The 61,328-nt window shown below is 38.3% G+C and overlaps 2 long non-coding RNA genes and 1 pseudogene across 5 annotated transcripts; 1 reads left to right on the forward strand and 2 right to left on the reverse strand.

Annotated features, from left to right (window-relative positions):
* Positions 1-259: 259 nt before the first annotated feature.
* LOC136243895 (uncharacterized) lies at positions 260-15,995 on the reverse strand. Of its 4 annotated transcripts, XR_010695015.1 has the most exons (11): positions 15,945-15,981; positions 15,731-15,807; positions 14,948-15,046; positions 14,747-14,835; positions 12,658-13,455; positions 11,149-11,167; positions 11,004-11,098; positions 9,328-9,428; positions 4,996-5,202; positions 4,713-4,858; positions 260-737 (listed from the first exon to the last, which is right to left on the reverse strand). It is a non-coding gene; the product is annotated as an uncharacterized lncRNA (long non-coding RNA). The 4 variants fall into 4 exon arrangements; XR_010695016.1 differs by lacking the exon at positions 14,948-15,046 and having other exon boundaries at positions 15,945-15,995; XR_010695013.1 differs by having other exon boundaries at positions 15,731-15,978.
* A 6,977-nt stretch (positions 15,996-22,972) lies between these two features.
* Positions 22,973-33,666, reverse strand: LOC136243968 (notchless protein homolog 1-like; annotated as a pseudogene).
* Positions 33,667-34,601: 935 nt separating this feature from the next.
* On the forward strand, positions 34,602-45,872 carry LOC136244934 (uncharacterized). The gene is made up of 6 exons (XR_010695656.1): positions 34,602-35,636; positions 35,687-35,774; positions 37,349-37,451; positions 41,523-41,712; positions 42,922-43,078; positions 45,484-45,872. It is a non-coding gene; the product is annotated as an uncharacterized lncRNA (long non-coding RNA).
* Positions 45,873-61,328: the final 15,456 nt, after the last annotated feature.

Below are 61,328 nucleotides of genomic sequence, written 5' to 3' on the forward strand. Positions count from 1 at the left end.
TCGTGTACTCACAATTACTAGTTACAAGTAGTCATATCCATTTGACATGTTTTGTACCAACCTTTTACAGTTTACAGCTTTTTTCAAGTAACAACAATGATACACACACTGTATTAAAGTACTGATGTGACCAGAAATTATGTCAATCAAACTCTACAGCCTTCATTGTGTCACTCCCTGATGACAATTCATCATGTGAGCTGGGTCACATGATCTTAATGAGTGCTAGAGTACCAATTTTACTATCCGAGTACGAAAATCCTTAATGAGTACCCGTAAGTATTACTATTTGTTTCAGCCCTAATACAAATACTAAATATTGACATCATGTCTATCACTCTATGTAGTGCATGCTATTATAATCCATCAGTCAATACTACAACAGTACACCAACATCAAACAGTTTCAATAAACTGCTTCTGTTCTTACAATAACAACAGTGTTCTTGCGTGGCTGCAGCAGTTCCAAAGCATATTAAATTTCTGCATTAAAAAATGACCCATCTAAGGACTCTGTGGTGATGCTCTGTCCACTAGCGGTTGCTGTATCAACACTTGAGGTACTTTGAGTTACATTCCTTTTCTTGATCTTCATCCACCGTGCAGTCTTAGGGTTTTCACAGTGGGCACAAGACTGATCATCCCCATTGTTAAGCCTTCCACAATGATCACACTGTATTGTAACATTTTTCTCTCCATGTGGCATCATTGCTTTAGTATTATACTCTCCATAGGAATCTAAATGATTGGTATAATTACTGGCTTTAAATTCATCATATAAATGTGACGATTTAGTTGTTGTAATTACTAGGCCTGGGGCACATACAACTAAGTACAATCACCAAATGGACAACCTACCAATAGGGCATGTGTGTACTGTGCATTGTAGGGAACTGCAGAATATGCCAGAAAAATTTGGTGGTAAATAGAATCAGAATAATTCCAGAATAAATTAATAGGAAATAATCATACAGTACAATAGTACTGTATACTAAGGATCATGGAGGTTTTGGTTTTGTCTGGCCAAAAATATCACCCAAAATCCAGCACCATCCTGGTGTCTTGGCAGTATTGGTTAGGTATAATCAAGCCCAAAAGTGCCTTCAGTATGACCCAAAATATATTTAATGCTTCCAGTAGAGTGCTATATACAAAATTAAAAAAAAAAATTATTCAATGGAATTTTCTACTGACTGACTAACAAGCGTAACTCAATAACAGCTAAGGCTACAGGCTTGAATTTTTCACTGTTCAATGTTGCTTCATCCCAAGACATGCCTTTTGGCATTATGTACAATGAATGCATCATGGACTTATCTTTGTCCTCCTTTGTGTCCCATTTCTTTTTGCTGACAGCCCATGCAAGGTGTAAATTTGTGGTAGCGCGATGACTTTCTTACATTTGTGAATACTGAGGAATCGTCTGTATTTCTCATAGTGACTGGATTGATTGCAGAGATGCTTCTCCCACTATTCTTTGTTTGTAATGCTGTGAAACATAGTTGAAAGCAAAGCATAATGGCCACTTCACTTTCGAGTCAGTAATTAATATCTTGGGCGTGTTCAGTCAAAAAACATCTATGTTTAGCTGTATTTCAGGAATTACTCCTAGAAAGTGTAGGGAATAATTTCTGGAATAATAGGTGAAGAAAAAATACTAGAAAGAACAATAGGAAGATTTAAAAGCACACTCCGTGGGTCCCTGAACACAGTGTGTGTGTGACGAAAGATAAACATGTACAGTAATACTATTCTAGGGGTATTGGCATATAAACACGAGTGATACGTTAGTACGCAATTAAATCTGAGGGACTATATACTGTACTAGTGAATTTAAAAATTGTTAATTTAGAAATGGAAGTAGGGATCAAGTGATAAAAACTACTGAAACAAGTGATTTGAATGATGGCAACTATTACAACATAGCTTTGTGGGGAAATCCTTACATTGGCATCTCACCACGTCACCATATATGTTCAATGCCAAAGTAGGGATTTCCCCACAAAGCTATGTTGTAATAGTTGCCATCATTCAAATCACTTGTTTCAGTAGTTTTTATCGCTTGATCCCTACTTCCATTTCTAAATTAACAATTTTTAAATTCACTGGTTTGTTAACTTTTTTTGGTATAGGTATATAGCTAGTATTGATCTTTGGCACTGACTGCTCTATTAGAGTATCTCGATCTTGCTGCTTGCTTTATGCAAGCTGCTCAATTACTAAATTGAAAGGCATGCAGGGTTTCTATCTCCTGTTTTCTACAATTAGTTACAGCTGGACCATTAATAATGGGCGTGGTCCACTGATCGTTAAGTACGAGTGCGCGCTCTGATTGATAAGGGCGTGGCAGTGTGTTCTTCCTTCACTAGGCTGTTTGATCGCTTTGCAAGTGTTGCTGTACAGGCATCTACTTGCCCTTACAGTACGGAATCCGTTATTAGTTTTGTGGCGTCCGAATACGGCTGCTCTAAGGAAAGTGTCGATACGAATTATTAACGCCTCCGTGACTGGAAAAGAAGAAGACGATCCGTAATTGAAGATAAAAGGAAAGGCAAAGCGCAGAAGGCAGACACTCGTCGGAACCCGAAAAGGCACATCCCAGCAGCGAGTTAAATATTGTGGCAAAGAATGGTGATCCTTCGCTGCTTTGTTTGGCCTGTAGCCTTGCGAATGTGGTCAGGCAGGCAGGCTGGCAGGCAAGCAGGCTGGCAGGCAGACGAAAATTTCTGTTTTAGCGATTTTTTAGAAATAAAATTCCAGCACTTTTCTAGTCGTTTCCTGATATATAACGCTAGAAATAAAGTTAGAAACTTGAAGACTCTTTAGTAAAAGGTTTATTTGCTGTGTGAGATATTTCTAGGATGATTTTTGAGGGATCGAAATTTGAGGCGCACGCCAAATCCACCCCGATCCCTACTTAAACAGTACTATCGTACTGTTTGATAAGAATGACTGTTCTCTTGCTATTGATTCAACTATCATACCTCTGATGTGATTCTCTCTAAAGTGCAATCTCACCCAAGGTATTCAATCTCACACCTAAGCAACGAAACTTAAACTTCCAATAAACACTAAATAAACTTTCTAAAGTTCTGGACATTTACACACACAGTTTGTGTCATGTGAGATCCTTCTCACATGAGTGTCATGTGATCCTTCTCACATGATACTGGTGTTTAAACAAGAAAATGATGTGGATAACACTGGATTGAGACATGGGTATACTGACTGATAGTTTAATAGCAATTAAGCTGCAGCAATAGACAGTAAGCATACAATAGGTAAATAACTACACAGCAATTATCAGCCTTAGGGCACATTTCATGTATGAGGCTATTTGTCTGGTTCCACATGAGTAGACAAAAAGGTTGCTAAAATGAAATATAATAACCTGCAACACTTTCAGGGTTAGAACCATGGACCACTGATGTGTGAGATCAGTGTAGTACCAACTGTGCTTCCACTGCTAGCTACCCACCTCCTCTACTTTTCTATCTTGTAAATGTGATTCAAGAAGTAACCTGTACAACCTATATACCTGGGCGTAGGCGTAGCAAGCCAGAGTGGGGGAGAAAGAGGGCTGGAGCCTCTCTAATAATTTTCTGCTGTTAGTTTGCAAAAAGATCGAAATACTCTAATAGAACAGTCAGTTGATCTAATAGAGCAGTCATTGTGTACGTTAATTTCAGAAGGTTAAACCCTCAAAATTTTCCTATGGGGGGCATGTTCCTAGATCCCTAGAGGGATAATGCTTTGCATGTTGACTGTGCTTGACAATTGCATAAACAGAGTCCTCCTATCTAAAAATAGTTTGCTACGACTACACGTGAGTGAAGAAGAAACCAAAGCTGAACCTGACCCTAACGCTATTACCAAGAGTATATAATAGAAACCAAGAGTATCGAACGGGTGTATTACGCCATGATTAATGATGGATATATCACTAATTGTTCGTTTTCATTACCATTAAGGTTTGCTGTATTTAGCCCAATTCGGCCACTAAACCAAGCGAAAACATGATAGGAGTAAAAGGGAATTGGTAAAGTTCTGGCACTGTCAAGAGGATCCCTGAAGGCATGGCAACATGCTCATTTGTGCAACCATTGTTTTAGTGAGCTGGAGTATCTTGGGTCCTTACTACACTTTCCTTGTACAATAACTGTTCAATACTTGGTTGAATAACATGGAAAACTGGCAAACAAAGACCTGTTGCCACTTACGCATTTCAAATTACCATTTTGTGTAAACAAACAATTACTGAAATATCCCTGTTACTTTACGCAATCATTAATCATGGGCTAATACACTGTTCGACACTCTTGGTTTCTATTATATACTCTTGGTATATGCTATGAAGGTAAATTTTGGTGAGTTTGAGACATACTATGGTTGGCACTTGCTCCAACTCTAGCTCCCCTTGGACTCATCAACCTTTATACAACTAGTGTCCTTGGGTGAGTGCCAGATGAATAGCCTGAACAAGTAGGTGTCTGGAATCAGATGAATAGCCATTATGTTATTGTTGGATAATGTAGCTATTAGGCAGGTACTACTGTATGAGGCCCCCTTGGGTCCCATTACAAAGTGTGGTCCAGTTCCCCCACCCCTTCCTGTCGGCAGCCCTGTTTACATACATATAAAGTATTTGTACAGTTAAGATGCTATCTGGTTATGGACGTCCTTACTTATTAATAATAATCTCTTATTAATTACCTGGAGGTGCTGGTCTTTTAGAATACAAATTGTGTGAACTAGTTTCTCGCTTCTCCAAGAGAGCAGACAGTGCATCTTTGAACTCTTCTAAATCTCCACTCGATATATAAACAAACTGAGCGATCTGAACACTGAATCACCCGTATCTATGTAACAAAACAGTACATACAGCTAGGTGATTTCACAAGTATAAAAAGTGTATAATACACAATATTAATTTGTGCTTGTATATGATACTAGTAAGCAATTATACAGTAGACAAATAATTTGTACATTAATGCACCTTCACAAATATTCCACGTTTGTTCTCTCTCAAATCAACACGGCATTGTGTTTCTGTGTCACTCCAAAGAACACGAGTCTCTAGTTGTTTTTGGTGACGGCACTTCTCTCTTGACACTTGGCTCCGCTCATTTATCTTTTTCAAGAGACCATCAAAAATACCTGCAAGACTTTGAACATGACTCCATTCCATTTTGATAGTACGTGGCTATAATCAACAACAACAAACAGCAATATAAAAATCTATATGCATGTCAGATATGCATATTTGAAACTTATTTAATAGTTTTAAATATAAGAAAAGCCAATTCTTCCTCACAGTGTTGTGATTAGTGTTGGGCGATATTCCCTTTCTGATAATCTAGATTACCATTTTAAAAATAATTTCGATTTTCGATTAAATCTCGATATCTGGTTAACTGAAGTATGCAATGTACCTCTCTGCATCAAAACATTCAGCAAGGTCTCCATCAATCATGATGGTAGTTTTGTTTGCCAACAAGCTCAAATTCTCAGTATGCCAAGCCCTTTCTACGACCAAAAAAACTTTCACAAGACCAAATCTATTAAGGATGGGGTAAAACTAATCTGCGCTATTGTCATGCTCCACCTGCTTATTGCAACAAAATTGATGTTTGTTATTTGACAAGATGTAAAATGGATTAGTGACCAATATCCACTATGGCACCACAGTGTTACTGTTGCAAACACTAGCAGGCAGTGGCGGAGGATGTGGGGGTGGGGTGTGATAGGGGTGTGTGACCAGAATGTATAGATTAGGGGCCCCAGAAGCTGTACCTATTTTCACGATGTCTCAAAGTTCATCAGAATTAATTCTATACATACAATTTGAAGCATTTTCAACTAAAACACCAACTTTTTAACTCTAAATACGCTACAGTGTATTTGAAGTCAATAAAAACCTTTTGTGACAAAGTTTTTAGCTGTTGACTACAGTACAAAACAACCTTTAGGCAGTTGGAAATACTTGGTACAGGTGTAACACATCCACTCTTAAAGTGAAAGGTCAGTGGTTTAATTCCCGCTGTAGGCAAGTACTTTTTAGGATCATATTTTTATGAAGCACTTTGACTACTCTATTAGGGTATTTTAGTATTCTATTAGAATATATCAATCTTTTTTAGCCCCACTCCAATTTCGGCAAGATATTCTAAGGGTAGCTATGTATATAGACCCCCCTCAGCAGACCGAGGGACAGCTTCAGCCCCCACCACCTATGCCTACAGGTATTGCAGCGAATCTTCTATGATGAAAAATAAGCACTGTGCATTACATACATGTAAGTCTGTTCATCTAAATAAACTAGTAGATTATGAGTTACTATATTGTTGAAGCCCAAATGAATGATTTTGTGATTTCAGTGTGCCAAGCCAGCGTACTGAAAATGATGGTTGTTTAGCATAGTATCTTGCCTATAGGGCAAGAGCGTCACCACGTTTGTGGATTTTGGATTCAAACAAACATGCAATAGAGAAAAACTGACAGTTTTTAAACATCACATTGTCTGTAAACAACACCAAAGGTCAAATCTGAGGTGGTTTGTCATATGCAAACTTTGCCAAGTTTCCTGCTTTTATCCAAAAGTACACAAAAACGGTCTATTTAAAATGCTTAGAACCCCAACTATTTGTAAGTATAGTATCTAACAATCATTCAAATATGTATAAGTTGAGCTGGATCCTGAAAAACAGCTAAAAATTAAAAGTGGATTTTTTCACATGAGAGTAAACATTTCAACCAATCAGATGATTAACGGCGACAGCAAAGGTGTCAACAACAGACATGTGCGGTTTGGTTCCATTACAAGTTCGAGAAAGGGCTGTAATGGACATAACATTTTATGGCTTCCCATAGCAAATGTAAAGTGAAGATTTTGACTGGCTGTAAATATTATGTTAGACTTTTGAACGAAAAGATTTAAAAATAGTTTTAGCGGATCAAGCAGTACTACAAATGAGCCAAATTTCAAGATCATCTGTAATTGCATCATCCATGAGTTATTAAATGTTTTTGAGGATCCAGCTCAATAGGTACACGCTGTACCATAGTAATTATCCCCTATAATATATTACATACAATTATTATTATTATAATAAGGCCAGGCAAAGTAGATTGCTAGTTTCTCATCAGCCACTTCCTCATTTTGATGCAGGCGGGCAGTCATTGAAGCACACAAAATCACAACAACGGTAGGCTAGCCATTTCTGTCACTACAAGGATTATAAAAAGAGCCTTGAAGCTATACATTTTACTACCTTCCCTAAGAAGAAAAAATTAGCTGAAAATGATAGTAATTGTTTTTAAGGTTTACTGCTTCTCACTGGTGGAATGCAATACCATCCGACTTCCATCCTACTATCACAGACCTCCATACCAGCAATTCCACCATGATTGTACTTTGGAGGTTCCAGGTACAAGGCACAGCACTAACTAATGGTATTTCCCTCAAGATTTTGTTGCTATAGAAGCCTTTAAAGCAAAAACTATAAATAGAATGACCTCACTTCCTTCCGTTAACTGCCGGTTTGAGTTGCGAACAAGAAGTTGTCAAATATGTATACAATGTATAGTGTATCAACTCCATGCAGACACACAATGTAATCACAGAGTTGATATGAAAGTGGAGGTTATTCCATCCTTGATACCATCGATAAGGCGAACACATGTAGACTCTATGTATTTTTGTAATTTGTGACATGAATCTCTATTTGCTTGAAATCCACCTGTACTTCGAAATTAAAATCTATGAAATTCAGATTTTACTGTTCCTACGAAAATGTCTGGTTCAAAAATAACCAGCTATATGGTAGTATATCAGTTGACAAACAATATAATTGTATCTTTATTGATTCTGGTTGTAATTCTATTTCTCCAGAAGACTGAGTTATAAGTGGAGTAATTAACAGCCACTGGCGAGGCAATCAGCTCGATCAGAGTACAACAGCAGCAGCAGCAGCAGCAGCAGCAGCAGCAGCAGCAGCAGCAGCAGCAGCAGCAGCAGCAGCAGCAGCAGCAGCAGCAGCAGCAGCAGCAGCAGCAGCAGCAGCAGCAGCAGCAGCAGCAGCAGCAGCAGCAGCAGCAGCAGCAGCAGCAGCAGCAGCAGCAGCAGCAGCAGCAGCAGCAGCAGCAGCAGCAGCAGCAGCAGCAGCAGCAGCAGCAGCAGCAGCAGCAGCAGCAGCAGCAGCAGCAGCAGCAGCAGCAGCAGCAGCAGCAGCAGCAGCAGACGGCATTGATTCCCAACAATGGCCATTATGGATAGTTTACTGCACTCACAAATCAAGGGGGAGGCACTATATATTCTGTACTCTGATCTTCGTCCTCGGTCAAAACAAAAGTCAAGTAAGAAATTTGCAGTAGGTCAAAAGACAGGTAAAAGGTATACCACAATTGGTACTTTTACAGTTACAACATAACTGTATTTTTATGAAAATATGCAAGAATTTGGTCAAGAGTCAAGCATGGATTTTAGCAAAGGGTCAAGGCATTTTTCTTTTTACTTTGATCCAGGACGAAAATTGGAGTACAGGGTATATGGAGTATCACCCCCTTGCAAGTGTCATTCTGTGATGCTTGTGAGAGCCTAAGTGAGAGCCTAAGTGAGATGTGATCTGTGTACATGACAAGAGGCGCAAAGTTGCTTGAGTAAATAAAAATTAGCTTCATTAGTTGGTTTGTCAATACCAATTTAACACTCCTGGAGCTGGCCTTTATTCCCGGATTTTGGGAGCCTGGAGATCCACCAGACCTTTTTCAAGGGGGTGTCATGTCGGCTCATGCTGTAGGTAGATCTGCGACTACGGTCAAAGTCTTGATCAGGGAAAATTTCACCTTGACCTTTGACTTGCAGCATTTATTGTCTTTGACCTATGACTTGAGCATTTCTTGTCTAACTTTTGACCTCCACTTATTTCTCTATTTTCCTATACACACCTGCACTTGTAACCTAGTATAATATTTTTAGTGCGTGCTACCAGCAGCCAGGAGAGAAAAAATCATTATAATTACGGCAAAATTTCTGTTGGAGCTTTAAAACATCTTCATGGAGATCCTTACTTCTTGTGAATTACGTATAATCCCGTAAACTTGATAATTCTACGTATAGTTTTCGATTGTGGGTTTCGAACCTTCCGTATCGTCTTGACCCACTGTAAGAGCTATTTTGTGGCTTTGACCGTTGACTTAGAGTTTGACTGTAGTCGCAGATCGACCTACAGCAAGACCCTGAGTGACACCCCCTTGCTTTTTCCTCTCCCACACACAAAGCCATTTGGGTATATACAAGACTATCAATATTACGCTCATAATCACGTACCTCATCTCCGGCACAGATTTTGATAAACGTTTCTTTCTTTGATATGGCTGCTTCGATTTTCATCCCGAAATCCAATTCCTTCCTTCCCATTTATCTATATCCTGTACAGGTGCGAAAGATAAGCACAAGTTAAATATATACATTGTGTTAAGCCCTAAACTAGAAAAAGTACAAAGGAAAGCAGCAATATTGTAGTGATTTTTCAATGTATTTTAGTGTCACTAACATGTTAAATGGGATGCGGTGGACAATCTGTTATTCCCCAGCTCAACAGTATGCCTGTGAAGTAGGGAGTCAGAGACCTGTAATTGAGGACTGCTGAATACAGAAAAAAATCCCAGGTCAGGCAGTGACTTAGCTGCAAGTGCCTGAGGAGCCACACAACCTGATCTGGGATTTCCCCTGCATTCTGCCAGTACATCTTGACTTCTCATTTTTTTTTCTTTATGGGTCAACTTATTAGGCAACTACCCCTCTAGGGACCTGAGCCTGTACGACACTTTAGTTAGAAGGGAATCAGGGATGGATAAAATTGTTAATCTTGTTGAAACTGAAACAGGGAACTCACTCATCAGGAATAATTTACTTACCCGAGGACATTAATTGATTCAAGCAACCATTTTAGAGCCACAGATATCTCATTTAAAATATTCCTTTTACCCAGATGCAATTAAATTGTGGAACAAATTACCAGATATTGCAATTAATTGTACAATATTACAAAACTAAAGATTTAATGATTAGCTAATATTTGCACACAGCTAATGCCACACCTTTATATGTAGTCTGGCGCCGCCCGCCCTTCGCAAAAGAATACTTTTTGCGAAGGGGCGGGCGGCGCCAGACGACTTTATATGTACGTTTACACTCGCTTTTTGATTTTCAAGAATTACTGAAAACCAGGGGGATTTTTTTTATATACATATTATCGTCACTCAGTGAAAATCGAAGAATGCCTAGAAGTGAGTAGCACTCTGAAGAGCACACCCTCAAGTTATCAATATTAGTCAGAGTGTGGGGTGACCAAACTACACAGGCATACTGTAATAAGGGTCACACTAAAGAATGGTAGAATCTTTCCCTTACACTTGTTGATCACTATCTCAAATTGCACAGCAGATATGCTTGGACATTTTTTTGTTGTATACAGAAGTAACGTGGAAGTTTCAAGAAAATGTTTCATCAATATAAATTCCCAAGTACTTGGCTTGTGGATCTTAAATACCACAAGCACTTGTGCTGTGGTATTTACACTTGCTTGACCTTCAGCACTTGTGCTGTGAAGTCTAATAAAATAAATAAATAAAATACACTATGGCTGACACGGATGGGTAGAAATACGTATCCACGCACTGCCCAAACGATTATGTTATTGATCATTCGTCTCATTTAGTAACTGTCAACTAGTCGAAACTTAGCAACTACACTGAGCCAAGCCTAACCTGTAAACTCAAACCCATAACTAAACAATCAACGTCGCCCAATATAATGAAAGTAATATCTTTGAGCTGGTTGGGCATCAAAGCCATGAGCAGGTACTATCTTGAATGGCAATATGCAGGTTAAACCGTAAGCAGTGCCTTTGAACGCCCACACAAAAGTGGTATACGTATAATAAGGACACTATAAAACCATAGTACATATTTACTATAAGATATGTACTGCATTGTACCTACCTGTCATTCAATGGTTTCTGGCCAGTGGATGGTTGCCATAGGAACAGTGTGAAGTCATTAGATCCAGACACAAGCAGTTCTTCACTGATCACTTCCTAATACGGTAATAACCAATGTACTATCAGTACCTATTACTGGTACTCACCTTCACTGGTGGAGGTCACCTGTGTAGAGTAGAGATTCAAATTAGCAACACATTAAATAATGTCATTACGTGAGGGGCTAGAAAATCAAGAGCCTTCTCCATATACTATACAATACCAAAATGGCTTCTAGAAACTTCACAGATACCGTATAGTGGGAAATTTTCGAAAGGTCAAATTTTCAAAAACGAGTGCTTGATGGTAAGTTCGAAAAAATATATTTGATACAGTTTCTCTCTGCCATTACCACGTCGCACTGTAGATAAGACAGATTTATGAACCTAACTGGAGGAAGCTAACAATTGTTGTATTGATCACGTGTATGTAGCTACAGTAGAATTTACTACTTTGATTGTTCAGTATAGACAAAGGCCGTGGTAGAATTGTGTCTAGCTACTTATTCCTCCTTTGTGGCTTGAACCATATTGTTTGGTAGACTATACATGGCTTTAATCCACTGAGTGGCCTGCAGATTGAGCCATCACTAGTTAGCGCTTTTCATCACTTCCAGATATTCACTATCATTTCACTCAGGCTGGAATAATAATTTTCTCGAGCTCTTAGGCTTCAAGACTTATGGTGACACTCATGGTGTAGCTTGCATCGTGTTTGCCAGTGGCCTAGTACCTATAGTTAGCTAACTGATAAAGTAGAAAACATGCAGCACTTACCCTTGTTTATAGTTTGATAGGTGCTTTTTCTGGTAAGCAAATTACATAAATATGTTACTGAAAAGGCATTGTCGTTCCGAATTTTTTGAATATTTAACCTTTCAAAAATTTCCCTTTATACAGATATGTATGAGGTCTCTGATACTGTACATCAATTAAATTTGGTGGTGAACTAAATTTGGTGACTTGGTGATTTGTCACTAAACCGCCAAATTAAATTTTCTTCAATATTATTTTGATACCTTGGGTCCAAGCTTTCGATACCAGTTGCAGAAGTAGGTTTCGACATCCCAAGTGTGACTTCGTGGATACTACTTAAATACACCTTTAAATTATCACATGCAAATGGGTGTGGATTACAGACTAGACTAGATAATAGATACTAAAAAACTCATACTTGAATAGTGGGCATGGCTCCACGTAAGCTTGCAGGTAGCAAGACATGAATTCGTGTGCAGCCATTGATAAATGGGTGAGGCTCTACGTATGCCTACAGACAGCAAATGATCATGATAAGTGGGTGTGACCCATGACTGCAGAAGGACCTGGATTTTCTTTAAAGCAGATCAGATCCAGACCTGTCCCATGAAAACGACTCTGCCAGACTCATGCATGCAGTGACTGAATCCATAATATTTCAGCACAAAAAGGATTGTACGCTACAACACGCACCTTACACCACTCGTGTGCACCGCCAATTTTTCAGTGACAGCATTTTGCCAAATTACATTTTTGCCAACTGCAATTTTATAGCAAATCACCAAATATCAGTTTTGCCAATATTTGTTGTTATACGGTAGGGCATACAACATTACTAGCCAGAGAACTACTACACAATACCTTCTGGTTTGTCATTAGCTGATTCATATGGTCTCGTCCTTAACACATAGTCAGTGTTAAGACACCTGACAGGAGCTCACATGATCCAGTTACTACTACATGTACACCACTAACCCAGTGACCATGTCCTGATAGTGTCCTACATAACATAATATTCCTATGGAAGATGATGGAATTCTGCTTTGTGGTAGGGATGTCACGATAGTCGTGACATATGACATGTCGTGACATAAAGTGATATGACATAGGCTTCTTTGTCGTGACATAAATATCTCCAAATAATGCACACTTTTCCATTCATATTGATCAAATTTGATGCAATAAATATGAGAAAATTGACAAGTAAGTACAAGCAATGCTGGTTGTTTGTTGATGTCATAGTTAATATAGCTGATGTTTAAGCTGATATTATTGCATATTTGAATCAAAATAGCTATACAGTTTCATAAGTAACAGCTTCAGTTGTGAAACTTTAAGAATTGCTTATGCCGTGACATAAACCTCTATGACATGTGACATAAAAATTTCTATGTCGTGGCATCCCTACTTTGTGGGTACGGATAATACATGTACACACACATGCACAAACATACATACACACTCACTCACACACACACATGCACACACTCACTCACACACACACATCACGGTCTCTCCACACTTCACAGTCCTATCTTGTGATGAGGTATATATCAGTCCCTCTCCACCCCATTGTACACAAGTCACTGACTGACTGTGACCAGTTAATATCATCACTGAATGAGCCAGCCTTGTATCCCATATGTGAACTGTACTATCCTATAGTGTGGAGTACATACACTACTATCCTATAGTGTGGAGTACATACACTACTATCCTATAGTGTGGAGTACATACACTACTATCCTATAGTGTGGAGTACATACACTACCATCCTATAGTGTGGAGTACATACACTACTATCCTATAGTGTGGAGTACATACACTACTATCCTATAGTGTGGAGTACATACACTACCATCCTATAGTGTGGAGTACATACACTACTATCCTATAGTGTGGAGTACATACACTACTATCCTATAGTGTGGAGTACATACACTACTATCCTATAGTGTGGAGTACATACACTACCATCCTATAGTGTGGAGTACATACACTACTATCCTATAGTGTGGAGTACATACACTACTATCCTATAGTGTGGAGTACATACACTACTATCCTATAGTGTGGAGTACATACACTACCATCCTATAGTGTGGAGTACATACACTACTATCCTATAGTGTGGAGTACATACACTACTATCCTATAGTGTGGAGTACATACACTACTATCCTATAGTGTGGAGTACATACACTACTATCCTATAGTGTGGAGTACATACATTATTATCCTATAGTGTGGAGTACATACACTACTATCCTATAGTGTGGAGTACATACACTACTATCCTATAGTGTGGAGTACATACTCTACTATCCTATAGTGTGTAGTACATACACTACCATCCTATAGTGTGGAGTACATACACTACTATCCTATAGTGTGGAGTACATACACTACTATCCTATAGTGTGGAGTACATACACTACTATCCTATAGTGTGGAGTACATACACTACCATCCTATAGTGTGGAGTACATACACTACCATCCTATAGTGTGGAGTACATACACTACCATCCTATAGTGTGGAGTACATATACAGGATCCCTAACACGAATTATGTACCATAAAATATTATGTAATTATCAATGCAAAATATAGTGTATACAAGCACAGGCTGTTATGATCGCAGTACACAAAGTGTTATAACTACCAACACAATTAATGATAAATGTACGCAAGGACCAAAAGTCGAAAGCAAGCATAAAGCTTGTACAGCTTCTAGAATAAAATGTTACAGTGGTTGTTACATGTAGACCTACATGTAGCTAATTGACTATACTTTCCATTGGCATCACAATAAAAGCTAATGGAGGTAAAAGCTAAGTCCACACTGATCATTTCCAACAGTTTGACTTCACATTTACAAGTCCCATACAATTCAGTCTCACAACTATATGCAGAACGTCTATATATGGTCTGTATATGAGCATACTTACTGATACATTGGTCTCCATGACAACCATGTTATCTACTGTCTGTGGCCAGTTAGGAATTTCCCCAATTGTTTACCAGTCCATATACACACCTGTAGATTGTATGATAAACTGATAACAATTGTATCGTGGTGTGTAGAAGAGAAATTTTCACATAAGTATTGGATATGTCTCACACTATGTAGTAGTGTTGTATTAACATACTGTGTATAACTGTGTAGTATAGTGGAACCTCTCTTAACGGTCACCTGAGTTGGGCGGTCACCTCAGCAAAATGGCCATGTGACTGGTCCCGACCGATTCCTAAACAGTTTGTACAGAAATAGTTTGCATTAAGCGGTCACCTCTACAACACATATAACAGCCAGCTTTTGGAAGCACACAAAAAAGCCTCTCACAAAGCAGCCACAGCAAGTCATAACAGTGAGTAAACCAGTTACACTACTTTATACTTCTATAACATTTTATACTCACAGTTGTGTTCTGTATAGATAAGCTTATAGCCACTTCATGGCTTTGTCTCTTCACATGATTGCAATTAAAGCTCACCCCACAATATGCTAATTTTTTGAATTTATCTCGGAATTTACAGTTGTGTAGTTGCCAGGTAACTGTCTTTCCAGTATAAAAACCCTTCACTGGCTTTGTAGCAAGGCAGCCTAGTGATAATGTCTCCATATAGTGGTTTCTCGCTCTTGTTGGTCATCCTTTCTGGTTTCTGCTACTTTGTTTATGCCTGTTATGTAAGTAATGGATTGAAGAGTAGGCATGTGTGAGGATAGCTATAATCCCAGGAACCTTTGTATAAAGGTCAAACCTTGGTTTGTGGCCTATGGCTGCTTTATAGAGATATGATAGTGAGTTAGGCAGCCACCTCTCTATAAAGACCAAATATCTCTGACCACAGGTTCCACTGTAGTAGTAGTAAGAGTATTATTAAGGGTGGTAGAGGGAAATGATGTGGACAACTCCATACATTTCACTCACCTTGCCAGCTTTACAACCTGATGCAATCTTCTTCCCATCTGGTGACCAGGCAATACTGAGGATCCAATGGCAGTGAGCTACATGTATGTAGAGCAAGAGAGAAAGATAAGATACTACATCAACCTTTTAGTATGTACACTACAATAAGGTACCACTCAATTGTGTTAGCTATACAAGCACATTTCAACAACAATATGAACACCTAAAATGATACCTTTGATGTGACCATTGTAGGAATTAATTGTGAACCACAGTGCTTATATTTTTAGTGAAACAAGTAAAAGTTGGAAGGTTGTCTATACCTGTTGATATACTAGTGGACATTAAAGTCCTAAACTTCAGTCTATACCCATGACTTAATTAGGGATTAAATGTCCACTGCAGGTATAGGCAACCTTCACCACTTTTAGCTATTCCTTTGTTTCACTACTTTTTTGCTTTGATGAGTTTGATCCCTATAAAATTCCTACTACTTGTTTGTTTGTTTATTTTTTCATAACATAATGAGCCCACGCATACCATATGTGCTTGTATACAGGGCCACCCAGAGAAATTAAGGGGCCCAGGGCAAAGAGTTAAAGTGGGGCCCCAGAGGCAAGGAGGTTTCCATTCTAAATCACAACTTCACCCAAACTGTAAGTTGAAGACCAAAAAAAAAAAAAAAAAGGTCACAACCTACTCACAATGACAATAGCCACCCTTCACCAACCATATCTCCTTATCTATAAGTTTGCTACACTGCTCCTCTAAAGAATACTGTGACTGCTCTATTAGAGTATATCGATCTTTTAAGCAGGTATTCGGGGGCCCTTCATGGGGCCTCCTGGGGCCCCTTTCAGGCTGGGGCCCGGGGCAAAATGTCCCAGTTGCCCCCCCCCCGTGGGCGGCCCTGCTTATATATGATACTAGTAAGCAATTATAAAGTAGACAAATAATTTGTACATTAATGCACCTTCACAAATATTCCACCTTTGTTCTCTCTCAAATCAACACGGCATTGTGTTTCTGTGTCACTCCAAAGAACACGAGTCTCCAGTTGTTTTTGGCGACGGCGCTTCTCTCTTGACACTTGGCTCCGCTCATTTATCTTTCTCAAGAGACCATCAAAAATACCTACAAGACTTTGAGCATGACTCCATTCCATTTTGATAGTACGTGGCTATAATCAACAACAACAAACAGGATATGATAATATTATATAGTCTACTAGTTACATGAAATTGCAGAAGAACCAATGTAAAACACTTTGGGTAATCATTTTTTTTCAAATAGGCGGATACCATCGCTACATGGCACTTGAGAGAATTCCTTACAATGGATGAATGAAAATTTTGAGGGTTGTCACCCATACAGATGGTGAGAAGTCCAGACTTAACAGTAATATGTGTCCAATTATACTGTGAGGTGTTTCTCTGGTTCATTAACTTGAGTACTTTTTTCACTACAACTTTAATAAATAATTTAAAGTCTAGCCTTGTGACTATTTAACTTGTCCACAAGACAGCATTTAACATTGTTCATCAATTATAATTCCATATATGGCACCACGGTGTTACTTTTGCAAACACTTGCAGGCAGTGGTGGAGGATGTGGAGGGTGGGGGTGTGTGACCAGAGTGTATAGATCAGGTGCCCCAGAAACTGTAGCCATTTTCACAATGTCTCAAAGTTCATCAGAATTAGTTTTATACATACAATTTGAAGCATTTTCAACTAAAACACCAACTTTTTAACTCATCATATGCTATAGTGTATTTGCAGTCAATACAAACCTTTTGTGACAAATTTTTACCTGTTGACTACAGTACAAAACAGCTTTTAGACAGTTGGAAATACTTGGTACAGGTGTAACACACCAACTCTTAAAGTGAAAGGTCAGTAGTTCAATTCCCACTGTAGGCAAGTACTTTTAGGAACATATTTTTATGAAGCACTTTGACTACTCTATTAGGGTATTTTAGTGTTCTATTAGAATATACCAATCTTTTTAGCCCAACTCCAATTTCGGCAAGATATTCTAAGGGTGGCTATATAGACCCCCTCAGCAGACCGAGGGAAAGCTTCAGCCCCCCATCGCCTATGCCTACAGGTACTGCAGCGAATCTTCCATGATGAAAAAATAAGCACCGCGCATTACACATCATGTAAGTCTGTTCATCTAAGTAGATAATGAGTTACTATATTGTTGAAGCCCAAATGAATGATTTTGTGATTTCAGTGTGCCAAGCCAGCGTACTGAAAATGATGGTTGTTTAGCATAGTATTTTGCCAAATATTCTATAGGGCAAGAGCTTCATCAAGTTTGTGGATTTCAGATTCAAACAAACATGAAATAGAGAAAAACTGACAGTTTTTAAACATTACATTGTCTGCAAACAACACCAAAGGTCAAATCTGAGGTGGTTTGTCATATGCAAACTTTGCCAAGTTTCATGCTTTTATCCAAAAGTACACAAAAACGGTCTATTTAAAATGCTTAGAACCCCAACTATTTGTAAGTATAGTATCTAACAATCATTCAAATATGTACAAGTTTAGCTGGATCCTGAAAAACACCTAAAAATTAAAAAGTGGATTTTTTTTCTCTTGAGAGTAAACACTTCAGCCAACCAGATAATTAACGGAAACAGCAAAGGTGTCAACAACAGACAAGTATGGTTTGGTTCCATTACAAATTTGAAAAAGGGCTGTAAGGGACATTACACTTTTATGGCTTCCCCATAGGAAATGTATTGTGAAAATGTTGATTGACTGTAAATATTAGGTCAGAAAAAGATTTAAAATATTTTTAGCAGGTCAAGTAGTACTACAAATGAGCCAAATTTCAACATCATCTGTAATTGCATCTATGAGTTATTAAATGTTTTTGAGAATCCAGCTCAACAGGTACATGCTATACCATAGCTAATACCATAGTAATTATCCCCTATAATATATTCCATACAATTATTATTATAATAAGGCCAGGCAAAGTAGATTGCTAGTTTCTCATCAGCCACTTCCTCAATTTTGATGCAGGTGGGCAGACATTGAAACACACAAAAACATACAGTAGCAATGGAAAGCCAGCTATTTCTGCCACTACAAGGATTATCAAAAGAGTCTTCTTAAAGGTATACATTTTACTACCTTCCCTAAGAAGAAAGAATTAGCTGAAAATGATAGTAATTGTAATATTTACACAGGGAATCCACTCAGTAAAACTGACTTGCATTGGAGCCCTGCACATAGCTGAAAATTATGTATAGTTTGTCAAAATCCTAGCACAGCTGATAATTATGGAGGTGGCAGGGTTGAAGGTGATGCAGGCAAACTATAAATCCAGTTTGGTCGCTCCATATTCCAAATATGAGACCAGGACAAATGACTTGCTGCATTAATTTTTTTTAATTCACAGAGGTTGTGCTATAGATAATATATGTCACGTACAGTATATTATCACCTTGCATTTACTCAAAAGTTTTTAAGGTTTACTGCTTCTCACTGGTGGAATGCAATACCATCCGACTTCCATCCTACTATCACAGACCTCCACTACCAGCAATTCCACCATGATTGTACTTTGGAGGTTCCAGGTACAAGGCACAACACTGATTAATGGTATTGTCCTCAAGAATTTGTTGCTATAGAAGCCTTTAAAGCAAAAACTATAAATAGAATGACCTCACTTCCTTCCGTTAACCGCCTGTTTGAGTTGCAAACAAGAAGTTGTCAAATACACTATACATGTATACAATGTATAGTGTATCAACTCCATGCAGACACACAATGTAATCACAGAGTTGATATGGAGAAATAGAATTACAACCAGAATCAATAAAGATACAATTATATTGTTTGTCAACTGATATACTACCATATAGCTGGTTATCTTCGAACCAGACATTTTTGTAGGAACAGTAAAATCTGAATTTCAAAAATTTTAATTTTGAAGTACAGGTGGATTTCAAACAAATAGAAATTCATGTCACAAATTACAAAAATACGTAGATTCTACATGTGCTTGCCTTACCGAGGGTATAGATGATGGAATAACCTCCACTTTTGCACACTGGAAAGAAGAATAAGTGGAGTAATTAGCAGCCACTGGCGAGGCAATCAGCTCGATCAGGGTACAGCAGCAGCAGCAGATGGCAATGGTTCCCACAACGGCCATTATGGATAGTTAACTGGCAGTAATGATACTGTTCAACTTTTATTACTAATACTGAGCTTAAACTTATAAGAATACACAAGCAAATATGTGTTGTCTGCGATCATGTGAAAGCACATTATTTTTACTTGTGGAAATTTATTTTCGAAGAACAACAGGACTTGGAATTTATTTTCAAAGAGAAAGGCCTCTTCGAAACATCTGAAAATAAAACAATTCGAAAATAACCTGCTATACAGAAACATGAAATGTATCAACAAGACCAACCACAAACCTTCCAGTTAGAGATCTGAGTTATCATCACAGTGAGTCATGTTCATCACTACAAAGTACACCAACCTGTCATTGGGTGGGAAGGACAGCCACAAACTTAGGAAGGGATAGTGCTGTACCTTGTATCCTTCACCTCCTCATACAATTATAACTCCCTTTACAGACCTTGTCCTTAGGGAATTAGTAAATTATCATGCATATTTACTTGATGATTTGTAACATTTAGATTGTGTTTGTTGTAATTGAGTTTTTGGTTTGTAATATGTTGTTCATGCTTGTATAGACGTGTTTAACGAAGAGGCGTAGTCACAAAAATGCACCGCATGTGCAAATTACCAACCATTTTTGTAGGGCAAAAGAAATAACGTTTGCCCTACATTTGATTTTCCAGAACCTTTTGCCCTACATAAATCTGGATTGTGTTATGAAAAAATGATGCAATATAGTGACACACCTCTTGTTAAACTCGTTTATATTGTTTTTAGCTAATTTTTGTACTGTGTATTTTTGGTATTGCTGTATGTTGTCACTCATGCAAGGAAGCCTATTGCATGGAGTTATGGAGTTTAAACAATGAATCAACTTTACACGGCCTAATATTATAGTCTTGTATCCAGACCACTTGGGGAAAGATCTTGTGGATCTCCAATAGTTGTTTTTGTGTTCCGGGAATGTTAAATCAGTGTTGAAATGGAGTAAAGGCCAGCTCCAGGTGTGTCATACAGTATGATAGTACTCTATAGTAGGGACCACAAAGGAGTAGGCATGGCCCACAAAATAACATCACCCAAAAACCAGCCTCAGTTTTCCCAGATGACGATGAGGCAGTATTGGTTAGGTAAAACTAAGCCTAAACAAGCTTTCAGATCGAGCCAAAATGCTTTCAACAAGTTGCTAGGGAATTGTAAAAATAAATTATTGGAATTTCTACTGACTGCCTGATGCCTTCAGACAAGCGTAACTCGATAACGGCTAAGGCTACAAGCTTGATTTTTCACTGTTTGACGTCGCTTCGCACCGAGAAGTGTCATTTGGCATACTGCAGTACGTACAATGCATTCTTCATGCACTTACCAGTGTCCTCCTTTGTGTCCCATTCATCTTTGCTGACAGCAAAAAGTGTTGATTTGGCGATAGCACATGATGGCTTTCCTTCATAACAGAAATTGTCCATATTTTTTATAGTGGCTGTTTTGATTGCAGAGGTGCTTTTTGAACAGTTCTCGATTCATACTGTTGTGTAACGGGTTGAACACAGCCAACAACAAAGTGTAATGGATATTTCACTTTTCAGACAATAATTGATATAACTGGGGCACACAGCACCATTTCCATCGGTATGCATGGATTGCAGAGGTGCTTTTTGAACAGTTCTTGATCCGAAATGCTGTGTAACGGGTTGAACATAGCTGACAACAAAGCATAATGGATACTTTACTTTGCAGGCAATAACTGATATAGCTGGGGTGTGCGGCGCCATTTCAGATGAGGTATGCGTGGGTTGACCGGTCATAATAATAATATTTACAAAAAAAAGTTAACAAACAAGTACACAGAAAAAATTTGGAATTTTCAACTAGAGTAGGGACAATAAAACATCGATAAGAAGTATTGAAACAAGCTGGAGTAGTGTATGGTATTAAATCACAGTAAAACGATAAGAAGTGTTATATCCCTACTGTGCTGAAAGTTATTAAATTGGTATTGACAAACCAACTAGTGAAGCCAAGTTTTATTCTGTTTCAACAACAAAATTATTTTAACACTACACTCACAAGTCAAGGGGGAGGCACTATATATCCGTACTCTGATCTCTGTCCTCGGTCAAAACAAAAGTCAAGCAAGAAATTTGCAGTAGGTCAAGACAAGCTTCGATTGTAAAAGGTATACCACAATTGATGCTTTTACAGTTACAACATAACTATATTTTTATGAAAATATGCAAGAATTTGGTCAAGAGTCAAGCATGAATTTTTTTAGCAAAGGGTCAAGGCATATTTTTTTTTGACTTTGACCCAGGATGAAGATCGGAGTACAGAGTATATGGAGTATCACCCCCTTGCAAGTAGGGACCCGCCGATTATGCTGGCATAATTATGAGCATAATAGGTGTCTGAAAGCATTGAGCATAATGCTAGCATAATAGGTAGAATATTTGTGTTATAGTATGAATTCTAAAATAGCTATCACAGAAAGATCGATATACTCTAATAGAACAGTCAGTAACTCTAATAATTATAACGATCATATAGCTGACTGTTCAATTAGAGTATATCGATCTTTTCTGTGATATGCATTTTGACAAGTTTGTGCTTCAGCCACTTATTATTTATCCATAAATTGGAAATTATTATGGGCATAATTTGAGCATAATGGGTAAGTAATGAGCATAAATTTAAGCATAATAGGTAAATTTTTGAGCAGTGCAGCATAGCATAATAGATAAAATTATTAGCATAATCGGCGGGTCCCTACTTGCAAGTGTCATTCTCTGATGCTTCTGTGATGCTTGTGAGAGCCTAAGTGAGATGTGATCTGTGTGCATGACAAGAGATGTGAAGTTGCTTGAGTAAATAAAACTTAGCTTCATTAGTTGGCTTGTCAATACCAATTTAACACTCCTGGAGCTGGCCTTTATTCCCGGATTTTGGGAGCCTGGAGATCCACCAGACCATTCCTCTCCCACAAACAAAGCAGTTTGGGTACAAGACTACCAATATTAATCTATATAACACTCATAATCATGTACAGTACCTCAACTCCGGCACAGATTTTAATAAACTTTTCTTTCTTTGGTATGGCTGCTTCGATTTTCATCCCAAAATCCAATTCCTACCTTTCCATTATATATCCTGTACAGGTGCGAAAGAGAAGCACAAGTTAAATATAAACATTGTGTTAAGCCCTAACTTGAGGGTGTGCTCTTCAGAGTGCTGCTAACTTCTAGGCATTCTTCGATTTTCACCAAATGACGATAATAAGGCTGTATGGTGCAGTCCATATATGTGAGGACAGTATATAACCGTAAAAAATCCCCCTGGTTTTCAGTAATTCTTGAAAATGGAAAAGCTAGTGTAAACGTACATATAAAGAAGTCTGGCACCACCCGCCCAAGTACTTTTGCGAAGGGCGGGCTGCGCCAGACTACATATAAAGGTGTGGTATAGCTATGTGTGCAAATATTAGCTAATCATTAGATCTTTAGTTTTATAATGTTGTACAATTAATTGCAATATCTGGTAATTTGTTCCACAATTTAATTGCATCTGGGTAAAAGGAATATTTCAAATGAGATAACCGTGGCTCTAAAATGGTTGCTTGAATCTATTAATGTCCTCGGGTAAGTAAATTATTCCTGATGAGTGAGTTCCCTGTTTCAGTTTCAACAAGATTAACAAGTTTCCCTGATTCCCTTCTAACTAAAGTGTTGTACAGGCTCAGGTCCCTAGAGGGGTAGTTGCCTAATAAGTTGACCAATAAAGAAAAGGCTGTTGCTATTGTTCCGGCAGTCACGTGAATAAAAATAAAACTTAGAAAAAAAAAAAGGTCCTCAAACGAAAAAAAAAAGAAAACACAAAATGCCTTGAGCGGGAATCAAACCCGGGACCTCCAGTGCTTGAGCCCAGAGTCCTACCCATTGTGCTACGTGGCTCCCAGCTACCCAACTCCCTTATATGTCTCTGAGTGGAGTAACTTCTATATAATATATATTGAAGGTGAAGAAGAAATTAAACCTGAACCCGACCCTAACCCTAACATTAGAACTACTTTTCGCATTCCCTAAAGTTGAATGCTCAGGGCAACCTACTAGACGCGTTCCCTAAAGTTGAATATTCGGGGCAACCTACTAGACGTGTGCCCTAAAGTCGAATACTCGGGGCATAGCATACAATTAGTGTGGTTGATAGTGAGAAATCTAGTGGACTGCCGGAACAATAGCAACTTTGTAAAGAAAAAAAAAGAAGTCAAGATATACTGACAGAATGCAGGGGAAATCCCAGATCAGGTTGTGTGGCTCCTCAGGCACTTGCAGCTGGCTGTGGATCAAGTCACTGCCTGGCCTGGGATTTTTTCTGTATTCAATTACAGGTCTCTGAAGCAGGCATACTGTTGAGCTGGGGAATAACAGATTGCCCATTTAACATGTTAGTGACACTAAAATACATTGAAAAATCACTACAATCTTGCTTGCTTTCCTTTGTACTTTTTCTAGTTTATCAATATTAGTCAGAGTATAGGGTGACCAAACTACACAGGCATACTGTAATATGGGTCACACTAAAGAATGATAGAATCTTTCCCTTACACTTGTTGATCACTATCTCAAATTGCACTGCAGATATGCTTGGACATTGTTTGTTGTATACAGAAGTAACGTGGAAGTTTCAAGAAAATGTTTCATCAATATAAATTCCCAAGTACTTGACTTGTGGATCTTAAATACTTAGCCTTCTCTATACATTTGATGCAGTTTATAAACAAACGTACACAAGTTCATTACACAATAAACTGACTGAGTACTCACATTTTAATGTGTCTATCTCGTCCACCACTAGCCACTTGTTCCCCATTAGTACTCCAGTCAACACTAAACACTTCATCAACATGACCTGGTAGATCCATCAGTAACTTCCTGTTCTTAATATCCCACACCTGTAGGGAAGGGTGGGTAATGAGTGGGTGGGGCTGATAGTGCAGGTCACCTTTAGTGTACTATCTGAACTACCACTACACAATAACCTGCTGTCTGCTGACCAGGAGATCTGTACGGGACAGTAGCCAAGAGTTATGTGAGATACATGTACATGCACACAAGTTTAGTACACAACTTGGAATGGTATAAAATTATATATAGCACATTATCAGTACTTCCAGATGTGGGTGGGAAGGATTTTTCTTTTTTAAAGAGATTGTATCAGTGCCTGTGTGACACTCACATGAGTAAGCAAAGCAGAATGCTACGGTAGCTACTTACAGAGAATGTCTTTAACATTAAGGATGTACCAAGTATGGACATTTTAGAATCAAAAACATTTAGTGTTAATATACTATGTGACTGGATTTGACAAAACCAGGTTTCCACACACATCCAATTCTTTGACGTTAATCACTTGTAACTTGACAACTCAATATGCTATTGAGCTACAATTTTCACACAATGCTTTCATTGCATTATACAATAACAGGTCCAAATTTGAAACTGACAGCATTTTTATACATTGAGTTATGGTCCTTTAAAGTCACACATCTGGATGTGTGTGGAAGCCTGGATGTGTCAAATCCGGCCACATAATTATGTTGATTGAAGCATTACAAATTCTAAAACGTGCACACTGGCATCTGCAGCACCATCCCATAGACACAGTTAGAACTTTTGTAGATAGCTCCTTTGCATGCCAGTTTATATGACAACTGAACTACTAGTGACTGTCATTGATCCCTACAAATCTTGACCAACGCAGACCACTTAGAAAGCAATATTATTTAGATATTTACCTAAAACTGCTCAAAACTGTGTCAAAAACCTCATCCCTGAAGTACCTTGGGAGGCTGTGCCTTCCAGATCAACCTTCTGCTGCTCCAGATGCCCACTTTGCCAAGCCCTGGATCCACCTCTGCTTTTTTAAAGTTCAATATGACATCTTCAAATGCACACATAATCACATACACAATACTAGTCCAGCTCACCTGATATACAGCACTGACATGACCCCTCAAACTAGTGATGTACCTGTATGGTGTGTATACTAGTAACATTACTAGTGTAACTATCTCCTCACTGACTTGCCCGTCCTGCCATCCCATAACTTCACTGACTTGTCAAATGAAGCACTAGCAATGAGACGAGCATCAGGAGAGAAACTGACTTGATTGATAAGTTGTTGATGACCTAAACAATATCACACTGTAATAGCCTGATGTTACAGGGTTTGCAATTTCAAGTAAAATGCATAGTGAGGTTACGCATGTGTATTTGCTATACTGTATTTACTCGATTTGTGCCCCAGGGGTACTATTATTTTTCGTCCAAAAATAAGGATAACACCCATGGAATAGTGCCGCAATATTTGAGGATGCGCTACTAATATTTTAAACCTGCCACTACTATAGCTATTCTACATTATAGTTTTATAAAACAATCACAACACGTTGCTACTTACTTTGTCTACACAGAACCTTCTTTCACTCAAGTCCTTGTAGCACAACTATGTCACCCCTCGTGCTATGTGGTCAATTTATTAACTAATATCCGGAATTTTCAATATGTTACAGCTGTTCAAGTTTTACCAGGACAATGCATTCCTCAAATCTACATTGAGATTAATACTAAAGGTATGAGAGCACTAGTAAAGAGTAATTATGAATGTATAATGTGGCACTATTCGAGGGTGTGGTACAATTTAAAAACTTTTCAGAAACAAGCTTCAAATAGTACCGCACTACGGTACTATTCGAGGGTGTGGCATAAATCGAGTAAATATGGTATTTGGCTTTTCTTGAAGTGAAATAAGTCATGTTACACCATCCCTGTTAAAGAGATTTGTCGAGTGTATAGCAGCCTGAGGCACAATATGGACCATTGTGGTACCAGATAAATCGCTTGCAAAAACACGCATGTGTACGCATTCACACTACACAATTTGTATGAAATTTCAAGTGTTGAAACCCTGTAGTGAACACTCAGAGGCGGTTGGTCACACCATAACATGATCACATACTGCTATGTGTAATTGTACAACCAAATATGGCAACAAGTGCATGACAATAATTTTATATCTTAGTTGGAAGGTACACAAGAAGGCTTTGTCAGTGCACTCATTACTAATGGGTATGTATTGCATAATTCTTAGGAATAGGAAACAGGAAATTTTACATTAGTGTTTACAAGGTTAAATTAAGTACACACACAGCACAAGTGCTGAAGGTCTGTAGGACTCTTGCTCCTACAACTTCAAACAGGCTGTAGGCCTACAGACCTTCAGCACTTGTACTGTGAAGTCTAATAAAATAAATAAATAAAATACACTATGGCTGACACGGATGGGTAGAAATACGCATCCACACACTGCCCAAACGATTATGCTATTGATCATTCGTCTCATTTAGTAACTGTCAACTAGTTGAAACTTAGCAACTACATTGAGCCAAGATTAACCTGTAAACCCAAACCCATAACTAAACACTCAACGTTGCCCAATATAATGATAGTCATATCTTTGAACTGGTTGGGCATCAAAGCCATGAGCAAACTACATTCCCAGGTAATATCTTGCATGGCAATATGCAGGTTAAACTGTAAGCAGTGCCTTTGAACGCCCACACAAAAGTGGTATACGTATAATAAGGACACTATAAAACCATAGTACATATTTACTATAAGATATGTACTGTATTGTACCTACCCATCATTCAATGGTTTCTTGCCAGTGGATGGTTGCCATAGGAACAGTGTGAAGTCATTAGACCCAGACACAAGTAGTTCTTCACTGATCACTTCCTAATATGGTAATAACCAATGTACCATCAGTACCTATTACTGGTACTCACCTTCACTGGTGGAGGTCACCTGTGTAGAGTAGAGATTCAAATTAGCAACACATTAAATAATGTCATTACGTAAGGGTCTAGAAAATCAAGACCCTTCTCCATATACTATACAATAAAAGTATTGTTCACATCATGACAAGGTGTATACCAAAATGGCTTCTAGAAACTTCACAGATACCGTATAGTGGGAAATTTTTGAAAGGTCAAATTTTCAAAAATGAGTACTTGATGGTAAGTTCGAAAAATATATTTGATACAGTTTCTCTCTACCATTACCACACCGCACTGTAGATAAGACAGATTTATAAACCTAACTGGAGGAAGCTAACAATTGTTGCATTGGTCACGTGTATGTAGCTACAGTAGAATTTGCTGCTTTGATTGTTCAGTATAAACAAAGGCCGTGTCTAGCTACATATTCCTCCTTTGTGGCTTGAACCATATTGCTTGGTAGACTGTACATGGCTTTAATCCACTGAGTGGCCTGCAGATTGAGCCATCACCAGTTAGCGCTTTTCATCACTTCCAGATATTCACTATCATTTCACTCAGGCTGGAATAATAATTTTCTCGAGCTCTTAGGCTTCAAGACTCATGGTGACACTCATGGTATAGCTTGCATCGTGTTTGCCAGTGGCCTAATACCTATAGTTAGCTAACTGATAAAGTAGAAAACATGCAGCACAGGGGTGTACACAGGAATTTTGAAAAGGGGTTTCCACTACAGCTAAGTGACTGTTATATTAGAGTTACCTGACTGCTCTATTAGAGTATCTCAATCTTTTCACAAAAATCATAATTCAGAACAATGCTATAAGTGTTGCTAACATGCTAGAAACTATTATTTAACTAAGATAAAAGTTTAAAATATATCCTGTTCCAGGATATTCTGGAAACCTGAAGTTTTGATTCCTTAATGTTTCAAGTAGTGTATAAAATCCAAAGGGGTTCCTGAAACCCCTGGAAACCCCCCTCGGTACGCCCCTGCAGCACTTACCCTTGTTTATAGTTTGATAGGTACTTTTTCTGGTAAGCAAATTACATAAATGAGTTATTGAAAAGGCATTGTTGTTTCGAATTTTTTGAATACTTAACCTTTCAAAAATTTCCTTTTATACAGATATGTATGAGGTCTCTGATACTGTATATCAATTAAATTTGGCGGTGAACTAAATTTGGTGACTTGGTGATTTGTCACTAAACCGCCAAATTAAATTTTCTTCAATATTATTTTGATACCTTGGGTCCAAGCTTTTGATACCAGTTGCAGAAGTAGGTTTGGACATCCCAAGTGTGACTTCGTGGATACTACTTAAATACACCTTTAAATTATCACATGCAAATGGGTGTGGATTACAGACTAGACTAGATAATAGATACTAAAAAACTCATACTTGAATAGTGGGCATGGCTCCACGTAAGCTTGCAGGTAGTAGCAAGACATGAATTTGTGTGTAGCCATTGATAAATGGGTGAGGCTCTACGTATGCCTACAGACAGCAAATGATCCTGATAAGTGGGCGTGACTCATGACTGCAGAAGGACCTGGATTTTCTTTAAAGCAGATCAGATCCAGACCTGTCCCATAAAAACGACTCTGCCAGACTCATGCATGCAGTGACTGAATCCATAATATTTCAGCACAAAAAGGATTGTACGCTATAGCACGCACCTTACACCACTCATGTGCACCGCCAATTTTTCAGCGACAGCATTTCGCCAAATTACATTTTCGCCAACTGCAATTTTATAGCAAATCACCAAATATCAGTTTTGCCAATATTTGTTGTTATACGGTAGGGCATACAACATTACTAGCCAGAGAACTACTACACAATACCTTCTGGTTTAGACAGTCTGTCATTAGCTGATTCATATGGTCCAGTCCTTAACACATAGTCAGTGTTAAGACACAGCGTGTTCACCTGACAGGAGCTCACATGATCCAGTTACTACAACATGTACACCACTAACCCAGTGACCATGTCCTGATAGTGTCCTACATAACATAATACTCCTATGGAAGATGATGGAATTCTGCTTTGTGGTAGGGATGTCATGATAGTCGTGACATATGACATGTCGTGACATAAAGCTCCATGATATGATATGACATAGGCTTCTTTGTCGTGACATAAATATCTCCAAATAATGCACACTTTTCCATCCATATTGATCAAATTTGATGCAATAAATATGAGAAAATTGACAAGTAAGTACAAGCAATGCTGGTTGTTTGTTGATGTCATAGTTAATATAGCTGATGTTTAAGCTGATATTTTTGCATGTTTGAATCAAAATAGCTATACAGTTTCATAAGTAACAGCTTCAGTTGTGAAACTTTAAGAATTGCTTATGCCGTGACATAAACCTCTATGATATGTGACATAAAAATTTCTATGTCGTGGCATCCCTACTTTGTGGGTACGGATAATACATGTACACACACATGCACAAACATACATACACACTCACTCACTCACACACACACATCACGGTCTCTCCACACTTCACAGTCCTATCTTGTGATGAGGTATATATCAGTCCCTCTCCACCCCATCGTACACAAGTCACTGACTGACTGTGACCAGTTAATATCATCACTGAATGAGCCAGCCTTGTATTCCATATGTGAACTTTACTATCCTATAGTGTGGAGTACATACACTACTATCCTATAGTGTGGAGTGCATACACTACTATCCTATAGTGTGGAGTGCATACACTACTATCCTATAGTGTGGAGTACATACACTACTATCCTATAGTGTGGAGTACATACACTACTATCCTATAGTGTGGAGTACATACACTACTATCCTATAGTGTGGAGTACATACACTACCATCCTATAGTGTGGAGTACATACACTACCATCCTATAGTGTGGAGTACATATACAAGATCCCTAACAGGAATTATATACCATAAAATATTATGTAATTATCAATGCAAAATATAGTGTATACAAGCACAGGCTGTTATGATCGCAGTACACAAAGTGCTATAACTACCAACACAATTAATGATAAATGTACACAAGGACCAAAAGTTGAAAGCAAGCATAAAGCTTGTACAGCTTCTAGAAAAAAAAATGTTACAGTGGTTGTTACATGTAGACCTACATGTAGCTAATTGACTATACTTTCCATTGGCATCACAATAAAAGCTAATGGAGGTAAAAGCTAAGTCCACACTGATCATTTCCAACAGTTTGACTTCACATTTACAAGTCCCATACAATTCAGTCTCGCAACTATATGCAGAACGTCTATATATGGTCTGCATATGAGCATACTTACTGATGCATTGGTCTCCGTGACAACCATGTTATCCACTGTCTGTGGCCAGTTAGGAATTTCCCAATTGTTTACCAGTTACTGGGTCCCATATACACACCTGTAGATTGTATGATAAACTGATAACAATTGTATCGTGGTGTGTAGAAGAGAATTTTTCGCATAAGTATTGGATATGTCTCACACTATGTAGTAGGGTATTAACATACTGTGTATAACTGTGTAGTATAGTGGAACCTCTCTTAATGGTCACCTCAGCAAAATGGCCATGTGACTGGTCCCAACTGATTCCTAAACAGTTTGTACAGAAATAGTTTGCATTAAGCGGTCACCTCTATAACACATATAACAGTCAGCTTTTGGAAGCACTTCGTTATACAAAAAAGCCTCTCACAAAGCAGCCACAGCAAGTCATGACAGTGAGTAAACCAGTTACACTACTTTATACTTCTATAACATTTTATACTCACAATTGTGTTCTGTATAGATAAGCTTATAGCCACTTCATGGCTTTGTCTCTTCACATGATTCCAATTAAAGCTCACCCCACAATATGCTAATTTTTTGAATTTATCTCGGAATTTACAGTTGTGTAGTTACCAGGTAACTGTCTTTCCAGTATAAAAACCATAGCCTTTCTTTCACTGGCTTTGTAGCAAGGCAGCCTAGTGATAATGTCTCCATATAGTGGTTTCTCGCTCTTGTTGGTCATCCTTTCTGGTTTCTGCTACTTTGTTTATGCCTGTTATGTAAGTAATGGATTGAAGAGTAGGCATGTGTGAGGATAGCTATAATCCCAGGAACCTTTGTATAAAGGTCAAACCTTGGTTTGTGGCCTATGGCTGCTTTATAGAGATACGATAGTGAGTTAGGCAGCCACCTCTCTATAAAGACCAAATATCTCTGACCACAGGTTCCACTGTAGTAGTAGTAAGAGTATTATTAAGGGTGGTAGAGGGAAATGATGTGGACAACTCCATACATTTCACTCACCTTGCCAGCTTTACAACCTGATGCAATCTTCTTCCCATCTGGTGACCAGGCAATACTGAGGATCCAATGGGAGTGAGCTACATGTATGTAGAGCAAGAGAGAAAGATAAGATACTACATCAACCTTTTAGTATGTACACTACAATAAGGTACCACTCAATTGTGTTAGCTATACAAGCACATTTCAACAACAATATGAACACCTAAAATGATACTTTTGATCAACAAGCCTTTCAGTTGGAGTTTCAATTACACAGTATACTCTAAATAAAACAATAAAGCCAAATTTCGCTATATCCCTGTACAGTAGCGGACAAAATAAAGTTTTTGTTCAATTGGCGTTCCGTTTAAGCTCAAGGTGGCAAGCAAACAGCTCTATTTCTACAAACCAGTTAGCCCTTCACTATTACAAGTTGCATAGTGTTGTGTAATATAGAAAGACAAATATTTTGATGCACAATAGTACCGGCACTAAAGCCAGCAGTTTCCTTTATAGACAAAAGAATGCATAATTATGTAATAGAAAATGCATAATTTTGATAAATTTGATGACGCACGGATCATAATAGTTACCAGCAAAACATAATACACTGTAACTTACTGCTGGTTTCTTGTTCTTTTCACCACCATCATCATGCTACAGTACAAGAGTGTAACAGTACATGAGATATCCAATTTACAATTCAATTACCTTTAAACATTTTCTTTTTCTCTTTGGTTGTTTCTTCTCCTTCTTCTCGGTGTCTGCTTGCTCTCTAACACACTCTAAGTAGTTACCTATACACATATATACAATTTCAAGTTTGATTTGAGATCATCTAAAATCAATTTTTTATTTCAATCATTTAGACCATGGTTTCAGATCACAGCACAGTATATATGATACCACTTGTACAATTTCCTCTGTCCCACCACTTTTATATTTTTTAAATTAATTATCAAAGTACCTTCTCTCTGGTCTACTCAAAAAGTACTTTAAGACCACAAGGCTTAGCAATTGGAATAATGCAGAATGCAGCAAAGGCCATTAACACCTGGAGGCTTTCTTCCTTGAAACATAGTCTACGGCCTCAAATTTTGGTTCAATGGACTTGCCTCATCCTTCTCAGCAAGATGGTGGCTATTTTTAATGAAGGGCTGCACTACCTCCTGCAAAGTTATGGCCGCTTGTTGACAGACTTCAGGTCACTGAAGTAGAATATATAATTATCCCTTGAACTCCCTACATATAATGGCAAAAATCGCTAAATAAAATTTCTGCAAAGTCGCTGTTCCGCTATTCCGTGTTTTATAGCCTCCCTCGAAGGATTGCTAGTGCTATGCAAACATGAATTATACATCACCTGTAAACAATAAATCAGCTTCATACTCCTTGTCCGACCAAATAACTCGGCATTTCCCATCGTTGATGCTTCCTTCAATAATTTTATCGCTCCTGATAACACTAGTTCCCTCATCGCTGAAGTCCACCAAAGCATTTGGCTTGGCAGATCCTAAAAAAAGAATTAGAGTGACAGGTACAATCTTAACATCGACTTCCAAGTACTCAACGAAAACTATAAGCCCTAAACTTACCTTCAGATACACGTCTTTCAGAGGTCCTGACCATTCTAAGTGCTAGAGTGTTCTTTCGAACCGTTCAGTTCAAGGCACGTGGTGATTGTGGTTAGAAGATCACGTACAATTAAATTCTAATATATTCGCTGTGCAGGGCAGGGGTGTGATGCTTTAGCTCCCGAGCTCCTGTGCTGAGATCACTGTAAAGTTCTTTGAAATCACTGTAAAGGTCTTGCTCAGATCCCCTCAATGCGACATATCTTGCTTTTTTACTGCGTGGGTTCCACGGTTTCCACGCGTGTTTCACGGATTTCGTGAGGGCTCCACGATCATGCATGGAATCATTGCGTGGTTCACCACGAGACTGCATGGTTTCACTAGGAAGTAAGGCGAGTGAGTAAGCGTGGACCACGATGGCCGTGACAATGGAACCACGCATACACTGACGTGGAAACATGCGTGATCACCGTGGAATAGTGAAGTTATAGTTGAGCTGTACCGTACCCAAAGGGTTCTTACTAGCAAGACTCAATAAAACCAACCTCAGAATGTGTAAAAACCAAAAATATGTCAGTCCAGTCCAGTGTTCCAGTCCAGTAGTCCAGTCCAGTGTTCCAGTCCAGTAGTCCAGTCCAGTGTTCCAGTCCAGTAGTCCAGTCCAGTGTTCCAGTCCAGTAGTCCAGTCCAGTGTTCCAGTCCAGTAGTCCAGTCCAGTAGTCCAGTCCAGTAGTCCAGTCCACTGAATAGTAACCCCCGTGTAAGGTGCGTGCTGTAGCGTACAATCCTTTTTGTGCTGAAATATTATGGATTCAGTCACTGCATGCATGAGTCTGGCAGAGTCGTTTTCATGGGACAGGTCTGGATCTGATCTGCTTTAAAGAAAATCCAGGTTCTTCTGCAGTCATGGGTCACACCCACTTATCAGGATCATTTGCTGTCTGTAGGCATATGTAGAGCCTCACCCATTTATCAATGGCTGCACACGAATTCATGGCTTGCTACCTGCAAGCTTACGTGGAGCCATGCCCACTATTCAAGTATGAGTTTTTTTAGTATCTATTATCTAGTCTAGTCTGTAATCCACACCCATTTTCATGTGATAATTTAAAGGTGTATTTAAGTAGTATCCACGAAGTCACACTTGGGATGTCCAAACCTACTTCTGGGGAGCAACTGGTATCGAAAGAATATTGAAGAAAATTTAATTTGGCGGTTTAGTGACAAATCACCAAGTCACCAAATTTAGTTCACCGCCAAATTTATTGATATACAGTATCAGAGACCTCATACATATCTGTATAAAAGGAAATTTTTGAAACGTTAAATATTCAAAAAATTCGAAACGACAATGCCTTTTCAATAACATATTTATGTAATTTGCTTACCAGAAAAAGCACCTATCAAACTATAAACAAGGGTAAGTGCTGCATGTTTTCTACTTTATCAGTTAGCTAACTATAGGTACTAGGCCACTGGCAAACACGATGCAAGCTATACCATGAGTGTCACCATGAGTCTTGAAGCCTAAGAGCTCGAGAAAATTATTATTCCAGCCTGAGTGAAATGATAGTGAATATCTGGAAGTGATGAAAAGCACTAACTGGTGATGGCTCAATCTGCAGGCCACTCAGTGGATTAAAGCCATGTATAGTCTACCAAACAATATGGTTCAAGCCACAAAGGAGCAATAAGTAGCTAGACACGATTTTACCACGGCCTTTGTCTATACTGAACAATCAAAGCAGCAAATTCTACTGTAGCTACATACACGTGATCAATACAACAATTGTTAGCTTCCTCCAGTTAGGTTCATAAATCTGTCTTATCTACAGTGCGACGTGGTAATGGCAGAGAGAAACTGTATCAAATATATTTTTTCGAACTTACCATCAAGCACTCGTTTTTGAAAATTTGACCTTTCGAAAATTTCCCACTCTACGGTATCTGTGAAGTTTCTAGAAGCCATTTTGGTATTGTATAGTATATGGAGAAGGCTCTTGATTTTCTAGCCCCTCATGTAATGACATTATTTAATGTGTTGCTAATTTGAATCTCTACTCTACAAAGGTGACCTCCACCAGTGAAGGTGAGTACCAGCAATAGGTACTGATAGTACATTAGTTATTACCGTATTAGGAAGTGATCAGTGAAGAACTGCTTGTGTCTGGATCTAATGACTTCACACTGTTCCTATGGCAACCATCCAGAAACCATTGAATGACGGGTAGGTACAATACAGTACATATCTTATAGTAAATATGTACTATGGTTTTATAGTGTCCTTATTATACGTATACCACTTTTGTGTGGGCGTTCAAAGGCACTGCTTACGGTTTAACCTGCATATTGCCATGCAAGATATTACCTGCTCATGGCTTTGATGCCCAACCAGCTCAAAGATATTACTTTCATTGTATTGGGCGACGTTGATTGTTTAGTTATGGGTTTGAGTTTACAGGTTAGGCTTGGCTCAGTGTAGTTGCTAAGTTTCAACTAGTTGACAGTTACTAAATGAGATGAATGATCAATAACATAATCGTTTGGGCAGTGCGTGGATACGTATTTCTACCCATCCGTGTCAGCCATAGTGTATTTTATTTATTTATTTTATTAGACTTCACAGCACAAGTGCTGAAGGTCAAGCAAGTGTAAATACCACAGCACAAGTGCTTGTGGTATTTAAGATCCACAAGCCAAGTACTTGGGAATTTATATTGATGAAACATTTTCTTGAAACTTCCACGTTACTATTGTATACAACAAAAAATGTCCAAACATATCTGCAGTGCAATTTGAGATAGTGATCAACAAGTGTAAGGGAAAGATTCTATCATTCTTTAGTGTGACCCATATTACAGTATGCCTGTGTAATTTGGTCACCCTATACTCTGACTAATATTGATAACTTGAGGGTGTGCTCTTCAGAGTGCTACTCACTTCTAGGCATTCTTCGATTTTCACCGAGTGACGATAATATGTATATTAAAAAAATCCCCCTGGTTTTCAGTAATTCTTGAAAATCGAAAAGCGAGTGTAAACGTACATATAAAGTCGTCTGGCGCCACCCGCCCCTTCGCAAAAAGTATTCTTTTGCGAAGGGCGGGCGGCGCCAGACTACATATAAAGGTGTAGCATTAGCTGTGTGCAAATATTAGCTAATCATTAAATCTTTAGTTTTGTAATGTTGTACAATTAATTGCAATATCTGGTAATTTGTTCCACAATTTAATTGCATCTGGGTAAAAGGAATATTTTAAATGAGATATCTGTGGCTCTAAAATGGTTGCTTGAATCAATTAATGTCCTCGGGTAAGTAAATTATTCCTGATGAGTGAGTTCCCTGTTTCAGTTTCAACAAGATTAACAATTTTATCCATCCCTGATTCCCTTCTAACTAAAGTGTCGTACAGGCTCAGGTCCCTAGAGGGGTAGTTGCCTAATAAGTTGACCCATAAAGAAAAAAAAATGAGAAGTCAAGATGTACTGGCAGAATGCAGGGGAAATCCCAGATCAGGTTGTGTGGCTCCTCAGGCACTTGCAGCTAAGTCACTGCCTGACCTGGAATTTTTTTCTGTATTCAGCAGTTCTCAATTACAGGTCTCTGACTCCCTACTTCACAGGCATACTGTTGAGTTGGGGAATAACAGATTGTCCACTGCATCCCATTTAACATGTTAGTGACACTAAAATACATTGAAAAATCACTACAATATTGCTGCTTTCCTTTGTACTTTTTCTAGTTTAGGGCTTAACACAATGTATATATTTAACTTGTGCTTATCTTTCGCACCTGTACAGGATATATATATAAATGGGAAGGAAGGAATTGGATTTCGGGATGAAAATCGAAGCAGCCATATCAAAGAAAGAAAAGTTTATCAAAATCTGTGCCGGAGATGAGGTACGTGATTATGAGCGTAACATTGGTAGTCTTGTATATACCCAAACGGCTTTGTGTGTGGGAGAGGAAAAAGCAAGGGGGTGTCACTCAGGGTCTTGCTGTAGGTCGATCTGCGACTACGGTCAAACTCTAAGTCAACGGTCAAGGCCACCAAATAGCTCTTACAGTGGGTCAAGACGATACGAAAGGTTCGAAACCCACAATCAAAAACTATACGTAGCATTATAAGTTTACGGAATTTTACGTAATTCACAAGAAGTAAGGATCTCCATGAAGATGTTTTAAAGCTCCAACAGGAATTTCGCCGTAACTATAACGATTTTTTCTCTCCTGGCTGCTGGTAGCACGCACTAAAAATATTATACTAGGTTACAAGCGCAGGTGTGTATAGGAAAATAGAGAAATAAGTGGAGGTCAAAAGTTTGACAAGAAATGCTCAAGTCATAGGTCAAAGACAATAAATGCTGCAAGTCAATGATCAAGGTGAAATTTTCCCTGATCAAGACTTTGACCGTAGTCGCAGATCTACCTACAGCATGAGCCGACATGACACCTCCTTGAGAAAGGTCTGGTGGATCTCCAGGCTCCCAAACTCTGGAAATAAAGGCCAGCTCCAGGAGTGTTAAATTGGTATTGACAAACCAACTAATGAAGCTAAGTTTTATTTACTCAAGCAACTTTGTGCCTCTTGTCATGTACACAGATCACATCTCACTTAGGCTCTCACAAGCATCACAGAAGCATCAGAGAATGACACTTGCAAAGGGGTGATACTCCATATACCCTGTACTCCAAACTTCGTCCTGGGTCAAAGTAAAAAAAAAAAATGTCTTGACCCTTTGCTAAAATCCATGCTTGACTCTTGACCAAATTCTTGCATATTTTCATAAAAATACAGTTATGTTGTAACTGTAAAAGTACCAATTGTGGTATACCTTTACAATCGAAGCCTGTCTTTTGACCTACTGCAAATTTCTTGCTTGACTTTTGTTTTGACCGAGGACGAAGAGTACAGAATATATAGTGCCTCCCCCTTGATTTGTGAGTGCAGTAAACTATCCATAATGGCCATTGTTGGGAATCAATGCCATCTGCTGTTGTTGTTGTTTTTGTACCCTGATCGAGCTGATTGCCTCGCTAGTGGCTGTTAATTACTCCACTTATAACTCAGTCTTCTGGAGAAATAGAATTACAACCAGAATCAATAAAGATACAATTATATTGTTTGTCAACTGATATACTACCATATAGCTGGTTATTTTTGAACCAGACATTTTCGTAGGAACAGTAAAATCTGAATTTCATAGATTTTAATTTCGAAGTACAGGTGGATTTCAAGCAAATAGAAAGTCATGTCACAAATTACAAAAATACATAGAGTCTACATGTGCTCGCCTTATCGATGGTATCAAGGATGGAATAACCTCCACTTTCATATCAACCCTGTGATTACATTGTGTGTCTGCATGGAGTTGATACACTATACATTGTATACATATATAGTGTATTTGACAACTTCTTGTTCGCAACTCAAACAGGCGGTTAACGGAAGGAAGTGAGGTCATTCTATTTATAGTTTTTGCTTTAAAGGCTTCTATAGCAACAAAATCTTGAGGGCAATACCATTAGTCAGTGTTGTGCCTTGTACCTGGAATCTCCGAAGTACAATCATGGTGGAATTGCTGGTAGTGGAGGTCTGTGATAGTAGGATGGAAGTCGGATGGTATTGCATTCCACCAGTGAGAAGCAGTAAACCTTAAAAACTTTTGAGTAAATGCAAGGTGATAATATACTGTACGTGACATATATTATCTATAGCACAACCTCTGTGAATTTAAAAAAATTAATACAGCAAGTCATTTGTCCTGGTCTCATATTTGGAATATGGAGCGACCAAACTGTATTTATACGTAGTTTGCCTGCATCACCTTCAACCCTGCCACCTCCATTACTGCTATAATTATCAGCTGTGCTAGGATTTTGACAAACTATACATAATTTTCAGCTATGTGCAGGGCTCCAATGTAAGTCAGTTTTACTGAGTGGATTCCCTGTGTAAATATTACAATTACTATCATTTTCAGCTAATTCTTTCTTCTTAGGGAAGGTAGTAAAATGTATAGCTTCAAGACTCTTTTGATAATCCTTGTAGTGACAGAAATGGCTAGCCTACCGTTGTTGTGATTTTGTGTGCTTCAATGACTGCCCGCCTGCATCAAAATGAGGAAGTGGCTGATGAGAAACTAGCAATCTACTTTGCCTGGCCTTATTATAATAATAATAATTGTATAGAATATATTATAGGGGATAATTACTATGGTATTAGCTATGGTATAGCATGTACCTGTTGAGCTGAATCCTCAAAAACATTTAATAACTCATAGATGCAATTACAGACCATGTTGAAATTTGGCTCATTTGTAGTACTACTTGACCTGCTAAAAAGATTTTAAATCTTTTCGTTCAAATGTCTGACATAATATTTACAGTCAATCAACATTTTCACTATACATTTCCTATGGAGAAGCCATAAAAGTGTAATCTCCATTACAGCCCTTTTTCAAACTTGTAATGCCATACTTGTCTGTTGTTGACACCTTTGGTGTCGCCGTTAATCATCTGGTTGGCTGAAGTGTTTATTCTCAAGAGGAAAAAAAATCCACTTTTGATTTTTAAGTGTTTTTCAGGATCCAGCTCAACTTATACATATTTGAATGATTGTTAGATACTATACTTACAAATAGTTGGGGTTCTAAGCATTTTAAATAGACCTTTTTTGTGTACTTTTGGATAAAAGCATGAAACTTGGCAAAGTTTGCATATGACAAACCACTTCAGATTTGACCTTTGGTGTTGTTTACAGACAATGTAATGTTTAAAAACTGTCAGTTTTCTCTATTTCATGTTTGTTTGAATCCGAAATCCACAAACTTGGTGAAGCTCTTGCCTTATAGAATATTTGGCAAAATACTATACTAAACAACCATCATTTTCAGTACGCTGGCTTGGCACACTGAAATCACAAAATCATTCATTTGGCTTCAACAATATAGTAACTCATTATCTACTTAGATGAACAGACTTACATGTATTAATGCGCGGTACTTATTTTCATCATGGAAGATTCGCTGCAGTATCTGTAGGCATAGGCGGTGGGGGGCTGAAGCTTTCCCTCGGTCTGCTGAGGGAGGTCTATATAGCCACCCTTAGAATATCTTGCCGAAATTGGAGTGAGGCTAAAAAAGATTGATATACTCTAATAGAACACTAAAATACCCTAATAGAGCAGTCAAAGCGCTTCATAAAAATATATTCCTAAAAGTACTTGCCTACAGTGGGAATTGAACCACTGACCTTTCACTTTAAGAGTTGGTGTGTTACACCTGTACCAAGTATTTCCAACTGTCTAAAAGCTGTTTTGTACTGTAGTCAACAGCTAAAAACTTTGTCACAAGAGGTTTTTATTGACTGCAAATACACTGTAGCATATTATGAGTTAAAAAGTTGGTGTTTTAGTTGAAAATGCTTCAAATTGTGTGTATAAAACTAATTCTGATGAACTTTCTGAGACATTGTGAAAATGGCTATAGTTTCTGGGGGCCCTGATCTATACACTCTGGTCACGCACCCCCACCCCCCACATCCTCCACCACTGCCTGCAAGTGTTTGCAAAAGTAACACCGTGGTGCCATATATGGAATTATAATTGATGAACAATGTTAAATGCTGTCTTGTGGACAAGTTAAATAGCTACATCGCTAGACTTTAAATTATTTATTAAAGTTGTAGTGAAAAAAGTACTCAAGTTAATGAACCAGAGAAACACCTCACAGTATAATTGGACACATATTACTGTTAAGTCTGGACTTCTCACCATCTGTATGGGTGACAACCCTCAAAATTTTCATTCATCCATTGTAAGGAATTCTCTCAAGTGCCGTGTAACGATGGTATCCGCCTATTTGAAAACAAATGATTACCCAAAGTGTTTTACATTGGTTCTTCTGCAATTTCATGTAACTAGTAGACTATATAATATTATCATATCCTGTTTGTTGTTGTTGATTATAGCCACGTACTATCAAAATGGAATGGAGTCATGCTCAAAGTCTTGTAGGTATTTTTGATGGTCTCTTGAGAAAGATAAATGAACGGAGCCAAGTGTCAAGAGAGAAGTGCTGTCGCCAAAAACAACTGGAGACTCGTGTTCTTTGGAGTGACACAGAAACACAATGCCGTGTTGATTTGAGAGAGAACAAAGGTGGAATATTTGTGAAGGTGCATTACAGGTTTTTGCAATTGAATTCGGCGACTTTGCAATTGAATTCGTCCCGTTTGCAATTGAGTTCGTCGCTGTTGCAATTGAATTCGTCCCGTTTGCAATTGAATTCGTCGGTTTTGCAATTGAATTTGTCCCGTTTGCAAATGAATTCGTCACTTTTGCAATTGAATTCGTCGCTTTTGCAGTTAAATTCGTCCGTAACAAGAATGGCAGCTGGAGCAAACACGAAAACATGATGTAGCAGCTGCTACAAGAACTTGTTCAAGTACAATGGTAGTAAACAACTCTTTATAAGGCAATAATTCTTCCTCTACAGCCTCTCCAGCAACATTCCAAACTCTACTACGCCATTCGCGATGGGTGTGGTCACTCGCGTGCAAGTTAATTAACTTGTCAGACAGCTATCAACTTCGTGTACTACCAGCTTCAATTACCTTCTAGTGTCTCAAGTGTAACTCTCCAAGGCATAAATAGTTCATCTCTTAATGAACGGGTTGGTTTCTTGGAGCCATTTTGTTTATGACGAATTGTAATGCAAACGCGACGAATTCTATTGCAAAACCGACTAATTCAACTGCAAAACCGACGAATTCAATTGCAAAACCGACGAATTCAATTGCAAACGGGACGAATTCAATTGCAATACAGACGAATTCAATTGCAAACGGGACGAATTCAATCGCAAAGGCGACGAATTCAATTGCAAAAACCTGTAATGTACAAATTATTTGTCTACTTTATAATAGTATCATATACAAGCAGGGCTGCCCACAGGGGGGGGGGGGGGGCAACTGGGGCATTTTGCCCCGGGCCGCCAGCCTGAAAGGCCCCCCCGAATACCTGCTTAAAAGATCGATATACTCTAATAGAGCAGTCACAGCATTCTTCAGAGGAGCAGTGCAGCAAACTTATAGATAAGGAGATATGGTTGGTGAAGGGTGGCTATTGTCATTGTGCGTAGGTTGTGACCTGTTTTTTTTTTTTTTTTTGGTCTTCAACTTACAGTTTGGGTGAAGTTGTGATTTAGAATGGAAACCTCCTTGCCTCTGGGGCCCCACTTTAACTCTTTGCCCTGGGCCCCTTAATTTCTCTGGGCGGCCCTGTATACAAGCACAAATTAATATTGTATATTATACACTTTTTATACTTGTGAAATCACCTAGCTGTATGTACTGTTTTGTTATATAGATACGAGTGATTCAGTGTTCAGATCACTCATGTAAGCAGTTTGTTGTAATTATATCAAGTGGAGATTTAGAAGAGTGCAAAGATGCACTGTCTGCTCTCTTGGAGAAGCGAGAAACTAGTTCACACAATTTGTATTCTAAAAGACCAACACCTTCAGGTAATTAATAAGAGTTTATTATTAATAAGTAAGGACGTCCATAACCAGATAGCATCTTAACTGCACATATACTTTATATGTATGTAAACAGGGCCACCGACAGGAAGGGGTGGGGGAACTGGACCATACAGTAGTACCTGCCTCATAGCTACATTATCCAACAATAATAATTAATAAAAAAGATGTGGTTAAAATTATGTCACCAACAAATAAATAATGTAATGGCTATTCATCTGATTCCAGACACCTACTTATTCAGGCTATTCATCTGGCACTCACCCAAGGACACTAGTTGTATAAAGGTTGGTGAGTTCAAGGGGAGCTAGGGTTGGAGCAAGTGCCAACCATAGCATGTCTCAAACTCAACAAAAATTTACCTTCATAGCATATACCAAGAGTATATAATCGAAACCAAGAGTGTCGAACAGTGTATTAGTCTGTGATTAATGATTGTGTAAAGTAACACAGATATTTCAGTAATTGTTTGTTTACACAAAGTGGTAATTTGAAATGCGCACATGGCAACGGGTCTTTGTTTGCCAGTTTTCTGTGTTATTCAACCAAGTATCAACAGTTATTGTACAAGGAAAGTGTAGTAACAAGAGTACATAATAAAAATAGGGAGCCCTCCCTATTTTTATTATGTACTCTTGGTAGTAAGGACCCAAGATAACTCCAGTTTGCTAAAACAATGGTTGCACAAACAAGCGTGTTGCTACGCTTTCAGGGATCCTCTTGATAGTATATACCAGAACTTTAACATTTGTCAATTCCCTTTAACTCCTATCATGTTTTCACTTGATTTTGTGGCCAAATTTAGCTAAATACAGCAAACCTTAATGGTAATGAAAACGAACAATTACTGATATATCCATGTTACTTTATGCAATCATTAATCACAGGGTAATACACCTGTTTGATACTCTTGGTTTCTATTATATACTCTTGGTAATAGCGTTAGGGTCGGGTTCAGCTTTGGTTTCTTCTTCACTCACGTGTAGTCATAGCAAACTATTTTTAGATAGGGGGACTCTGTTTATGCAGTTGTCAAGCACAGTCAACATGCAAAGCATTATCCCTCTAGGGGTCTGGGGACATGCCCCCACAGGAAAATTTTGAGGGTTTAACCTTCTGAAACACAATGACTGCTCTATTAGATCAACTGACTGTTCTATTAGAGTTATTTGATCTTTTTGAAAACTAACAGCAGAAAATTATTAGAGAGGCTCCAGCCCTCTTTCTTCCCCCCCCCCCCCCCCCCCCCGGGTTGCTATGTCTATACCCAGGTATATACATGTAGGTTGTACAGATTACCTCTTGAATCACATTTATAAGATAGAAAAGTAGAGGAGGTGGGTAGCTATAGTGGGTACGCGTTCACCTGAGCCCTGCCAAATATAGTAATATCAAAGGGGTGAACACATGTTCACTCCCAATGGTTTTGTACTGGAACAAGCATATTTTCATAATTACTGTAAACATGTTTGCACGCCTGAATCGTCCATACTAAATGTATGGGATATTTTTAAAGCCTCATAACTCACTTGTTCTTGCTGGTATTAAAGCGCTTTTTTGATTACCAGTTCCGGCGTTTAAAAGGATTCACATTGCTACTAAATGTTTGGACAGCTGGCCCATGTAACAAGAGTTATTAACAAGAAACGAGGGCTCAGGTGAACGCGAACAGACTATAGCAATGGAAGCACAGTTGGTACTACACTGATCTCACACATCAGTGGTCCATGGTTCTAACCCTGAAAGTGTTGCAGGTTATTATGTATATATTTTCATTTTAGCAACCTTTTTGTCTACACATGTGGAACCAGACAAATAGCCTCATACATGAGAAATGTGCCCTTAGGCTGATAATTGCTGTGTAGTTATTTACCTATTGTATGCTTACTGTCTATTGCTGCAGCTTAATTGCTATTAAACTATCAGTCAGTATACCCATGTCTCAGTCCAGTGTTATCAACACCATTTTCTTGTTTAAACACCAGTATCATGTGAGAAGGATCACATGACACTCATGTGAGAAGGATCACATGACACAAACTGTGTGTGTAAATGTCCAGAACTGTAGAGAGTTTATTTAGTGTTTGTTGAAAGTTTAAGTTTCATTGCTTCGTCGTGAGATTGAATACCTTGGGTGAGATTGCAATTCAGAGAGAATCACACTAGAGGTATGATAGTTGAAATAATATAGCTAGTGAGGTAATTTAGCAAGAGAACAGTCATTCTTATACAGCATCCCTCAGATTTAATTGTGTACTAACATATCACTCATGTTTATATGCCAATACCCCTAGAATAGTATTACTGTACATGTTTATCTTTCCTCCCACACACACTGTGTTCAGGGACCCACGGAGTATGCTTTTAAATTGCCCTATTGTTCTTTCTAGTATTTTTTCTTCACCTATTATCAGTCTTGTGCCCACTGTAATAACCCTAAGACTGCACACAGTGGGTGAAGATCAAGAAAAGGAATGTAACTCAAAGTACCTCAAGTGTTGATACAGCAACCACTAGTGGACAGAGCATCACCACAGAGTCCTTGGATGGATCAATTTTTAATGCAGAAATTTAACATGCTTTGGAACTGCTGCAGCCACGCAAGAACACTGTTGTTATTGTAAGAACAGAAGCAGTTTATTGAAATTGAAACTGTTTGATGTTGGTGTACTGTTGTAGTATTGACTGATGGACTGTACCACACATAATAGTATGCACTACATAGAGTGACAGGAATGATGTAATTTTTAGTATTTGAGGGCTGAAACAAATAGTAATACTTGACGAATACTCATTAAGGATTTTCGTACTCGGATAGTAAAATTGGTACTCTAGTACTCATTAAGATCATGTGAGCTGTTGTCATCAGAGAGTGACACAATGAAGGCTGTAGAGTTTGATTGGCATAATTTCTGGTCACATCAGTACTTTAATACAGTGTGTGTATCATTGTTGTTACTTGAAAAAAGCTGTAAACTGTTAAAGGTTGGTACAAAACATGTCAAATGGGTATGACTATTTGCAACTAGTAATTGTGAGTACACGATCATTAACTCTAGAGAGTACTTGAATACTAAAAAACCATATAATGATCGTGTCAGCCCTAATTTGTATCATGCAGTACGGTAGTACTGTATAAGGATTGATAATGAAGAACTGGGCTTTTCAAACCAAAAAATATCACCCTAAAACCATTCCGTCCATGACAGTCTGGTTAGGCACAGCTAAACTCAAAAATACCTTCAGGCCTTCCGAAAAGTTTCTATGAAATTCAAAAAAAATCTATTAACAGATTTTTATGTTGATTGACTCAGTATTAACTAACTGATGCCTCCAACCAGCATAACTCAATGGATAACGCTACAGACATGATTTCTTCTCTGTTTTGACTTCGCTTCATCCCAAGATGTGCCTTTTTGCCAACCACAGTACGTTCAATACACGCATCATGGACTTGCCTTTATCCTCCTTTGTATCCTAGTTCTTTTGCTGACAACAGAAGGTGTCAATTCACAATAGCACAATGGAGCTTCCCTGTGGCTGTGTTGCATGGCTTATCGCCCATATTTTCCATAGTGACTGGATTTATTGCAGACATGCTTCTCGTACTGTTCTTCACTTGTAATTCTGTGTAACAGGAGGAGCATACTGATGACATTCTGTCCGTTCAAACATTGTATTGCGTATACTGCATTAACATGCAGTATGCAATGTTCAAATGGACAGAAAATCCTCAGTAGCTATATGTGTTTAACATTGTTATAAAATTATTTTGATTATAACTGGACAAGGAAATGATGCACCATATGCATAGATCACAACAATAGTGAAATTTAAAATTCTATAGTGTATTAGTTAATATACCACCTAAAATAATATTTTATGATCAAATACTGAATGATACTAGATTATATATACTACACAAATCTAATTGCCAGGAGCAGACTGTGCAGTATGCAGTGCTAGGTAGAGGTGTACCGATTATGGAATCGCCAAAAGGGCCTACCGTTTTATACAAGTCCTCAAGTTCTGGATATATCTAGCATTGAGTCAGTATAGAGATGTGCTACAAGGTTTGTGGTTAATGATTATTCCTACCAGTCAAAAGCTAAACTAGCCAACCCTACTACATTGTTGAGACCAACTAAAAGTTGTTATGTTTACACAATCTTATTAATTGACATACCTGACACTCAGTTACATCTACTTCCAGAAGAAACCATCTTGCAAGAACAAAAATGCAAGATCTTGCAATAAAAAAGGACCTTTCCTGCAAGAATACTGCAGGACCTTTCTCCTGCAAGATTTTTTCTTGCAATAAAAAAGGACTTTTTCTGGCATAATCTTGCAGGATGGTTCTATATTGATGAATAAAAAAAATTTAAAAGGGGAATAAGCCATGAAACAAGAAGGGATCACTGAAAAAAAGCCACTAAACAAGGAAGGATTTCTGGGATAGTAATGTAAACCACACATCCCTATTTTGACTCATCTCAAAATGACAAAGCAGTAGCTAAAATTTATGATACAGAGTCAAAATAGTGATTTGTGGTTTACATTACTACCCCAGTGATCCCTATAAATTTTTTTTCAGTAATCCCTTTTAAAATTTTCAATTTTTTATTTATCTAGTTTGTGTACTTTTTATAATCCAGTAATGCATTTACTTTATTGATAATGATAATTGTTATAGATATGTATAGCAATTTACATTAGTGGCTGTCAAGTTCAGTGTAAAGCTTTGTTGCTACCAGACACACTTGACTGCATTATTAGAGTATTTACATGTGACTGCTCTTGGCTGTCGACAAGACTATACACGTACATTACACACATTCCTAATATTGAGCAGCTGTTTCTTGCTATATGGTCAGGACACTTAGTCATTGTAGTATCTTCATGCAGTGTTCATGAATACTCACCAGCTGGTATGATACTGAGCTAGCTAGCTACTTGTCACAAGACATGGAACTCTGACGAGGATATAATGGATATAATTATATAAGTTAAACATTCAGTACTAGTGTTTGTGCATTTATCATTTCAACCAACACTGTACACAATAAGAATCATATACAGATTTTCCAGCAGTGCATGGTGCACAGTAGATATATAACGCCAGAAAAGAGATACATAATATATAGTTTGTGCAGAGTAATTGTATTGTATCCATTGGGTATACCACAGTGGAATGTGGAATATATGAATGCATATGGCTTCCCAGAAACAATATGTGGCATCTACAAATACGATAATTATTTCACATAGCTATATATCAAGACACACGGTAGTGTGTCGTGCGGCCCAAGAAGCCGGCGCGCCACACCGTGAGTATATTGACAGGAAGAACGAAAACGTCATTTTCACACCTTTGTATCTTGGTGATCACTTATCTGATTGGAACCAAATTTGCTACACAGTTGCCCGCCAGCCAAGGGAGTCTACATTCCTAATTTGAAGGAAATCGCTCCAGCCATTTCCGAGATACGAGCTGCCAAAGTTTCGTTTTTTTTTTTTTTCTTCGTCTTTTCGCACACTTGCAAAAATTGCTATAACAAGCAAACGCGTACTCCGATCGCCTTGAAATTTGGCACACAGAAACGGAGTCCAAAGGCGAATCCTAGCATCAAATTTGGTACAAATCCGATGAATGGTTCAGGAGTTATGACCGATTATTCGCGTAAAACAAGATCGATTTGTTGTCACGCCTACAGGGTAAACCGCTTCATGGAATGAGTTGAAAATTGCTATGTAGATGGAGTAACCATCGTAGGAGTGCCTTTTGGTGGTTTGAAAGGAATCGAGATAAAGACCATGGAGATATGACACAAAACCCAACCTGTGTCACAATTACGCGATCGATTTTTATGAATAAAAAAAGTATTAGTTTTCACGCCTACTAGGCAAACCGCTAGTCTCGCGTGGCCAGACCGCTTTTTTTCCGTATATTGGGTGGGGAAAAAAGGGTCTGGTGCAACTCCAGTAGCTGTTTACTTCTGAGCCGTCCCCACATTCCAGGGACGCTAATTGAATAACATTGGTCACAAAGGAGGTGCCATGACGTCAGTAAGTTAACTAGAGATCTGTTTATCCTTTAACGAATCTTAATTTGCTCCGATGTCTCTTATAGCGTCTTGAAAGTTAATCCTCATCGTGTAACAAGACTCACAACCGGAGCAGGAGTGTAGGAATACTTCATAGTTTTACTGACGTCATGGCACCTCCTTTGTGACCAATGTTATTCAATTAGCGTCCCTGGAATGTGGGGACGGCTCAGAAGTAAACAGCTATTGGAGTTGCACCAGTCCCTTTTTTCCCCACCCAATATACGGAAAAAAGCGGTCTGGCCACGCGAGACTAGCAAACCGCTTAGAGCAATGAGCTGAAAATCGGTGTATAGCTGGAATAATCTTCATAGAAAGTCCTTGCAGTAATACAGAAGAATCGGATTACAAACCACTGAGTTATGATTCGAAAGCCAACTCCGTGTAGCAAATGCGAGATCGAGATACTCTAATAGAACAGTCACCCTAATAGAGCATTCGGCTAATTTATTTACTCCATTATAGAATTTTATTACATCACAAGTTATTCTGTAGGGAGTTCAGCTGCAAACAGTTAATCTTATAGACAGTTCAGCAAGAAGACAGTCACCATGTGGAGAGTTAAGCAAATATACCACTATAGAGATTCAGAACATTACAATTAAGTCACACTGAAGAAAGTTCAGCTATAAACAAGTCATGCACTGTGTAGAGAATTCAGCTACAATTAAGTCACTCTCTAGAGAATTCAGTTACACAGAATTCTGCTACACACAAGTCACTGTGGAGAGAGTTCAGCTACAAACAAATTACCCTTTAGAGTGATCAGCTACAAACAAAACACTTTGCAGGGTGTTCAACTGCAACAAATCAATTACCTTTAGAGCGATCAGCAATGAACAAATCAACACAAATCTACCTGTAGAGAGATCAGCTAGAAACAAACCACCCTGAAGAGAGTTCAGCTACAAAAAATCACCCTGCAGAGACATCAGCTAGAAACTAGACACAATGTAAGGAATTCAGCTACAAGCAATCACCCTGTAGAGAGTTCAGCTAAAACAAATCAACCTGCAGAGAGATCAGCTACAAACAAATCACCTTATAGAGAGTTCAGCTACAAACAGATTACCTGTAGAGAGATCGGCTACAAACAAATCAACCTGCAGAGAGATCAGCTATATACACACAAATCAACTTGTAGAGAGATCAGCTACAAACAAATCATCCTGTAGAGAGATCAGCTAGAAACTACACACAATGTAAGGAGTTCAGCTACAAACAAATTACCCTGTAGAGAGATCAGCTACAAACTAGACACAAAGTAAGGAGTTCAGCTACAAGCAAATTACCCTGTAGAGAGTTCATCTACAAACAAATCAACCTGTAGAGCAATCAGCTAGAAACAAATCACCCTGAAGAGAGGTCAGCTACAAAAAATCACCCTGTAGAGAGATCAGCTAGAAACAAATCACCCTGAAGAGAGGTCAGCTACAAAAAAATCACCCTGTAGAGAGATCAGCTACAAACAAATTGCCCTGTAGAAAGATCGGCTACAAACATATCAACCTGCAGAGAGATCAGCTACACACAAATCAACTTGTAGAGAGTTCAGCTACAAACAAATTTCCCTGTAGAGAGATCGGCTACAAACAAATCAGCCTGTAGAGAGTTCAGCTAAAACAAATCAACCTGCAGAGAGATCAACTACAAACAAATCACCTTATAGAGAGTTCAGCTACAAACAAATTACCCTATAGAGAGATCGGCTACAAACAAATCAACCTGCAGAGAGATCAGCTACACACAAATCAACTTGTAGAGAGATCAATTACAAACAAATCACCCTGTAGAGAGATCAGCTAGAAACTACACACAATGTAAGGAGTTCAGCTACAAATAAATCACCTTATAGAGAGTTCAGCTACAAACAAATCACTCTGTAGAGAGATCAGCTAGAAACTGGACACAATGTAAGGAGTTCAGCTACAAGCAAATCACCCTTTAGTGAGTTCAGCTACAAACAAATCAACCTGCAGTGAGATCACCTACAAAAAAGCACCTTGTACAGAGTCTACAAACAAATTACCCTGTAGAGAGATCGGCTACAAACAAATCAACCAGTAGAAAGATCAGCTACACACAAATCAACTTGTAGAGAGATCAGCTACAAACAAATCACCCTGTAGAGAGATCAGCTAGAAACTAGTCACAATGTAAGGAGTTCAGCTACAAGTAAATCACCCTGTAGAGAGTTCAGCTAAAACAAATCAACCTGCAGAGAGATCAGCTACAAATAAATCACTTTATAGAAAGTTCAGCTACAAACAAATTACCTTGTAGAGAGATCGGCTGCAAATTAATCAACCTGCAGAGAGATCAGCTAAACACAAATCAACTTGTAGAGAGATCAGCTACAAACAAATCACCCTGTAGAGAGATCAGCTAGAAACTAGATACAATGCAAGGAGTTCAGCTACAAGCAAAATCACTCTTTAGTGAGTTCAGCTACAAACAAATCAACCTGCAGTGAGATCACCCACAAAAACGCACTTGTACAGAGTTCAGTTACAAACAAATCACCCTGTAGAGAGATCAGGTAGAAGAATTCACCTTGTAGAGAGTTCATTTACAAAGAAACCATCATATAGAGAGTTCAGCTACAAAGAAATTACCCCGTAGAGAGTTCAGCTAGAAGAAGTCACCTTGTAAAGAGTTTAGCTACAAAGAAACCATCATGTACAGAGTTCAGCTACAAAGAAACCACCTGTACAGAATTCAACTACAAACAAATCACCCTGTATAGAGATCAGCTAGAAGAAGTAACCTTGTAGATAGTTCAGCTACAACAATTCACCTTGTAGAAAGATCATGCTAGGAGAAGTCACCTTGTAGAGTGTTCAGTTACAAAGAAACCATCATGTAGAGAATTCAGCTGCAAACAAATCACTCTGTAGAGAGTTCAGCTACAAAGAAACCGCCATGTAGAGAGTTCAGCCTCATACAAACCACCTAGTAGAGAATTCAACTACAACAAATCACCCTGTAGAGAAGAAGTTACCTTGTAGAGAGTTCAGCTACAAAGAAACCACCATGTAGAGAGTTTAGCTGCAAACAATTCACCTGTAGAGAGTTCAGCTAGAAACAAATCACCCCGTAGAGAGATCAACTGGACGAAGTCACCTTGTAGAGAGTTCAGCTACAAAGAAACCATCATGTAGAGAGTTCAGCTGCAAACAAATCACCCTGCAGAGAGTTCAGCTACAAAAAAATCACCCTGTAGAGAGTTCAGCTAGACGAAGTCACCTTATAGAGAGTTCAGCTACAAAGAAACCATCATGTAGAGAGTTCGGCTATAAAGACACCACCATGTAGAGAGCTTAGCTGCAAACAAATCACCTGTTACAGAGAGTTCAGCTACAAAGAAACCATCCTGTATATAGTTCAGCTACATTTCAAGTCACCCAGTAGAGAGATCAGCTGCAAAAAAAATCCTGTAGGGAATAATGAGCATGTAATAAATATATGTATATAATTTGTATAATTACTAATAAAATCAAAAATAATTGAAGTACTAAAATTCTTCTTTAAGTTCTTTTCTTCTTCCTGTGGTAAAGAAAAAAACACATGGGTTAAAAAAGCCCCAAAGCCAGCCATAGGCCGGCTTTGCAGTATACAAATACAAAAAGAAGTGATATCTAATCAAAAACAGCCAAGCTGTAAAAAAAGGTGCGGCCACCATAAAGGCCATAGTGAAAAAGGTGTGAAATCCAAGGTGGCGGCCAAGAAATGGCTGTGATGGTAGGTTAATGGTTACATTTTAATAACGGCAATTCAGGTGAATTTTGTGCCGCTTGGTCTTGGCACCAAATTCACCTGAATTGTCGTTATTAAAATGTAACCATTAACCTACCATCACAGGCGGCCAAGAAAGTCTGTGATGGTAGGTTAATGGTTACATTTTAATAACGGCAATTCAGGTGAATTTTGTTCCGCTTGGTCTTGGCACCAAATTCACCTGAATTGTCGTTATTAAAATGTAACCATTAACCTACCATCACAGCCATTTCTTGGCCGCCACCTTGGATTTCACATCTTTTTTCACCATGGCCTTTATGGGGGCCGCACCTTTTTTCACAGTATGGCTGTTTTTGATTAGATAGCTACTACATCGTATACAGTCCTGTAAACTGTACAGTAGCTATTCTGCATCATTCACAACAACAAGTCAGATACTGTGTAGCTACAATGTCTATTGTAAACAATGGATTATCAGCAGCATGAATTGAAGCCATGTTGTTTACGCAATATGGTCAGACACTAGAATTATGGCTCTCACAAATAGTTTCAAATTTTAACAAGACTCATGCTGACTCCACCCAACTTTAGGCTTTGCGTGGAAAGGAAATATGGTTTATAGAAACTATATGAATAATCTCTGGTATCAGTGCTATCAGTTAAGTACCGTTGCATTTTGCTGAATGTCTAAATGAAGGAGGCCAGTGTACATGTACATGTGATGTTTTAACTCTTGACTTTAGCAAAGCTTTTGATAAAGTCCCATATGCCCGGCTGTATCAGAAACTCTCCCTTTATGGAATTCGCTGACCAATGTTAACTTGGCTCCACGCTTTTCTAACCAACAGATCCCAGCTTGTCATTGTAGATAACATGAAAACTCATGTACTTTCAGGTGTGTCACAAGGAACAGTGTTAGCCCCCTATTATGTCTGATGTATATTGTGTTCGTAGTAAAGTTAGACTCTATGCTGATGATGTCCTGTTATATTCTTATGTTTACTTGAAGGATGATTGCATCTCTCTACAGTGAGATTTAGATGCCCTTGAAGAATGGTAAATTAAATGGCAATTGCCTTTCAAAATGCGAATTTTTACATATTGCAAATAAAAAGAACCCAATAACTCATACTTACTTTATCGCAAAACCCCCTATATCAAGGAAGTTACAACCCTTGGAATATTAATTGACAGTAAGCTTACGCGGAACAACCACATACAGTCTGTTGCTCATAAAGCTACCCAAGTAAATGGTTTCCTACATCGTAATCTAAGATAATGTCCCGGCCTCAATTATTAAAGCAATATGTTTTAAGCCAATGCTTTGTCCAATCCTTGAATATGCTTCCTCCATATGGGCCCCCCACACTATTCAGAGACTAGAAGCTGTACAAAGACGTGCAGCCAGATTCTGCAGCTTCAACAAATTTTCTCCATACTCCAGTGTGACCAACATGTTAGAGTCTTTAGATCTACAGAGCCTCCAAACCAGAAGGAACATAGCCAAACTCATTATTATGTATAAAATAATCAATAGAAATTTACACATCCCTCCAACTCACTGATCCCCAATCAACGCGATTCAAGAAGAGGATACTTTACCCAATTACAAACTAGAATAGACTCATATAAATTTTCCTTTTTCCCCTCCACTGTTAAGTTATGGAACCCCCTTCCCTGCTGTAATTAACTCCCCTAAACTTAATCAGTTTTGTAATATGATTAATACCTGTGCGTTTTGATTTCTGATATAACATATAGGGGTAGAAATTTTCAGAGGGGGTTTCAGGTTCTCTGGAATTGCAACTTCAGCCTAGCTGCAATTGAAGACCAAAAAAAAAGAAAGATGGTCACTAGCTATGTGGTTTTGAACGCTTTTTAAATGAAGTTTTGCCATAATATTATAATATAATACAGTATGTATAACCATAGATATTAGAGAGAACTCTTACCATATCCCTTATACTCTATGCTCTTACCCAGAGCACTATTTCAGAGAGATTTCTGTACCTCATGGGCGTGCGTCTGCTTTGTGATCACGTGATGTAAGAATCCACGTGATACTACAATGTGGGATTTCGGGCGCGATGAAGACAGTTCAGTGGACAGTGCGCTGATTTAGCGGACGTCGAGAACATGAAATACAGGTATTATAGTGTCACGTGTGTACTTTCGAGACAGCAGGCAACGCGGGAAGGGCGCTAGGCCTATGACAGGAAATAGTGCTACACGGGTACTTTGCAAGTTCAATCCTGTGACCTTGATCACACTTAGAAGTCCAATAATGGAAAATCGAAACCCATAATATAACACCATTTTCACATGGACACCCAAAAGTGGGGCCGGGTTGAATAACCCACTCCACGAGAAGCTACCCGTAGCGGGGAAAGGTATATAAATGCGCACGAGTTAGCTGTTTTAAATACTGAAACTTACCCTTGAACTTACCAGAGGTCCTTGGCAGAAAACTACACCATATCAAATAGACTAAACAATTACAATCTCTGCTACGACAACTTAAAAGTCTTGGTAGGAGCATGCATTATAATATTTGTGGGTGCTGTCACTGCTTAATTATATTCTGGGTGGGTGTAATTGAGGCTACACCATCATTGGTATTGACTCCAGTAACAATGCTGTGATCATTCAGCTAACAATTGACCAATTAGCTTAGTCTGAAATTATAAAATGCTATAAGAACTACCTGTACAAGATCAGTCATATTGGATAACTGATATCAGATCAGTACAATATCGATAGATCGGTAATAAATTTCCTAGATCAGATTGGTATTGGTAAAGCTCAGAAAAGTTGAATCGGTACATCTCTAATGAATGTGTCTACATTTATGGGTTCCCACACTGTCCTATTTAATTCAGTCTTGCATAGCTTCAAGTACACAAAAAAATGGAATTTTCAACTACCAGGTGCCATGCAGCTAGCTAACTCATCTGAAATTAACCAAATATGTATTACTATTTTATTATGTTGTGCAACAACACATAATTAATTCTAAAGGTAAATAACTCACAGTGATAAACAAACATAACAACACACATAAGAGAATGTATGTACTATTACTTTAAAGATAAAGATTCATTAATTCTCGGATTTCATAATTCATGAAAGTTTTGTAATTCTTCAATTACATTGCTATGCACTGCTATGGAAGCGCTTGTTAAACAAACCACTTTAACAACATATGCACAGAAGTATCTTTTAAACTGTTTTATAGTTTGACTATAGTGTTTTTCTCCACAAATTCTTTCGACAAAACCTCAAAGCTACTCTTCATTTTGTTCGCGTACGTTGGAGATAAGCCCCCTTTCCAATTCGAAGGGATAGGCTATTCCTGGTAGTCTACGAGGCCTGCACTGTTGTTTCTCAATTGTTAAACGCCTGTAAGACCCGTGATTCACAAAGTCTGAGGAGAGTCACCAGACCTGTATTTCAGACTGCTGAAAAGAAACCACCTCAGAGCAAACTATACCTGTGTGTAAGTTAATGCAGACTTCATTTCGCTTTACTTCCTGCTTTTACTATTTAACGATTTTGCTCATGTGGGTGCATACGGACAAACATAAATAGGTAGATATGTAGGTACACACACGCACCCACACACACACACACACACACTTTTACAAAAACAATTTCAGTAAACCAGGCACGCGTTCACAGATGGCCGAAGGCCTGTGGGCGTGTACCTGGTTAAAAGTACTGAAACAAGCTGGAGTGGTGCACAATATTAAATCACAGTAAAAATATAAGAAGTCCCTACTGTGCTCAAGATAACATAATGGAAATTCACAGTAGGGATATAACACTTCTTATTGTTTTACTGTGATTTAATATTGTGCACTACTCCAGCTTGTTTCAGTACTTTTTATCGAAGTGCTTTATTCCCTACTCTAGTTGAAAGCTCCAAATTTTTATGTACTTGTTTAATGGGTTAATGTCGTGCAGAGCATTCTCTCCTTCTCTAAGCCATTCTACCATCCAGATTTCTGACTTTAGTCATTTACCAAGCTCATGTTTTTCTGTGCATCTGTTTACTTTGATATATTGTCTGGTTATCTCTCAAGGGAACTCAACTGACAGTACAATTGTGAATTTCCTTTCTGATTTGATGCCTGACATCTTCGAATGGAATACTAGCAAAGTTGAAAGCCTGTTTCTATTTTGTTGGAAATACTTAAGCCTGCCCCAAAGGCTTGAAATACAACAAACTCTATGTAGTGTATACAGTGAAGCCATCATCACCTTTGTCTGTATAGAAAATCTGATTGCAGTCGATTTCGGAGAACTTGACGAAGTTTACACAGTCCTAGTGGCTAGTACGTCACTGTTAGTAACGTGATTGGTCAGATCAAACATTTCTTCACATTGTCCTCTTCTCTGTCACTCTAATCCCATCAACCATACACCTTTCATGAGGTGTCACAAAAAGACTCAGTCTAGTGGATTGCCAGTAAAGTGTGATGTCATTGCTTATTAAAGAAGGAACCATATGTTGTTGTCTGTTGACCATATTTGGCTATAAACAGTATAATAGTGAACATCATGTATCTAGCTTCAAAATGACACAGTAGGATTTACTCCAAATACACTTAGGATTTACTCTAAATTAGGATTACTCTAAATTTAGGATTTACTCTAAATTTATTAATCCTAATTACTCTAAATTAGGATTTACTCTAAATTAGGATTTACTCTAAATTTTAAGGTCTTGGTTGACATTTTCATGGAATTGCCCATATGCTGTGTGTCTGTATTTGCCAGACTCAACAAACTTGGTTGCTGTTATTGTAGTTCAGTTTGTTATTTCACATGATGAGATCTCCTATGAATTTTTTTGTTGGTGATCATCGAATAGACAAGAGCCTGAAGGAGACACTGGAACAGTTAAAAGATGAGAAATACAGTACCAGCCACAGGCCAGGTTTAAGGTTAAAGCAGTGACGAGATGTACCACTAGTATACCAGGTATGTCTGTCTGTGTGTATGTAGATGTGTAGGTTACTTATTATAATCAGTGATGTGTGTTTATGCTGGACTGGGATTATCATGTCATGTGTTTAGTTGTGAACATGTCCACATTTTGTGGGGAGTCTCAGAGGTGTTCCTGTTAGACTATTACTACAGCTAAAAGTTCATACTATGAACTTGTATGATAAAGAGCACTTCATATTGATAGTGATTACTATGTTCCTGTTGTTACACACAGGTCACAGTGAGGCTGTCATAGCAGTATCATTTAGTCCTGATGGAAGGTGAGTGTGTGTATAAGGACTTTATGAAATGTCGGAAGTTTATGTAGATGTGTGTATGCTAGAGTGTTAGTGATTGTAATTTCAGTCCAGCTCCATCCTTAGTGTTACAATGGGCCTTATCCAAAACTACACGAAGCCATATAAGTACTGTATACTATCTGTTTTGTGAATGCTATACTTTTGTTAGGCGCAATCTGTGAATTTGCGCAGTTTATAAATTGCGCTGCGCATTTTGTGAATTCATAAAATGCGCAACAATTTATAAATTGTTGCGCAGTTTGTAAACTACCGTAAGAGCTGTGCATTGTATGAACATCAACTGGATTGTGGTCCATTCAGCGTACCACCATTATGATTCAAGTGCGTATCATAGCTGCTTTCAGGGAGGAATAACTGGCTTCTTTTACTACACCTTAATATATTTACTAGCTAAAGGGACATGGATAAAGACACATTTATTATTATTTATTATTAGCGCTTTACAGTGACCAGCACTGAAGGTCTGACAGTAACATGTGCTGCAGCCTTAGGATTACCTAACCTACAAGGACTTAGACATTCTAGCTACATTGCAGACTATCTCTCCCTCCAAGGTTCCTTTGCGTACTTGCAGCTGGCCTGGATAAGGTACATACTGTCTTTCTCAGTTTTGCCCTCTACTGCATACTACAGCATTTGTGGTAGCTAACAGGTTCATCTTGTTTTGATCAGCTGATATTGATGGGCACATGTACAGTCCAGCCTGCATGTATGTTTTTCTAGCAGCTGTCCAGCACAAACAATCACTGCACATGCATGCTCCACCAGTAATGAAATGTACGTATATCAGCACATAAGGTTTGGTGCATTGTAACTTGTGTCCCAACATCACTGACATCTTTAATGTCCAGTTTGACGGTAAGATACAAATGTGTATATGTTTACTTCATGGTACAAATGAGTACACAGAATGTGATGATGTATATTGAATTGTTTGCTGAAGCAATTAATAGGTACATAATTATAATTTTTTTTGTGGCATAGTCTATCAAATGGTATGGTTGTACCGTTTAAGTAGGAATCCACGTGAAATTTTTGCACGGTGCCCAAAATCCTGCCTTTAAAAATCATTCTAGAGATATCTTACAAGATGAAAATTACCTTTACGAAATAGTACTAGTCCATATAATACATAAAACAGCATTAAATACAACAAAACGCTTACAGGTGGCTGGATACAGAATTTTAAAAATCGCCAAAACTTTGAATTTTAGACTGACTGCCTGACTGACCACAGTCACAAGCCTAGAGGCCAAACGAAGCAGTGCACAGCCACCGTTTTATGCAACAATAACAAACTCACCAGTGGAATGTGCCCTGACGAGTGTGTGCCCTCTGCGCCTTGTCTTTTCTTTTAGCTTCAATCAGGCTGCTTGTCTCCTTCTTCATCCAACAAAACCATACCGAGGCATTAATTTTCCATATCAACACTTTCTTGAAGCAGCATAATAGATGCCACAAGATTATTTAAGGCGCTTAGACTACGCTACTGTACAAAGGAATAGATTATATTCCTTACTGATATAATCTATGACGGAGGGTACTATACGAAGGTGCTGGTACTAGATAGCTTCACGATAGGTCTCAAGATCATGCCCATTCTTCATTCTACGCATTATCGATCTATCCATTGAAACCAAGATGACACACCCCTTTTGCCCTAGCTGTGTTTCAGTGACCACACACCTTCAATTTGGAAGGCTGACTCGACATACTCTATAATCGATCGAAACCATGCCCCTTTTTGGGCAAGCGAACATCTTGCAGGCTGCCTCGAGATACTCTAACACAGCAGTCACCCTAATAGAACAGTCGCATGTTTATAGCTAGCTGTGTATGCCTTAACAAAAAAACTAAAACTAATATTAAAGATTATAAATTTAAAAATAAAGTAGGCCGAATCCAAGCGATAAAAAGTAGTGGAACAAGAGAAGAACGATGGTAGCTATTACAGCATAACTCGGTGGGAAATTCCTACTTTGACATTGAACACAAAATAATGGCTATATCATGCCAAAGTAGGGATTTCTCACCGAGCTATGCTGTAATAGCTACCATCGTTCTTCTCTTGTTTCACTACTTTTTATCGCATGAATTCCTACTTTATTTTTTAATTTTTAATATACTAGTCTTATTTCAATACATTTCATTTTAAACAAAGGGTAGTTGAGTTTCACTTAGTGGGTGGTCTGCGCAAACAGAGTAAAGTCAAATAGTTAACTGAAAACAAGTGCTAGACTTCATGTATTCATCTGAACGTGCCCCCAACACAGGGGCGGATACAGCAGGGGTTACAATGGTTTCAGCTGATACCCCCTCTGAAAAACTGTGCGTGCCCCTAATTTATTTGCGATTTGTGTGAGTGATAAAATCACCAACAGTTATGCATAGTGTATCACATTGGGACCTTTTCTACTGGCATTTCATACTTTTACCTTTGCAATCACTAAAAATAACATTACGGTGTTGAAGTGTGTTAAGTGCCTCTAAAATAATTATCAATTTAGTGGTGTTTTGATTATTATGATTAGATACGGGTAAAGGCAAAGCCTGTATACCCGATCAATACATTAAAACATTATACATAAAATTAAATCTAAAATCTAATAAATAATTATCTAACAGCAATTTAAATGTGTTGATTGAAGTGCTTTCTACAACAGAGGTAGGTAAACTGTTCCAATCATCAATCACTCTGTTCATAAAGTAATTTGTTCTGCATAATAATCTTGAATGTTGCTTGAACAGTTTAAACTGGTGCTCCCTGGTAGTAGTAGTAGTAATAGTAGTGGAGTAGGTGTATAAATTAGTAAAGTCAGAACTGAAGTAGTCATTAAGAATTTTGTATAGAAAAATTAAATCACCCTTCTGGTGTCTATACAACAGTGATGGTAAGGATAGTATTGACAGCCTCTCAGTATAGGATTTGTCATGTAATGATGGGAGGAGATGGGTAGCTCTACGTTGTACCTTTTCAGCCTTTCTCTGATCAAGGGTAAATAGTGGTCCCCAAGTGGCATTACCGTATTGTTGAACTAGTGTGGTAAACAACTTAGACAACATGTCCAAGTCAAGATATTCAAA

Source organism: Dysidea avara, chromosome 14 (assembly GCF_963678975.1).
Source record: "Dysidea avara chromosome 14, odDysAvar1.4, whole genome shotgun sequence".
In the NCBI taxonomy this organism is placed as follows: Eukaryota; Metazoa; Porifera; class Demospongiae; order Dictyoceratida; family Dysideidae; genus Dysidea; species Dysidea avara.